Source organism: Barbus barbus, assembly GCF_936440315.1.
Source record: "Barbus barbus genome assembly, chromosome: 35".
Taxonomy (NCBI): domain Eukaryota; kingdom Metazoa; phylum Chordata; class Actinopteri; order Cypriniformes; family Cyprinidae; genus Barbus; species Barbus barbus.
The window spans coordinates 12,281,467-12,342,414 of NC_136763.1; the positions used below are offsets into that span (position 1 = coordinate 12,281,467).

The following is a 60,948-nucleotide window of genomic DNA, read 5'->3' on the forward strand; positions in this document are numbered from 1 at the left end:
GGTCTTAGGACAACTTTGATGGAAGGTTTTGATCCATTTCAAATGTTAACTACCGTGTATCATATATGATATCCATATGATATTTTATGCGTAAAACAAGAAGATGGAGTAAGGTAATAAATAAAAAATAGGCTAATAATAAAATTTTTTAAAAAAGTGATATCAATTGGAATATACATTTATTTGTCTTGATAAACATTTATTTATTTTAAGGATTATTAGGCTTTTTACTGGAAGATAATACAAAAATATAATATATATAATAATGAAAACAATTTTGGTAGGTTCATCTAAATTTGTGCCAAAATGGCACTGAAACGCTTCGGTCAGCCTGAACAGATTTCTTTTACTTACTAAAGTAAAACTGTTGCAAGGATGTTTTTTATATCTAGTTCTCACAAGAGCATAAACTGTGCTCTGTCTTTTCAGCAGAGGCAGCATATTAGTGTTAGTGAGGGATATGGCAAGTGCAGTGACGGGTGGGGGTGGCCGAGGCACCTTGCAACAGCTGGCCTGAATTAGCCGGGGGGATCGGGAGTGCAGGGGGGCTCTGAGACTGCTGGCGCCAGGAGCAGGCCAGCAGGTCAGGGTGGATGAAGATTACCAAAACACAAGCGGGCAGCCATGCCCTGTGGAGGGACGGGGAGGAGGGGGGAGCAGGGGTTCCTGGCTCACAGGCCTTCAGTCACAGGATGGGGCGGCAGGAGGACTTCCACTTCCTGTCAGATAACCCTTTCCTGTCCATATGACATCCAGAGAAAGAATGCCAGAAAAGAAAAACAGTGAATGCAGATATTCATGTGATAATGAAATATAGAACAACGCACCTTTCTTGTCAGATTTAATGTTGTTAGTGGCTTTTGCTGAGACATACTCTCGCATCGTAGTTCATATCTCTGAGCGAACACGACATGAGATCAAGATATTTAGAATTAGTGAGAGAACAGAATGAAAACAGAGAGAACAATGCTGTAAAGCTCTAAATATAGACTTTTATTAGATTTGGAAGCCAAATGGTGTATAAACACACTCAGCCACCATGTCGGGATGTAAAGAGGAGAATGTTCAAGAACAAATTCCATATGAGGTTGAGCAACACATTTACAGGCGTGTAGACCTCAGAATTTGGTCTCTAAACAGGCACTTAGAAGGAGGTACTTCAAATTACTTCTGTTTTGTGTTAGTGTAATCAATTAATCACAACCCCACAGAACAAAATTAGTTTATAAATAGGAACTGTAGTAGAAATATATTCAAAACTGAGTTTATGAAAGCCTTGTCAACTAAATGGTCATCATCAGTCTATGAACAATGATTTACTCGCCACAGTTAACCCTATGGTTAAAGGGGCACATAAGGCCATCTTGTGGCCGATTAAAATACAGCGCCAGTTAAAATGAAGAGCATCACACTGCTAATTTTGGTTGCCAGTTAGTAAAGGTATTTACGTTCAAGTAAACATAACTAACACTACAGTAATTACAATTAACATACCTAGAGAATCCTAGGAAAGAAGTGGGAGTCACCATTATTTCCCTATTAAATCAGGATTATTGCTTAGCCTAATCATAAAGACACTAAGATGTTGCATCACTGTTTGTCTGGACAGAACGCACTTCACAGGACGTGACTGAGAACAGTTCTGTATTTCATCAGTAGTCTTATGTCAAATTTGAAAAGCAATTGCTGTCCAAACACTTTCTAGCACACCAACTCCCGCTAACTACACCTGCACTACCACTGCCAGTGACTACACAATATCTATAGAGGGCGCCACACGCACTTCACTTCAGTACAACACAGGCTACAGCAGGGGTCGGCAAGTAAGTTTGGAATCGGGCCAAAAAAAAAAATTCGCCAATAGATGGTGGGCCAGAACATAGTCAAAGGATAATTTAGAAATAATTTAATTTAAACTAGAATTACATGTGACAGACTGTAACAGTGTCTTTTGTAACTGTAAGCTGTTAGTCGGTGTTAAATCCTGTGGTAGGACAGTCATTAACAACGGTGACAGGCAGAGTAGGCTATGTGAGCGGAGTGGAGCCTCCGCGCTCCGGGCATTTAATAACTCTGCTCCGCTCTCACTGAGATCAGAAACACCGCTCTGCCTTCGCTCCGCGGCTAAAGTATTTCAGTATCACAGTTCTGTTCATAGGCCTATATTAAAAAATAAAATAAATAAAATATTTTTTCAACGTGGCTTATTGGAACACTAGTGTGCAAACTTTTTTCCTACCACATTTACATTTTATCCAAAGCGACTTACAATTGCTATACATGTCAGAGGTCGCACGCCTCTGGAGCAACTAAGTGTCTTGTTCAGGGACACATTGGTGTCTCACAGTGGATTCGAACCTGGGTCTCACACCAAAGGCATGTGTCTTATCCACTGCGCCATCACCACATTAAAGGCACAAACCTTTTTTTTGTGATACGGATCGATGCATTCAAAATTGGAAAGATTACATTTGTTTGAATGCATTATTGAGAGAGCGATTACGTGTGAATAAGTGTTGTAGTAGTTGTATAAATCATGCTTTCAGCTCAAAATATTCAGTATATAGAAGGAACAAACAAATTCCTTGAGAACTAGTATAACTTCCCGCTCACCTCATTCACATTCTTTCTGATTTGAGTTATCCTTCTCTATCAAGCTATAGCTAAATATTTTAAACTTGTGAATTTTTGCTAAATATGCAGTTATATTACGGCCGGGTCGTTGGCATGAATTGTACTTGTGATGGAGCGTGGTGGAGCGCTCTTGGAGCGAGTGAAAACCACGCCACTCCGACTTTTAAAAAATCCACTCCTTGCTCCATTCAAAATCACACCGCTCCACTCGCGCTCCGCTCACATAGACTACTCTGGTTGTGAGTAGGCTAACTGTTGCTGTCATGACAGATCTATTTCAGAACCAGCCGCTATCAAAATAATCTGGCTGCGGGCGCGGGCCAGATATTATTGCCGGTCACTTTTGGGCTACAGGGTTGAAAGTTTATATACTGAGGCATTATTCTAAAGTATAGCTAAGCTGATTAACATGTTCAGAGGAACACATTTCTCACAAATTTCTTTCTCTTTTATCATGTAGAACAATTATGAATATTGAAAAAAGTATAAATTTAGACAACAGGGTCATTCCAAAATAATTCCAAAACATTTTATCATTGTTACTACAATAACTAAAAAATTAAAAATTAAATTACAAAGTAGGATGTGATTTAAGTTATATGGAATCCCTTTTTTATTTTAATGATGGTGATGGCATATAATGGCTGTGACACAGAAAATATAAGTAATCCAATAATTACACGTTAATTGTCTCCGATTAATTTCAAAGTAGAATGTTGCTATTTTCAGGTAAGCCATTTAAATTATGGGATCTCTTTAGTTACATAACCTTGCAGGTACACTCTTAAAAATCTTAAAAGGTTAAAAATTATTATATTTTATGCGTTGTTACTACAACTGGATGTCAATGTATATGCACAGCATCTCAATATGCTCTAAATTGTCAGTTCAGTATCATTAAATGCAAAATGAATACCTAATTCACTAGAAGGGTCACTGCTCAAGTGCCTGAGACTCTGCCAAGAAACTGTACTTCTCGAGATGCTTCGGGGTTCACACCAACACCCCACAATGCTAGAAGTGCAAGTGATGCACACAACTGACGCCCTTTCTCCCACTGTGGACAGATATCAAGCCCCTGAGGAGTGCTATTACATGTGTCAAAGTAGTATTGCCATATTTTCCTGCCAAGCCGTGTATTATACATAGTGCTAAAGTAAATGAACTACCTGATTTTTAGAATTAGGTAGTGCTGCAAAATGTATTCACTTACAGACATGGAGGCACAAAAAATACTATAAATGCTTATTCATATCACTAAAAAGCACTTGTTTTTATATTTACACAGATATGCCAGACATTTTAAGAGAGGACAAATTAAATGTAAAAATGTTTAAACATTTTTGATGTTTTCAACATTTTGATGTTTTGATGTGATCAAGAAACAAATACATTTCTGTAATTGTTGTTGTTGTTGTTATTATTATTATTTTTATTTCTTGTATCCAAACTTAGGAGGATGGCTATACAGTATATACAAAGTAAATAGATGTTAATATTGTGTTATATTTTAAACACAATATTGTGTTTTTGCACAATTTTGCCAATGAAATTATTACCTATAAAGCCACAGCAAAACTGTTGTGCATCTTTGAGCAACATAGCGGTGCTTAGTTTCTCAGTGAATCCGCGTTTTGAACGAATCGTGTGAACCAATGATTCAAAGGCTCATTCATAGAGAGAGCCGTTTACTTAAAGCTGCAGTCCGTAACTTTTTTTTGGTTAAAAATGATCTGAAATGGATATTTGAGCAAGTACATAACCAGCTGGTGTTCAAAACTATCACCTTACTTTAGCCCGATTCACAACTGTTACAGTGCCCTCCACTAATATTGGCACCCTTGATAAATATGAGCAAAGGCGGCTGTGAAAATAAATCTGCATTGTTTATCCTTTTGATCTTTCACTCAAAAAATTCACAAAATTCTAACCTATCACTGAAGTAAAACAATTGAAAGTGGAAAGAAAATCTCTTGATGAAATAAATGTTTTTCTCCAATGAATGTTGGCCATAATTATTGGCACCCCTAGAAATTCTTATGAGTAAAATATCTCTGAAGTAAATTCCCATTCATATTTAAAATTTTTAGCACACCAGGGTGAGCATGAAACTGTCCAGCCATGACTTCCTGTTCCACAGAATTATAAATATGAGGAACACAAAGGTCAAATTCCTTTAATCATACATCACAAGGAGTAAAACCTAAGAATATAGTTCTGATGTGCAGAACAAGATTGTTGAGCAGTTCAAGGAAAATTCTCCTCACTCATCCAAAAACAAACTCCAGAAAATTCAGTTGTCAGACACGACTTTCTGACAACGAATTTCAAATGGCACTGGCTTCTATGGTCAGATACTGAAAAAAAATTGCTTTTTGGCAGCAAACCCATCAGATGAGTTTAGTACAAACAGGGATAAAAAAGTACCCCATGTCCACGGTTAAATATACTGCTGGATCTTTAATGTTGTGGGTCTGTTTTTCTGCCAGAGGTCCTGAACATCTTGTTTAGACACATGGCATCATGGATTATATCAAATGCCAACAGATAAAAAATCAAAACCTGACTGCCTCTGTTAGAAATCTTACAATGGGCCAGGACAACAATCCAAAACAAACATCAAAATAAACACAAAAATGGGTCACCGAGCACAAAATGAATATTTTACCATAGCTGTCCCTGTCCTCTGACCTGAACCCATATAGAGAATGAGTGGGGTGAACTGAAGAGAACAAGTACTAACATGGAGCTGTGATTCTGAAGGATCTGGAGAGATTTTGAAGAAAATGGTCTCTGATCTCTTTTCAGGTGTTCTCCAAACTCTTCAGGCATTATAGGAAAAAACTCAGAGCTGTTACCCTGGGAAAAAGACGTTGCAATAATTGGTTGCCAAGAATTGTGGCCAACATGAACTAGAGAAAGCATTTATTTCACAATGAGATTTTACCCCACTTTCAATTGTTTTAGGCTTTGATAGGTTAGAATATTGTGAATTGTTTGAATGAAAGATAAAAAGGATAAACAATGCAGATTTATAACAGGTAAGATAACAGGATCCAAGATAACAGGACTTAACGACTACAGACTGTCGACTACAGGCTCTAACATCTGTGGTCATGAAGTCATTTGAAAAAATTGTTTTGGCTTATCTGAAGGACATCACAGGACCCTTACTGGACCCCCTGCAGTTTGCCTACAGAGCAAACAGGTCTGTGGATGAAGCAGTCAACATGGGACTGCATTACATACTGCAACACCTGGACAGACCAGGGACTTATGTGAGGATCCTGTTTTTGGACTTCAGCTCGGCCTTTAACACTATCATTCCAAACCTCCTCCTGCCCAAACTAACTCAGCTCTCCGTCCCCACCTCTGTCTGTCAGTGGATCAACAGCTTCCTGACAGACAGGCAGCAGCTAGTGAGGCTGGGAAAATTCTCATCCAGCACCCGTACGATCAGCACTGGAGCTCCTCAGGGCTGCGTTCTCTCCCCACTGCTCTTCTCCCTCTACACCAACGACTGCACCTCTAAAGACCCCTCTGTCAAGCTCCTGAAGTTTGCAGACGACACCACAGTCATCGGCCTCATTCAGGACGGTGACGAGTCTGCTTACAGACAGGAGGTTAAGGCCGTCTGGTGCAGTCTTAACAACCTGGAGCTCAACACGCTCAAAACTGTGGAGATGATCGTGGACTTCAGGAGAAACCCCCCTGCTCTCCCCCCACTCACCATCATGAACAGCACTGTGACTGCAGTGGAGTCATTCAGATTCCTGGGCACCACAATTTCTCAGGACCTGAAGTGGGACAATCACATTGACTCTATTGTGAAAAAGGCCCAGCAGAGGTTGTACTTCCATCGCCATCTGAGGAAGTTCAACATGCCACAGGAGCTGCTGAAACGATTCTACTCTGCCATCATTGAATCATCCTCTGCACTTCTATAACTGTCTGGTTCAGCTCAGCTACCAAATCTGACCTCAGAAGACTACGGAGGGTAGTCCGGACTCCTGAGCGAATCACTGGTACAACCCTCCCCACTCTCCAAGAACTGTACTTATCCAGAGTGAGAAAAAGGGCTGGTAAAATCACTCTGGACCCCTCACATCCAGCACACTCCCTCTTTGAACTGTTACAGTCTGGTCGACGCTACAGAGCTCTGAGCACCAGAACGACCAGACACAGAAACAGATTCTTCCCTCAGGCAATCCATCTCATGAACATTTGAACTCTTAACAATAAACATGAAACACACAACACTATCATACTTTTTATTTTTATTTAACACACATACTTATTACATTTCAAATTTGCACCTAACATACTGAATTGTCTATTCTGCACATTGCCCATTTTGTATATTTGTACATTATTTTTTTAATATCTGTGTCCTGTCGCTGTCATTCTGTCGCACTGTGGAGCTAATGTCACTAAAACAAATTCCTCGTATGTGCAAACATACCTGGCAATAAAGCTAATTCTGATTCTGATTTATTTTCACAGCCGCCTTTGCTCATATTTACCAAGGGTGCCAATATTAGTGAAGGGCACTGTAGCTTATAATTATGTTTTCTAATTTGAGTGGTACGGGTAGGTTTTCGCGGGAAATTCAAGCATGGCACTGCATCATTACATCACGTCTGTAAACATAAAGTAGTTGTCCCGGCTAGTGGGCTATCGCACGTGAGGATCCTGCAGGTGGCAGCTCGTTTATAGCCTTTTCTCACAGTAGCTAGAATAATTAAATGTATCATTTTGATGGCGGATGATTCTCAAATGATCTTCTTTTATGTTCCATAATTTATGTTAGGCCATTGTAGCTGAAACATTTATGTGTAAAAATGTTTGTGTTGAATCAACTAAAATATTTCTTTCTAAAGCTAATATTGTAACATCTGCATGATACTTTCTCATTTAACACAATAATAGCTTTAATCTTTTATGGGCACAGCAAAAAAGTTTGTGATTAATTAGATTAACTAATCGCTGCACAGTGTAATTAATTATATAAAAAAATTTAATCAACTGACAGCCCTATACATATATGCTCTATTTACTCATGTTAAGCCCCGTCTAGGGGTAAATGCGCAACATTAAAGAGTACGAGGGCACAGTAGAGTTTTGAAAAACTATCAGCTGTGCAATTGGGGTATTTTAGCTTCAGGAGCAAACAAGGCCAAAATAACAAACAAACGCCAACTAATGTTATCCCTCTAAATTCCAAAATTATTCACAAAATAAAATAAAATAAAATACAGAAATAAAATAAAATTCTCAGGCTTACTAACACATATAACTAAGTAGCAGAGTCAACATGGCAGAGCAAACAGCGAGCGAGCACAAAGCTAAAACAGGAAGTAATGATGAAGTCTCTTATAGGCAGCCAGGAGTCAGCTGACCAGGCAGGGTGTGGCACCAATTGGACTGCAGGAACCAATCAGATTTCCTCATGCACAGAAACACACACAAACACCTCCCAAACAAAAGACAACACAGACAAATAAAACAAAAGGGATGTAACACCCCCATAAACAAGAGTAAACGTGTCATGTTTATGAACAAGTTCTTGACAGAGAATCAGGAATAACATTATCTTTGCCCTTCTTATACTTGATGTCCAAGTTAAAATCTTGACAGATTAAAGCCCAACACATAAGCCTTTGGTTTATGTTACAGAACTTTTGCAAAAATACAAGAGGGTTGTGATCAGTAAAAACTTCAACAGGTTGTGAACTTAAACCAACATAAACTTCATATTGTTGCAAAGCTAACAAGAGGGCGAGGGCTTCTTTCTCAATGGTACTGTAGTTACACTGATGGCGATTGAACTTCTTAGAAAAAAAACACAAGGGGTGATCAATTCCATTTTCTTGTATCAGTACAGCACTTGCTCCAGCACCACTAGCATCAACCTCCAGTTTGAAGGGTTTGGAGAAGTCAGGGGTAGCCAAGATTGGGGCACTACATAACAAATTCTTTAAAGAATCAAAAACAACTTGACACTGAGGAGACCAAACAAATGGAACAGCTTTTAGGAGGTTATCAGTAAGAGGTTTCACTACATCAGAGAAATTTCTACAGAAACTTCTGTAGTATCCTGGCATGCCCAGGAAGTGACGGAGTTCTCTCTTTGTCTGAGATACTGGAAAATTTACGATGGCACTGACTTCTATCGGTCTTACGGTACCCTGGCCAATATTTAACAGTAACATGACAGAATTCACATTTGGCGAGGTTCAGAGTTAAATTGGCTTCTTTGAATCTAGTGAATACTTCTTCTAATGTTTTCAAAAGACTTCCCCAGGTTTCTGAATAACATACAACATCGTCAAGATAGGCTTCACAATTTTTCACATTGGACAGTACTTTGCACATCAAACATTGAAACGTTGCTGGAGCATTTAGAAGGCTAAAATCTAACACCTTATATTGTAAGAAAGCATCTGGAGTAGCGAATGCTGAAATTTCTGCGGCACGCTCTGTAAGTGGCACTTGCCAATAACCCTTGAGTAAATCTAATTTGGTTACAAACTTAGATTTTCCAATTTTGTCAACACAATCTTGTATCCGTGGGAGCGGATAGGAATCTGCTTTGGTGACTTGATTAACTTTTCGGTAGTTGGTACAGAAACGTGAGGACCCATCAGGTTTAGGGACCAACAAGCAGGGTGAGCACCAGGGACTTGCTTCACAGGGTAGTCAGTTTCCTGTTTCATTATCTCACGTTTGACAGGGTTAACACGATGATCAGCAACATCAATATCATGCTTTAACACATAAGTTACAGTAGGCATGTCAGAAAAAAGAAAATCTTTAACTGTAACAAGGCTGCATTTAATTAAATATATAGAAAAAGCAGTAATATCTTGAAATACTATTACAATTTAAAATAACGTTTTTTTATTTTTATTTTAACGATTTAAAATGTAATTTATTCCTGTGATGATGAAGTTGAATTTTCAGCAGCCATTAATCCAGTCTTCAGTGTCACATGATCCTTCAGAAATCACGCTATAATGGATTCACAGACTATGATGATATGTATCAATAGTCATAAGCATCATACATCCTAAATAAACCTAAAAAGTTTTTTAGGTTTAAATTTTTTTTAAATGTATGTGCATTTATAACACTATACTTTGTATTATTTTACCTTTGCATCAAATTAATAATAGAACGGCATCAACATTCATACATATAGCATCATGAAATATACATTTTACTGTATTCAGTAAGTTTAGCGCTTATTTATTTATTAGATTTCCTCTGACTAAATAAATAAACTAAGAAAAGTACACTCTTAAAAATAAAGGTGCTTCACAATGCCATAGAAGAACCTTTTTTGTCTTAATGATTCCATAAAGAACCTTTAACATCTGAAGAACCTTTCTGTTTCACAAAAGGTTCTTTGTGGTGAAAGAAGGTTCTTCAGATTATAAAAAGATAAGAAAGAGATGGTTCTTAAAAGAACCTTTGACTGAATGGTTCTTTGTGGAACCAAAAATGGTTCTTCTTTGGCATCGCTGTGAAGAACCTTTTAAGCACCTTTATTTTTAAGAGTGTAGTATTGCCATTGCAATGAGGCCATGTCCCTTCTGTTTAACGAAATTAACATACGGTTAAAGTAATGAAGCGCCCTCTACTGACTGAGTCTAAATGTTTTGATTGGAGCTCTACTATCTGTTTAACTGAAGATAAAATACATGAACAATTTACTAGAACAGACATGAGTATATGTGCAATATTTTCATTTACAGCTACCAAAATATGCTTGCTAAGAGTTTTGTGTTTTCAAACAAACGTGAAGGGAATGATAAAGAATAAAAAAGAGCTTCACAGTTCAGATGCGGCTCTTTAGTCTTTGAGAAAGGCATGCTGAAAGCCATCTGTGTCATGGGCAGGCTGTGTCTGCGTTTAAGCAGTTGCTCCACGAGACAGGTGCCACACTCCCCCCGGGACGGTTCAGAGGCAGAGTAAACTGACTTCAGTTGTGGGCAAACCCCCTCACATTCCACACCACCTTAAATATTAACTGTGGCCTCTGGCATGTGAATCACTGCCCTCATACGGTTCAGAGGAACCATGGGTAAAGCAATGAGGAGAACAAGGTAAATGTGTTTACACCTCATTCATCTGATGTACATGCTGTCTTCAGGTAGCCTGAGAGATGACCTCCACACAGATGGCACTCAGCAAGACATGCCAACTATATTAGCAAGATCTCCATATTAGCAAGTTATCAGAGCAACAACTGGTCAGACAAATGATTAAGGTTTAAAATTTCTTAACCCTCTAAGCGCCAAAGTCGCAAAATTGCGACAAGACATCATACTTCATGAAATGGGCTGTAGTTCCTAATCTGGTGTAATGGCTCATTTGTATTCCCTTCCACTAGATGGCAGACATGTAGTACTTCGATTCTAGACCAAAATTGTTCGAGGAAATAGCAGAGTAAGTGAGCTATCGGCTGTGTCCAAATTCAGGGGGTGCTTCTCAATTCTTATTTGTGCATCCTCGTTTCCTTTCCTTGCGTCCTTTCTTCGCATCTTAGCTCCACCCCTTCAGGATACGAGGGAAGGATGCACATAAAAGACGCGTGGATGGAGGAATTGAATCAAGTGAAATGATATATCCTCGCTCCCTTTAGCATCACTTTAGAGCGTCATCAGCTGCGCAAAATGGATCTGCCCTTATGTTGTTAAAGTGTTTTTTTAAGACTTTCAAAATAAACATTAATAAAGCAAGATGCCCTGTTGAAATATATGACATGTATGGTTTATTTAAATTGCAAAGGTAAAATATGAATTAAAAATTATTACAACAGATGAGAAGGGGGAGGAGAATTTACACGTGCGTCAGGTTTTTCGATGAAAAAGACTTCCGCATAGGATACACCTGTGTATCCTCGCTCATAGCTCCTTTGGAAGGCTCCTCACTCCTCGTTCCTCGCCTCCTCACGGTGCAATTAGAGAATTGATATGTCCTTCAAGATGGCTAAGCTCGATCGGTTTCCGGGTCATAGGATGGAGGACGGAGGAGTGAGGAAGCGAGGAGGGATATTGAGAAGCACCCAGGGTCTGCATCCTCCTTAGGATCCTTCCTACCCGGTTGAAGGAGGAGGGATCCTCCGACGTCCGCAAAACCCGGAAGTCGGTGTTTGTGAATTTGGACAGCCTACCCTTCTTTCAGTTCCCTCCCTTACCCGTTGCTCATATCCTGTCGCCTAGCAACCGTGACAGCGCCAAGCAAGAAGCGGGAAAATGGACAAACAAAGAGTTATTCTCCTCATTTTAATTCTTTTGGAAGAAATAAAGCAATTAAATAAATTAAATACTTTCTTTGCTCGTTGTCGGAGAGTTTTTTATATCAGACTACAAGACAGTTTTTAAGTATTCTACTAATTTCTCCTACAAATTCATTGAGCCGAAGCATAAACTTTAGCTTGTTTTGTCAGAGAAACTCCTCTCCCACTCCGCTCGCTTCGTCCGCCATTACGCTCTGCCGAAAAGAATTATGGGATAGGTAGGACGGGAAAGGATCCACCACACCCATCCTTCCAATTCGGGGGAAAAGGAGGACGTATTTGTGGGCCGCATTTGAAGGATCCTACGAATTTGGACAGCCTTCGTCACGGCGCTGTGATGTAACATCCTTCAAATGAGTACTCCGAAGGATGCAGACCCTGAATTTGGACACAGCCAGAGTGTCATTGATGCGGAAGCAATTCAGTTCATAGCGTCTGAGTAAATTGTGAGATTTGTGAGAGAAAATCGCCAAACGGCTAATAAAAAGTTGTACTGTGAGGATGTGTTGCAAATGTCATTCGCCGATTCTGACTCTGAAGGGGAATATTTGCCTTTTGGAAATGACGACCGGCCGTCTAATGATCGCGCTTCTCCCGGTACATCTATTTCGCGCAATGGTGCCGCTGCGCAAGGCGCGATCGTTCACAAAGCACAAACAAGTGATCATTTCAACACTTTGCCCAACGGGGATGAGGGTGGCAGGGGTGGACGTGGTCTTAGTGTCCATAGGAGAGCTGTTGCTCTCTGATGATCTGCCAGATTGCGCTGTTTGTTCTGATCGCGCGCGCTCCAAGGGCCCCCGGCAGACAGTACAGGTGCAGTCAGTTTGGGGTAGATCTGTGCGCTGTGCCATACAATGAGAGGTACCATACTCTAAGAACTATAAACTGTCACCTAGATACCTGATTGGGCAGATAGCTGGTCAACTGATCAAAAAATAGGCACATGTATTTTACTATGGCACAGTAATATAGTAATAATTTACTACTTTCTCCTGTTTTACTGTTGATTTCCTCTTTTCCTGATCATTTGGAATGAGGATAAAAAGACAAAAAAAACAACAACAACATGCAAATAAGTTCAAACATCCATTCAATATCTATTATTTCCTGAATATTACTGATGAACTGATCAAAAAGTAGGCTACTGTTCACATGCGTTTTACTACTATATAGTATAGTAATATAGTAATAATTTAGTACTTTCTCCTGTTTTATTGTTGGTTTCCTCTTTTCTGATTATTTGGAATGAGGAGAAAAAGACAAAAAAAAAAAAAAAAAAAAAAAATCAAACATCAATTCAATATCTACTATTTCCTAAATATTATGAAATTCAAGAGGGCCGCCCCTGATGACGTCATAATATGCAAATTAGATGAGTATATTTACACCCCACATAAACTTTCGGTCATGCCCAACATTTTTCTAATTTACAGTAGATCTCTATCTTTAAGCTCTTTCAAGCCACAAGCTTTTGAAATCTTGATGTCAAAATCCAGCCTTTTTTCCAAAAAACCCTGGCGCCTAAAGGGATGAGGGACAGAGCTGCTTTCACTCTATGCCCATGACAGAGCCTTTATTTTTTGCTCAGAATAGGCAGCTTAAATAGAACTTAAAACTTAGGGAACCAGGCCTGTGCTCCGCTGCCATGCTGTTTAGTAAATAAAAAAAAATCTAATCAATACATTTATTTATTTACCAGACAATTAATACACAAAAGGAGTCATTGCCGATTAACAAACTTTTGTCAGATTGCTTAAAACATTGAATAGCCTGATTTTGTTAACTAACATTTTAAAATGTTTCTGTTTCTCCTTCCCCGTTCTCCTCAGACTCGACGCTTACGCGGGTTACCAGATGTGAGAAGAAACTAAAGCAACTGACAGCATTAGCCAACAAGCCTTACAGTGTAAAGTGATGAGCTGCTCATAGAGCTTTTTGGATAGATGACCAGGTTTATTTTTTGTGGGGTAAAATCTGCGATCTTTGACTCAGTTTGTTTGCGGCTTCAGTGGCTGCAATATGCTGTGTTTTTTTGCCAACTGGCAACCAGGGCTGTCAAAGTCCTATTGGTTAAACTGGCAGTGAGTGAAGTCACACAGACCAAAAACAAAAACAGACATTCCAACACAGAACACACAAAGCAAATATGTGAATTTAGGATGTTTCCTAAATATCTGCAAACATATTATGGTATTTTTATGCTTTAGTACTTTAAGCAATTACATACAGCACCTTTAAATTTGAGGTGAATTGAAAATGTTTCTCTTTCGGTTTATACAGTCAGGAGGAACAACGACAGACACCAAGAAGCTTTTATTTAACACAAATAAACAAAAGTCTAAAATGGGGGAATAATGTGTTTCCAAGGGGAAAAGGTGTCCAAATAAACAGAGGGTGACATTTTTTTCCAATATTTTGGACTTTTCTGTTTTATTTATGTAAGCCAATTATTACACATTTTGAAAATATAGCTACCTTTATTTTGGAGGGGGGGCCTTGCAAGCAGATTATTATATTGGAGGGTCCTTGTCATGAAAAAGAAAAATCCTAAAACACTGGTGTAGTTAATATCAATGAAACACTGCCTTTTAAAACAATTTGAATATTATCGATCTACAAGGCCTCCATGATTTAAACTGTGTAAAATTAAAACATCATCAAGGAAGACAAATCAAACCAGTTCATTTTGCGACACCAGTCATGTTGATGATCATCACCGCATCAGTATGAAGTATAGCCTGGGGATGCTTAATGCATTACTGGAATAAGGCAGGGATTGCTGCGATATCCCAAAGTGCGACCGCTTGTCTGCATTGGTATAGATATTGGTGAGATAGCCAAGCGAAGGTATGCCGTGACAGGGCATAAATAGAAAACCAGCTAAAGATGATGGTATCCTCAGTTAGGGCCAAAGGCCATGACTTAACCCACTGAAAGACAGTCTATTGTCTGAAGCCACAGGGGTAGGAGCAGAGTCTCTTGTGTTTGTGTTGGGCTCTGCTCAGGGTATTGCGTGAGATTACTGAAGAGCTGAGGTATTCACTTATGTCTCCTCAATATGCTTTCCAGTCTCCCAACGGATGGATTGATGACTAGCGACAGAGACAGCGCAGTTGCTGAAAGGTTTTGCGGATGATTAGCTGACATCCAAGTGTTGAATTGAATGGAGCGGCTGCTGCTAACTGGCACCAGTGAATTCACCTTTAAAGGGCGGTGGCGGACGCCGGCGCTATTTTATTCGAAACACTGGCATGCTTTACTATTTTTCCTATTACCACTTGCAGAGCTGGGTGTTTATTTGAATTATCAGGTCTTATATGACAAATTAGGTATGTGTGGTGGTCTACCCCTTCCCTCTGGGCCCTGAGGGTGTTTTGGGGGCCTGGAGAACTTTCGACATGCCCTGACATTTGTGCTTTTTTCAGTTGCTTATAAAAATATAAATGGCTAAAGTCTAATAACACTGTAAACAGCACAAACTGGGCTACAATGTTATGTTAGCAGCATTTGTGTACATGATTGTGTTTTTGAGAAAACAACGTTTATGCGTGGTTAGTGAAAAACTAAAATTTTGAAGTCACTGAAATAAGACCATAAAACACATACAGAACAACTGATCACAAGACTTTAGAGAACCAGATCTTGTAGGCTAGAATATTTACTTCACAATTATGTGAAAATCATTCAGCTTACTCATTCACAGAAAACAATATATTGATTTAAATGTTTAAAGACATGTTTTGTTACTGAAAGCCAATATGCGAGGGAGTGGTAATAGCCTTGAATAGTAAGTGATTCTCACCTGAGAGACAAAGGGCCCTCCCCTAAAGCTGCTAATGGCCCATCAGTGTGACTGTGACTGAGGCAGGTAAGACAGAGAGTGTGAGGAGACTGAAAAAATGGGGTTTTTAAATTATTTGTATTTTATTTACAACACAGTATAATCAAAACATACATAATGAAGGTCAAAGACACATTATTGTGCACTGATCTAACCACAGAGATGTGAAGAGACTTTGACTCGTTCCTGCAACAGCTTCTGTTCAACAAGTGAAACAGATAAATCATACCTGATATTTACGTGTTATTTAAGTGTTTCTGATGAACTTCTGATGTTGGTGCAGCGCTCTCAGAGGAAAGAGTTGGAAGAGACTGAAAGTCAGCAGGATTCATCATCTGTGGTGCAGATCTCTGATTCAATAAAATACTAACAACCAAAAAAAGAGAAAAAACATTTGTGAGCATGTTTATATCAGGAGCATCTATATATATATATATTTATATAGGTTTTGTAGTCATAGACTCATTCATGCTTTGTATTATCGTAAAAAAAAGACATTTTATTTTTGAGAAACTAATTATTGTTTAGCATGCAATTATACTCTATTTTTGAACAGAGTAGGCTATTAATCATAAACATGTTCTAAACATACTTAGACTCGTAGCATTCATCATGTGTACTCTATATTACTTTTATTGTTTTATAAAGAGCATGAAAACATACTTGTGCCGTAAGAAATTTAAATACAATGAATTGCCCATCATATTCACAATGTTTTACTGGATTTCAAACATTTTAGTCAGGAATTATAGTTTGGGGAAAACCCAACTATGATTTTGTTGTCATATAGCCATCCTGAACATCATGTATTATTTTATAGTATAGAGGATATGATTCTGCAGTCATAGACTCACGCATGCTTTATACTATAAAAGGATGAACTTTGCACTATAAAAAATATATTTTATATCTGAGAACTAATTGTTATCGTTTAGCACGCTATTAAAATATATTTGTGAACAGATTATTAATAATAAACATGGTCTAAACATGCTTAGATGCGTAGCATTTATCGTGTTGTAATTTGGGAACAACCCATCTAGTAATGTGTTCAAGTTTATGTCACAATAACAGTTAACTAATGCAGAACATAAACATTACTTACTTATTCATCAAACTCTTGAGGAAATCCAGCCTTTACTCAGCGCGTCTTCTTCCAGAAAGTAACAGCAGCAGCAATGAACTCTTCACTGACGCTTTGTTTATGCTCCGCGCGCGCGGGTCACGTGGTGATTTACATGTGAACGCGAGGGGGCGGGATCTCATTAAAAATAATGAGTTAGACGGGACAGACTGAACATAGTGTTGGTTTCATACGGATTACTTCATCACAGAATATTTGTTTTCGATATGACTTACTTCATTTGAAAGTGGACACTTCAGGCTTTCTATAGAGATAACTCTCATGTTTCTGTGTTGAGTATTCGCTGAGTTTCACTTCATTTTAGTGACGCATTTCTGAAAACAGATCGCGGAGACGGAGAAGACAGAGAGCGCACCCTGTTTGTTTTCTTTATTCTTCAAAAGCACAACGTTTAGTTGTTATTATGAGTGTATACAAATAAAAGAAGACCCCTTACAGATTCGAATGGTGTATTGCTCTTATCTGAACGATCAAAAATGGCAGAGTAATTCAAGCTCATTTCTGCCTTATCAGGAAAATCAGCCCCAAAACGCGTATTCGCGTTTGTCGGGCTCAGAGGGTTAAAAGTGTGTGTGTGCCTGTAAATCTCAGCCTCCCTCCACTTCAGTCTCTAAGCCTGCTGGCATTTGGTGCACAATGATCTAAAACAACTGTGACCCAACTGCAATTGCAACTTTGAGTCCAGGAATCCCTATTTTAATCGAGATGATCTGACTTAACTCTACTGTTTCACAACAGCTGATTAATATGCAGATAAATATATGCATGCACAAAATCTGGCTCGTTTCTGGGTTATGTTGCTGAATTACCGTGGTTATTTCACAGCTATTTTAATCTTCCTAAATGTTGCGTATGTATAAAAGGATTTCAAATGTTACAGGCACCCTCCGATTTCATTATCTCTCACATTTTATCTGTCTGTCGACGGGGTTTTTTATGCACAGTCCCGCAAGTGAGGCTGTACATAACCCAGCTGCCACACTTATGAAGCGTCCCAGAATAGCCCTCAACTGGCCTTCTATATCTAACCAAAGTGCAAGAAAGTTGCCGTCATCAATGAAACACTCAATGCTTTGCCAAAAGATAGCTGCAGTTCCATCAACGACAATCATTTGTAGTTTTTCCACTAAATTGCTGTAATAGCAGCAACAAGTTTCAAAGTTGTGCTTTGTAAATTCTTCATTTTGTTGAACATTTTCTTGTTCATGCACAAATAATGAGCAGAGCAATAGTGCTCAGTGTCTTTAACAATAGGCCTTGTCTATTGCTCTTTGTCAGGAATGTCAGCCTTTGGCACGAGGCAGGGATGGAGTATTCTCGTCTATATTGGGACACTATGAGCCCCCTCCACTTTTGGTCCACACTCTTTACTCCTTTTCCACATACAAGGACACTGATCTCAAGGTCAGATCCACTGGGGCCGGTGTGTAAAAAGAGGCGCTCCGCTCCAACACACTCAATTACTGCACTGACACCATAGTGGAAAAGTAGCAGCGGCTGCCTGCATAATAAGCTGATTTTAGGCCTGTTATTTTAGCACTTTGTCTGGAAAGTTCTGCACCACATCTGCTGTTCCATATATCAAAAATGTGTTTTGGCAGTGAAGTGGCATGAATGTGTGAATTAATTATTATATGAGAAGCCAATTTTTTCAAAATATTTCACACTGATCCTATGCTTAAAAATAGCCCACATAACGCAGCCTTGCTAGCTGAATCATATTAAATAATATTTTTCACAAATAAAACCACTTTAGATGTACCAAATGCAGCATAAACCTTTACAAATAAATAATTTACAATAATATTTATGATATTTAATATGATTGATAGTTTATTGTTATATTCTATATATTTTACCAAATTTTTATACCACTTTTATGACAGATTTATAGACAGATTTGGAGTTACTGTATTTATTTTACAACTACTCTGTCAGAAAACTGTGCTCGTTTCCATGGTGGAAAGAAAATCCCTCTCAATTACGTTGCTATTATCATTAAGGGCAGTGGATCTTGGCTTATATTGACACGTATTTTTAGCATCTCATATCATGTCAAGCACAAGGGACCCTTCAGTAATTTCGTCTAGGGTTGCATTTACTGTGGCCACACACACACACACTCACACAAACAATGCCTCCCTCCGCGGGCGTTTACAACAAAGGATTCCTCAAACAAGCAATTAGAGTAAGGGAGAAGACTGAACACATGGGCATTATGTTCATCTAATACTTGTACTGTATGTTGAGGAGAGAATTGTTGACGAGTTATTGAAGAGATGTTAAAGAGCCAATGTTAAGGGTGTTGCTTGTTGCCGCTGAGTGGATCTCTGTAACCTTTATCCAAGCAGGGACCAGGGGGAATTTACAGTGACCGCAACCACTTAGATAATTGTCAAATTGAAATCAAAATATAACTCAAAATAAAAAAGAATTAACTGAGAAAACTTTACTGCATTCATTAAAAACTTAGGTGTTAAGTTGAAGCATAATTGTTATGGTTACAGCAGATCTGATCATGCCAACATTATCATTAAACATGATTTTGACATCAGTTTGATATTTTTTAAGAAAATAGAAACAATAGAAATGACAGATAGAAAATAGAAATAGAATAGAAATGACAGAAAGAAAGAAAATAGAAATTACAGTGTTCAAGAAAAAGTAACTCACTAATTGCTTTCAGAAATTACTCAAATTTTCACATAACAGGTTTCACATTAATTTTAAAGTGAGAAATTGAATTAAAATGTAAGTTAAAAACATGAAATCTGTAGCACATTTAATGCTCAATGATGAAAAATAAAAATAAAATTTGCATTTCCAATTGTTGTTAGTATATTTGTTTTTGTTTTGCTTTTTTGTTTTTTCAAAAAGCAAAAACAAATTATTATTTAAAATCAGTTCTGTAACTATACTGATTGAAGAAAATTTTAATGTAATAAAATGTTTGTAAAAAAACAAAAAAATAGACTATCACACAATCACAATCAGTGCCCTCCAAAATATAATCCTGCTATAAAAATAACTAAGCATGGGTTTGTGTTAAGATAAAAATGCGGCTTGCCCTTTTGTGTCAATTTGGGCACACAGTAAGCACCAATAGGCTCTGGAGGAGGTGACACATGATCATTTTTGTGACCATGACCTTGGAGGAGATGATAAAAGGAGTTTGCCCACTCCACCCATTCAGTCCGTGTTAAGGTCAGTTAGCAAATTATGACTGGACACATTAACTAATTTAATTTGCTTGATCATTTGTTTATAATGCTACAATAATAACAAATCATAAAATGCCATCAAAACTAAAAATCTAATTTTCGGTCAATGATGAAATGCTTTGTTTTATAGCTATAACATAACTTACCTCCTGGAATAGACATTTAAACAGTAGGCTAATTGTGATTATTCCTGCAATGTTTACAAGTTTGTGTTTTGCATTTCTTTTTTGTCAACATAATATAATATTTTTAATTTTTTAATTATTTCATTTTGAAGTGTAAACTAAAATATGTGTCTTCTTTTATGGTTATCTGTAAAGTTTTGCCTTCAGTAAGTAGCGGTGGATTTATCATCATGTCGAGATTACTGGATATGAAAGAGTTTGGAGAAGCTGCTCCGTTTCTGCGCAAATCCGACCTGGAGCTGCTGGCAGCGCAAACTGTGGCGTTTGATGGTACTTGAGATACATTTTCAACTGACTTCAACAAATGTTTTACGGCGGATACAAACATTTCTATTCTCTATGAAATACTTGCCATCTTGTTTACGCGGCGGATTTTTGGTGTTCGTAATTGCATGTTAGGCTCTTAACCTGTAATCTTGAAAAGGGCATATTGAGATAAATCTGGCATTGAATGATTGGATTTCTAACAAACAAAACAAAGAAAAACTTTGTCGGCGCCTGGATATTGATCACTGAAAGCCTCCCTTGCGCGCAGGAAAGAAGCGCGCTTGGATACCAGATGAAAAGGACGCGTACATTGAGGTGGAAATCAAGGAGATTGATGCTGACAAAGTCATCGTTGAGACCAAGGACGGGAAGGTAACACTTTTTAGTAAAATTGAATTTATCATGTCAAAACAATATGAGGACATCCGAATTGAACGATTTGTAGATATGTCAATATAAACAAACTTTTGCTTCATTATCAGGCTAATAGTGCTTCTGAATGGTTTAGATCTCAATTAATGAAATTAAATTGTAATAATGGTTTTGCAATTGCATTAATGGCGATAGGATATTTTTTATTAATAAATAAACGAACATGAAATATTGTTTTGAATTTAAACTAGTTTACATGTAGGCTAAATTAGGCTAGTTTAAAGCTTTTCATAGCTAAGAAAAACAATGCAAAATACGAGCACTGCGGAACATTTAATTATAGGCTTTAGTAGTAGTAGGCTAATACAGATGGAGTAACGTTAACTATCATGTTAGTCGGCAATGTAGCTTGTCTTTCTCCAAGTTAACTATTTGAACTTTTCATCGTCCACTCTGTATCCTGATGTTCTTCTGATCTGAGCTTCCAGCCATTTATTCACTTAACCGCGTTTAACACATTTACACACTTTTACATACTTCCTTCTGCTGAGGCTATTTGTCATTACAAGCGGCAGTAGTAACAGTTTTAAGTCGCCAGATGGCGCCACTAACTATTTTTAAGTGCGCTAGAATGAAAAGACAAGGACGGCGGAGTGCTATGGACGTAGCTCTGCTTTGTTGACATGAGCTACAGTGATCCAGTTTAGCGGTCATTTCAAAATAATTTAACAAATATTTGAGTGCGCAATTAACCAATAAGAATCAAATATTCCCTTTAATAATGGATCATATTATTAATTATTTTCCTGTCCCATGTTATCTATAATCCTGCTCTGACCCTGCTTAAATCCTGCAGTGTTTAACTGTGAAGGAGGATGGCATTCAACAGATGAACCCTCCTAAATTTGACATGATAGAGGACATGGCCATGCTCACACACCTGAATGAGGCTTCGGTGCTCTATAATCTGCGGAGGCGCTACAGCAGTTGGATGATCTATGTTGGTACCATCACATCACAACTCAAAGCAAAGAAAAGATCTGCCCTTTCTCACTAATCTTTGATGCCACAAATAACTTGACCTGAGCATTAAACACAGAGGGGCGGCACTATTCATAGAACTTTACAGTCACAGTAATGAATTTAACACTTGCCTTTGCCAAGGGACAAATACAAGTGAATTCCCTAGAGGCATGTCCTTTACAACTGCCACAGTTAAAGCACTTCATAAAGTAATCTAAGGGAAGTTATGTTTTGGGAAGTTAAGTTATGTTTCATAACTAAAATATGAAAGTCCATATTTAAAGTAAATAGTCAAATTAGCATAGGAAAAAGTCTTATTTTGAGATATAACAGCACACTCATATGGCAATTTGTAAGTGTTATGTTATAGCAGATTAGTTCAATTTTTTACAATCTCATGTGTTTTTGTACGATCAGCTTGCAGCCCACTGATGGTTAGGTTTACGGGTGGACCTTCTTGCTTTATTGTTACATTTTTGTATGAATCAAATTATACGAATTTACGTGAAAACACCACCTCATCAAATAGTTATATTTCATAATAAAAAAACACATTATGAGAAAGAAAGTTAATGTAGTGGTCTTTAACCCAAAATTCGGCTAGAAATATCATTGCCACTTCGATTTTAAAAATAAGAGTACAGATTTTGTACATATGACCAGTAAATATTTTTTGGCTTTGTAATTTAAGCATCATAATACAACCGTCTGCTTCATCTCTATATCCACCAAGGCTTGAAAAAGGTTGATGTCCTCTGGCCTGAAGAATTGTGTAATTTATCCTGACTGGATACGATACCTGAGATTACTTTTGTCAAATCTTCTCATGGCAGACATATTCTGGACTTTTCTGTGTGACCGTGAACCCATATAAATGGCTTCCCGTCTACACGGCCCCTGTAGTGGCTGCCTACAAAGGCAAACGCCGCTCCGAGGCTCCACCTCACATCTATTCCATCGCTGACAATGCCTACAATGAAATGTTGCGCAGTAAGTATTACATTAAAGGATTGTTTGTTTCTGCCCTCTACAGTAATTTACAGGAGGGATAATTTCACACTTATGACCTGAAACAAATGTGTTATTGTTTACCCCCACAGATCGTGAGAATCAGTCCATGCTAATCACGTAAGTTTTGACATACCTGTACACATTCTGTATTGCTGAGATGAGAGACATTTTCAGTGTGGAAAAATATTCAGCCACTGAGAATGTAATTTTTCAGATTACACGTCCAACTTTTGATTTTTGTTTCTTTATAGAACATTTTGTTGCACTGTTTTTTTTGTAATGTTCTTTGCTGTGGTATTTTTCTTTCTTTTTTGTTTTTCAAATGTCTTATCATTAAATCATTTCTTGATACTCATAGCGGAGAATCTGGTGCTGGCAAAACAGTAAACACGAAACGTGTAATTCAGTATTTTGCCATAGTAGCGGCTCTGGGTGAGGCACCGACTAAAAAAGGAGTAAGATGCAAGCTCTCTCGGTTTCCCTCAAATCATCTCCCTCTTCTTTTTCAATCAGCTTTTTTTTTTCTTTTTCTTTTTTATACCTCTCATGCTGGCAAGTGTTTGTAATTTCATTGTGAAGTCGCTCCTCATCTAGGTGTCCAGTGCATTTTTACAGTGAAATTACTATGTATTGTGACAAAGTTAACTTATGGACATCCAGACTGAGGTTTGACTATCCCTTCCATTTGCATTTATCTTTTGGCTAATTTTCCCAAATGTTTTTGTGGGGTGAACCTGACTCCATGTGTCTTCTATAGCTTAACCCCAGCACATCATCTCCTGCATTTTTCTTTTCTTCCTTTTTCTTGAAGTTTTTCTGTGAAACAAATTCGTGATTAACATTTAAGCTTTCCTTTTTTCTGTTTCAAGCAGGCCCAACCTTTCAGTTTCCTTGATTTCAGCTTTTTGTCTTCATTTTTAAATCCATTGTTCACAGAATAATTTTTTTCTCTGATTATAAAAGGGTGTGATTGTTAAATACTTTGATGTATTTGATGTGAGCTAACAAAATGTTGCCCCATTTTTCATTCTTATTCCACGTTTGTCTATGAATTAGCATTTTCAGTTATAATACAAGTCTTTTGACGACTGTTGACTAGCATTGTATAATACTTTTTTAAATTTGTAAAAAAAAAACTGCATTATATTGCATTCACATTAAATAATCAGGCTGTTAAATATAGAATGAAATATTAACAATAAAATATAATAACAGAAGATGAGAAATGTGCTCTTTTACAAAAAAAATCTATTTTTATTTGTTGTTGTTTTATGTTTTAAGGCCCCTGCCACTAAAACAGGGGTGAGTATATCTTAAAACGTGGGGACATACTGCATAAACTGCAACAAATAAAGCTAAAAAATTTATCAATTATAAAATTATGTTTCTCAGGGTACTTTAGAAGACCAGATTATTGAAGCTAATCCTGCAATGGAGGCTTTTGGAAATGCCAAGACATTGAGGAATGACAACTCGTCCCGTTTTGTGAGTATTTGACACTATATATTTGACACACGGCCGGGGACTCGAACCCGCAACCAGTCGGACTCGTAATCGAAAGGTTGCGGGTTCGAGTCCCCGGCCGGCAGGGATTGTAGGTGGGGGGAGTGAATGTACAGCGCACTCTCCACCCTCGATACCACGACTGAGGTGCCCTTGAGCAAGGCACCGAACCCCCAATTGCTCCCCGGGCGCCGCAGCATGGCTGCCCACTGCTCCGGGTGTGTGTTCACGGTGTGTGTGTGTGTGTGTGTGTGCATTTGTTCACTACTCACTGCTGTGTGTGTGCACTTGGATGGGTTAAACGCAGAGCACCAATTTCGAGTATGGGTCACCATACTTGACAATACGTCACAAAAGATATATAGACCAAAATTTTAGTTTTTGCGTCTAAATTCCATTTACTTACAAGTAAAGACCTGTTACCACGTTGTAAAATTAAACTATCAAGCATTGTTGATTCAACCATGGCGTATTTCCTTATATCCCTCTATAGGGTAAGTTCATCAGGATCCATTTTGGACCAACAGGGAAACTGGCTTCCGCTGATATTGATATATGTAAGTAAATGATTCAAAGAATGGCCCTCCAGTTCATGTCATTCCAAAATGTATAAACTCACAGTGCAGAGATTTTTCAAATTATTTCTCAAGATCTTCTGGAAAATTCCAGAGTGATATTTCAGCAGCCTGGAGAGCGTAGTTACCACATCTACTACCAGATAATGTCACAAAAGAAGCCTGAACTTCTTGGTAAGATAAATGCTATACAATTACAAATGACAAATACAACAATATTTTATTGCCATATTATTAATGCATTTATTCTTTACTTGTGGATTTCAGACATGCTTCTGATCTCTTCAAACCCCTATGACTACCATTTTTGCTCCCAAGGAGTGACAACGGTAGATAATATGGATGACGGGCAGGAGCTTATGGCTACTGATGTAAGCTTTAAAATCTCTCATCACCTCTAAAACCAAATTAAAAAAACCTTACAATATCATTCTCTTGCCCATCCAGCATGCCATGGATATCCTTGGCTTCACTCCAGAAGAAAAGTACGGCTGCTATAAAATAGTAGGGGCCATCATGCACTTCGGGAACATGAAATTCAAACAGAAGCAGAGGGAAGAGCAGGCAGAGGCCGATGGCACTGAAAGTGAGTGTAAATCTAGAATCTAGTTAGTCATTATTAGAGTATTACAGTTAAAGATGGTCCATAGCTTCAATGAAATAATCTTTCCAGGTGCTGATAAGGCCTCCTATCTGATGGGTGTTAGCTCAGCAGACCTCATAAAGGGTCTTCTGCACCCTAGAGTGAAGGTGGGCAACGAGTATGTGGTTAAGGGACAGAATGTCGAACAGGTGAGAAATGTTCCCAAAACCCGTCCTCGGTGGATGCATGTCTATAGCTACAAAAACAGAATTATTTTGCTATGGCAATAATAACGCATGTTGAAACCACTTACATTTACTGTTGATCTACTAAGATACAAGGAATAAAGCAGCCTGACAAATCAGCCTGGTATCTAGGCAACTGTTGCAATCCATGTGAGTGACAGCTGTGATCTTCATGTGCTCCACACATATTGTGTGGCTCCACCAGGTTAACTTTGCCTTGGGAGCTCTGGCCAAAGCCACTTATGACCGCATGTTCAAGTGGTTGGTGGGGCGTATAAATAGGACGCTCTACACCGTTCTCCCACGCCAGTTCTTTATCGGAGTGCTGGACATTGCCGGCTTTGAGATCTTTGAGGTGAGTGACTCTCGAAATTCCACACCGCACTTATCTAGATTTCCGTCGGCATTCACACTTGTGCATCTGTCATGTGGATTCTCTCAACAGCTCAACAGCTTCGAGCAGCTCTGCATCAACTTCACCAATGAGAAACTGCAACAGTTTTTCAACCACCACATGTTCATCCTGGAACAAGAGGAGTACAAAAGGGAGGGCATTGAGTGGACCTTTATCGACTTTGGTCTTGACCTCCAGGCCTGCATAGACCTTATTGAAAAGGTTTTTTTTATTGGACTTAAAACAATGAGATGAATACAGTAATAATTAAAAAAAAAATGCCTTCTGAGCTGTTTTCTCTTTGTTAGCCCTTAGGAATCATGTCCATCCTTGAAGAGGAGTGCATGTTTCCTAAAGCTACTGACAACAGCTTCAAGGCAAAGCTGTTTGACAATCACCTTGGCAAATCTGCCAATTTCCAAAAGCCAAGGCCTGACAAGAAGAGAAAATATGAGGCTCATTTTGAGCTAGTGCACTATGCAGGAGTGGTGAGTTTCTACCAATAATAGAGCTCCAATAAGACAAAATTTAAGTCACTTAGGCAGCACTTGAAATATTACAGGTATTTATGATGCATTTTAGATTATTCTTGGTGCTTTTTGTACTGAAAAACAACTCAAGCCAGTCAGTTTTCTGGTTTAAGCTGGACTTCCATTCTGGCAAGCTGGAAAGTGCCCTCTTATGATATCATTTTAATGTAGATATTGATTTTTTTTTTTATCTGAATTTCAGGTGCCATATAATATTATTGGTTGGTTAGACAAAAACAAAGACCCCCTGAATGAAACGGTGGTAGCTTGTTTCCAGAAATCAGCCAACAAGCTTCTGGGCAGTCTATATGAGAATTATGTTAGCTCTGACTCAGGTAAATATACCCCACAGTCTACCTGAAATATGCAACCATTCTCTTCTAAACCATAAAATACTCCTAAATACAACTTTTACCTTTTAGCCTCTGACACAAAAACAGGCGGCAAGGAAAAGAGGAAAAAGGGTGCTTCCTTCCAGACAGTGTCACAGCTACACAAGGTAGGAATATGACCAGACATTACTGCACTTGTTGCAAATTAGTTAGTAACAACAGATGGACAGATAGTCATGGTCATTAAAACAAGAAAATCAAAACTCTTCAGTACCGAGAGGGAGGCAGTTAAGACTTGCAGTGATGTTTAGAGAAATGACACATGAACATCACTTTAAGTCTGTGCTGGCTCCTGTTCTATCTGTTTCCACAAAGATCATCAACAACTCAGGGTAAGTCTAAGAACACATCCGACAATGTTTTGGAGAAGGACACTTTTGCATATGTTATTATTGATTGCATTTGCTTTGTGCGGTCTAAAAGGTTAAGAACTTCTGTACAATAGTACTTAGAGGAGTTTATGACAGTTTCTGTTTCTCCAACTACAGGAGAATCTCAACAAGCTGATGACAAACTTGCGGAGCACTCAGCCCCATTTTGTGCGCTGCATTATCCCCAATGAGACCAAAACACCAGGTGTTGTAACCAATGAGCGCTTCAACACATCCAAACTGACAGGATTATGATGGGAATCACTATTTTTGAGCATCAAACAATTTCACAGCTTAGTTTTACACTGAAACAACCTGAAAGAGAATCTTGCAAACTTCTCTGAAAGAGAAGTTGCAAAACCTCAGTGCAAATGTCTAACTGAAACATTTTCATATTTTTGCAGGTATCATGAATGCTTACCTGGTGCTGCACCAGTTGCGCTGTAACGGAGTCTTGGAGGGCATTCGCATTTGCAGGAAGGGATTTCCTAACAGAATTCTTTATGCCGATTTCAAACAACGGTAAGAAGAGCTACTATTGACACATCTTGTGTATTCTTGAGAACATCAAAAAATGCACAATGAACTACAATAAATTTTAAACTTTTATCCACTAAATGAGCTCATTTCAAATTTGATGCCTGCTACAGGTCTCAAAAAAGTTGGCACGGACCAACAAAGGGCTGAAAAAGCAAGACATTTTGAAAAGAGCTGGGAGAACATCTAGCAACTAATTAAGTTAACTGACATCAGGTCTGTAACATGATTAGCTATAAAAGGGATGTCTTAGAGAGACAGAGTCTCTTAGAAGTAAAGATGGGTAGAGGCTCTCCAATCTGTGAAATAGTGCGTAAAAAGATTGTGGAATACTTTAAAAACAACGTTCCTCAACATCAAATTGCAAAGGCTTTGCAAATCTCATCATCTACAGTGCATAACATCATCAAAAGAGTGGAGAAATCTCTGTGCGTAAGGGACAAGGCTGAAGACCTTTGTTGGATGCCCATGGTCTTTGGGCCCTCAGACGACACTGCATCACTCATCAGCGTGATTCTGTCATCAACATTACTAAATGGTCCCAGGAATACTTCCAGAAACCACTGTCGGTAAACACAATCCTCCGTGCCATCTGCAGATGCCATCTAAAGCTCTATCATGCAAAAAGGAAGCCACATGTGAACACGGTCCAGAAGCGCCGTTGTATCCTGTGGGCCAAGGCTCATTTGAAATGGACCGTTTCAAAGTGGAAAAGTGTTCTAAGGTCAGACGAGTCCAAATTTAACATTCTTGTTGGAAATCACGGACCTTCCAGCGTGTTATCAGCGTTCAGTTCAAAAGCCAGCATCTCTGATGGTATGGAGGTGCATAAGTGCCTACGGTATGGGAAACTTGCATGTTTTGGTAGGCATTATGAATGCTGAAAAGTATATAAAGGTTTTAGAGCAACATATGCTCCCCTCCAGACGACGTGTATTTCAGGGAAGGCCTTGAGTATTTCAGCAGGACAATGCAAAACCTATTACAACTATTACAGCTGCAGCTATTACAATATCATGGCTTACGATAGAGTCCGGGTGCTGAATTGGCTTGCCTGCAGTCCAGATCTTTCACCTATAGAGAACATTTGGCACATCATTAAATGAAAAATACATAAAAGACAACCACAAACTCTTCAGCAGCTGGAAACGTATATCAGGAAAGAATGGAACCAAATTCCAACACCAAAACTCCAGAAACTCATAATCTCGATGTCCAGACGTCTTCAAACTGTTTTGAAAAGAAGAGGAGGTGCTACACCATGGCAAACATGTCCCCGTCCCAACTATTTTGAGACCTGTAGCATGCATCAAATTTGAAATGAGCTCATTTTGTGCATAAAATTTTACAATTTCTCAGTTTAAACATTTATTATGTTATCTATGTTCTATTGTGAATAAAATATTGGCTCGTGATTTGAAATTCTTTTAGTTTTCATTTTATTCAAATTTAAAAAAAACTTCCGGAATTCGGGTTGTACAATAAAATCTTGATATTCCTTTACTTTTAGAAAGTATAATTTCCCTGTGTTAACATGTTTTGATCAATGTAATGATTTGCTGTTCACCAACAAAAATGAATTTTGAAGGCATCGTGGTTACAAGTTAAACTGTGTTATTTCTGGGGTGCTAGTGGCACTAAATGCAATTGAAAAAAAAAATGGTTTCCAAAATGTTCTCAAAATCTCTTACCACCTTTTAGTGGGGCCAAAATTTGGATCATATTGCTTAAACAAATTATTTATGTTTGATTATTTGATTCAGTTATTTCCGAAATATTCTGAAAACATCACAGAGCCACAAGTGTCTTCATTTTATGGAAATTAATGTATGAATGACTGGCTTAAAGCTGTTTATTCTCAATAAACTGGCATTTTGAGTTTTTCAACATAATACAATTGCTCACTTCATCTTTAACCTTCAGTGGCTTGTGAGAAGTCAGCTTGATAATGAGCCAGTTGTTAAATAGTACAAATTTCTGCACATCAGTTAAATCTGGAACAACCTAGTTTGCAGATGATAATGATAAAAAATAGTGAATAAAAATAAACAATAAGGATATCTATATTCCTCCTTTTCACAGGTATCGCATTCTGAATCCTCATGCAATCCCTGATGACAAGTTTGTTGACAGCAGGATGGCTGCAGAGAAACTTCTGGCTTCACTGGATATCGACCATAATCAGTATAGATTTGGACATACTAAGGCAAGTCAGACTTAAGCCAGTAAAAGCTTGTTGCTTTCAGCCTCAAGCAATGGGACATCAATAACAGGTTAACTCTGTACACAAGACAAAATGGGCTAAATCAACCCGTCTGTGTCTCTGCATTACAGGTGTTCTTTAAAGCTGGTCTGCTGGGACACCTGGAGGAGATGAGGGACGAGCGTCTGGCTAAAGTTCTCACTCTACTGCAGGCCGCTAGCCGCGGCAAGATCATGAGGACGGAGCTGAAGAAGATGATGGAGAGGAAGTAATACATGATTCTATGCAAAAAAAAAAGAAAAGAAAAGTAAACTAAGATTAAATTACAGTGGCCCCAAGCATATTTGGATATTTAAGTCACACTTAAAAATGAATACAAATAATTGCATTAGATAACATTTCCAAACAGGTTCCAATTATTTTAAAGAAAGATATTTCACAACAAATGTCTTATGTCAGATAGTTAGTGAAACATCCACCCCCAAAAATTACTTTGACACATTGAGTTATTCCTGAAAAAAGCATAATTTGTTTAAAGATGGCACTTGGTTTTATACTGTCATACTTAATGCAAAATGTAAAGAAATGTATATATTTTAAGTGTAGTTTAAGTGGCAAAATACATTTTGGGGTAACTGCATATTGATTTAGAGATTTTCTCAATATAAAATATGAAGTTACATATTCAGACTTATTAGCAAAATTTCTCAAGCAAAAAGGTCTGAAGCACATAGACATCACTTTCAAACCAAGCATCTTTCTGTTGGTCAGAGCAATGAATTCACATGACCAACTTGAATCTGATGTGAAATCTGCATATTGGAAATCTTTTGCCCTACCACGAAATTCCTGGTCATGTGGATTTCTATTGAAATTACTTGATTTTGACTATGACAATTCACCAAACAACCATAAATGTGAACACAGCTTTACCCTACTATTAGCTCTTACATGGTTTCAATCCACTTGAATGGAGAAAAAGGCTTCTATATGCTTATATTCTCCATATTATTGATGCCGTCCGACACAAATATTCACAAACTATACTGATATCCACCAGGTTTACTTCAAATAAAGTTAGCAACAAGCTATTGTCACATGATATCTCTCAACCCTCAACATATGAGAGATATTTTTGGGCCATGGATGGAGTGTGTGAGGCGTGTGTCTTCAGACATGCATTTGTCCATGTGTTCATGTGTGGCCGAGACCCTTCATATGCTCCGACACTCTCTGTGAAACGCGAGGTTCTCCATGCCCATATCCATAACCTCCACCCTTCCCCTTATTAGACAATGCAGACGGTGTCCTTAAAGCCCAGAAGCCCAGTGAGTCACATGGCAGCTGCTCACCCCACTCCCCACTAAAAATACAGGCCAGCTCCCTGCTCAAAGGCCTGTTTTGCCAAGGCGCCTGTTCCTCTAAAGGACCACATTGAAAGCATAACTGCAGACTGGCAAAGGATTAAAGCCACTGCTTCACAGAAGGCCTCAGTTTCTAAATAAATATTAGGCACTTCACCTTTTGGGTGGCCTGCAGCACAGATGCATGGCAGCTATTTGATCAGACCGAATTCTCTGCCGTCATCTGCTAACATATAACCACAGTACTGTGAAAGCAAGTGCATGACATCTGAAAGTCGCCCCAGTAATAGATGAACTAAAATGAGCCTCGTTTCATGCATTCATGGACGTAAGCCAGTGGGTCATATGGGGGTGACACAGTCTTCCCATGATCAGTGTTGTTGTTGTTGACTAAAACTATTTAAATCAATTTCACTAACTAAAATAAGGTTCAAATAACAAGAAATTAAATATTAATATTAGAACATTACAAAACTGGCTTGGCAACTCACTGAATTAAAATAAGTTTTAGTTGAAGTACTAAACTTACTAAAGCTAAAACTGAAATTAAAACAAAGCTAATTAGAAATATAAAAAATATATTAAAACAGGATTATTACAATAATATACAAAAATGACATAGAAAGCACAACAAAATACATACAAAATCTTAAAATTAAAATGAAAACTGAAAATATAAAAATAAACGCTAATTCCAAATATTAATAAATACTATAACAGTATAAAATGAAAATAAAACAACACTGATGCATTAATAGTTTGTGGGCTCATGTGGTTAACACAATGTTTTTAATAGTCTAAGTATGGATGAATGATATGACTGCAAAAATATTAATGTTGCAATAACTCTAAAACTAAAATGGACATTGTATTTTTTTAAAAACAAGAGGATTGCGCAAAGCCACTCAATATAGCGGCTGTAAGAATGGAAGCCAATCACGTGATGTAACTGGACCAGGCTGAAAAATACCGTATTTTAGTACAGTTTAGAAATAAAGAAACAAAAATGTAAAACTTAATACTAATAATTTTAGGTATTTTCTCATTCAACTATATAGGAGCTATAATTATATCACCAAGATGGCCACCAAGTGGACTGGCATGCCTTAAAGAGACAATACCTATACCTAATTATACCTGCCTCCTGTCATTAGGGAAGCTCTTATGATCATCCAGTGGAATATCCGGGCCTTCAACATCGTGAAGAACTGGCCGTGGATGAAACTTTTCTTCAAAATCAAGCCCCTGCTGAGGAGCGCCGCCACAGAAACAGAGCTGACCGCCCTAAAAGACGAGTTCCTGAAGCTAAAGGAGGCACTAGAGAAATCAGAATCCAAACGTAAGGAACTGGAAGAGAAACAGGTCAGCCTGATCCAAGAGAAGAATGACCTTTCCCTGCAGCTTCAGGCAGTGAGTATCAATGGCAATCGTGCTGTTTGCTCACAATCACCACACATTTTCACATTTTACTGTGTTACAGCAGGACATTTTGTACAGTTTCATACCGTTTGCCAAAAAGACTCAAGTGCAGGAGAAATTTATTAAAAAAAATAGCTGAATGCATAAAAGTATAAAACTATTCTTCTCCAAGACACCAATTTTGACATGATCCATGATCTAAATAATCTATTTAGGTTTAAAGGAAAGAAAATGATGAAAAGGATTGAGTTTTAATGCAAATTACCCAACAAATTATGAAATAGTCCAAAAAGAATAAAATTAATTGTACATATTCAAATGTTAAATTGCTTAAATTTACTTTCTAATCGCTCAACAGGAGCAGGATAACCTGGTAGATGCAGAGGACCGTTGTGACCTGCTCATCAAGACCAAGATTCAACTTGAAGCCAAAATGAAGGAAATGACAGAACGCCTGGAAGACGAAGAGGAGATGAATGCTACAGTTCTTGCAAAAAAACGCAAGCTGGAGGATGAGTGCGCTGAGCTGAAAAAGGACATTGATGATCTGGAGATAACCTTGGCCAAGGTAGAGAAGGAAAAGCATGCCACTGAAAACAAGGTGAGCCCATTCTGTTGACGAAAATGAAAGTCAAGCTTTGTTGTTGAGCCACTGTGAAGTCTGTTAAACTAATTAAAGTCTCTTTTCATAGGTAAAAAATCTGATAGAAGAGATGGCAGCTTTGGATGGAACTATTCTGAAGCTCACTAAAGAGAAGAAGGCCCTACAGGAGAGTCAGCAGCAGACGTTGGATGACTTGCAGACAGAGGAAGACAAAGTCAACACTCTGACTAAGGCCAAAGCCAAGTTGGAGCAGCAAGTAGATGATGTAAGTTGGATAAATGTTCACAGTTCCAAACAGAAGAATAAATCAGAAATCAGTAATACACTATAATTCCATGTTTTAGTTGGAAGGGTCTTTGGAACAGGAGAAGAAATTGCGAATGGACCTGGAACGGGCCAAACGCAAGCTGGAGGGCGATCTCAAGCTGGCAATGGAGTCTGTCATGGACCTTGAAAATGACAAGCAGCAATTAGAGGAAAAGCTAAAGAAGTAAGAAAATATCACATAACAGGATGCTGTAAAATATTTCTGTTCTTATATTGTCTTTTTTTTTAATAGGAAAGATTTTGAAATGAACCAGATCAGTTCGAAAATTGAAGATGAGCAAGTGCTCATCATTCAGCTTCAAAAGAAGATCAAGGAATTGCAGGCGAGTCAAACTGAACTGTTGGATTTCTGAGTTTGTCTCTATCAGAACATTTTTATTCATTCTTTTATTGTGTTTAAGGCTCGTATTGAGGAGCTCGAAGAGGAACTGGAAGCAGATCATTCCACCCGAGCGAAGATGGAGAAACAGCGATGTGATGCGTCCAAAGAGCTTGAAGAGCTCAGCGAGCGTCTCGAGGAAGCCGGAGGTGCTACGTCAGCTCAAATTGAGATGAATAAGAAACGGGAGGCAGACTTTCTAAAACTGCGTCGTGACCTTGAGGAGGCCATATTGCACCACGAGGCTATGACTGCCGCACTGCGCAAAAAGCATGCAGACAGTGTGGCTGAACTGAGTGAGAAAATTGACAGCCTTCAGCGGGTCAAACAGAAGTTGGAGAAGGAGAGAAGTGAGGCCAAGATGGAGGCAGATGACCTAACCTCCAATTTAGAGCAGCTGGCAAAGAGCAAGGTGGAAAATATGATCCATGTTGCATCACATTCTGATCTAATTTAACTAGTATTAATTTAGCTTTGACTTTAACATTGAAAAATCATGGGATGATCAGTTGAGCTCAGGTTTAAATCTTTTTAGTTATTTGCATGCTCTTAGTTTGTATATACTATTTTTTTATCAAATTATTTTATACAATAAGGTTATTGGGTATGATAAATTTACAACAAAATATTTTTTACTGCTTTTATAAATATGGCTTAATGTAATTTTTTTAAATATACTCAAACATTTATAGATTTACATTACATATACATTTAGTCATTTAGCAGACTCTTTTATCCATAGTAATTTACGAATGACTTACAGTACAAATGAGGACAATAGAAGCAATCAAAACCAACAAAAGAGCAATAATATGTAAGTGCTATGAGAAGTCTCTGTTAGTCTAATGCAGTACACATAGCAGTTTTTTATATAATAAAATGAAAACAAGTAGATAGAATAGAAAAAGAATAGAGAACATTAGTAATAGAGGGTCATTTTTATAATAACTAAAAAGAAACCAAGTAGATAGAATAGAAAAAGAATAGAGACTGCTAGTGATAGAGGGTCTAGTTTTAATAAATAAATAAAAATAGAATAGAGAGTGTGAGTGTTAGAGGGTCAAGTTTTTTTAAATGAAACAATTCAAGTTGTATAAATTAACATCATTGAATATATTATAAACAAACAGAAATGAACAAAACACAATAATATGTAGTATATATATGAATTAACATTAACCTAAATGAATAAATGCTGTGAACTAATGTTGCAAGTTTATCCTTATTGTAAAATTAAAACATGAATAAGGCTTAAGAATCAAAAGATTCAAATCCCTTAAATTTGACAATAAAATTTGCCAAGAGTAGTAAAAACTTTTTAATACAATGACAGATTGCTATAAAATAACAGCAGATGGTGCAGAAAACGTGAAAGCCTTATTATCCAGTTCAGACTGAACTTTAGGCACATAAGCACATAAATGTATTCAATACACAAGACATCTGCGCATCACGAAATTACCAGACAGCCTTAGTAATATTCACTGAAATGACTAAATAGTATAGTAGTACACACATAAATAGTATACCTGTTTTTGATTTCCTACACAAACACACATACATACAAATTTATTAATTTTATAAAAATATTACAGGCTGCCACTGAGAAAACATGGCGCCTCTATGAGGACCAGATGAACGAATCAAAAGCCAAAGTGGAGGATCTCCAAAGGCAACTCAATGACACCAACACACAGCGAGCCCGGGCTCAGGCTGAAAGCGGTATACAAACAAACTACCTACTAAACAAATTCATACTTACCAAGAACCCCTGAGACATTTATGCGTTGGTTTGAGACATCTAATATCCTTACTAACTGTAAAATTTTTTACATAATACAGCTGAGCTGGGCAGAAAGCTGGAGGAGCATGAAGCTCTGGTGTCTCAACTGCAGCGCAATAAAAACTCCCTTAGCCAAAACATTGAGGAGCTCAAGAAACAGCTAGATGAAGAAACCAAAGTAAGAGAAACTATTTGTCTCACTGCTCAACTTGTTCCTGCTTTATGTGGAACCAATTTCTACTTTTGATTTGTCTTTGGCATCTGCTCCTTTCAGTCAAAGAATGCCTTGGCTCATGCCCTGCAATCATCCAGGCATGACTGTGATCTGCTGAGGGAACAGTACGATGAAGAGCAAGAGGGCAAATCTGAGCTGCAGCGTGCACTGTCCAAGGCCAATGCCGAAGTCGCCCAATGGAGGACCAAGTATGAGACAGACGCCATACAGAAGACAGAGGAACTTGAGGAAACAAAGTGAGTGTGTGGACTAGATAGGAAATAATGACTGGCTTCATTCGAGCTAAAACTGAATCATTAAATTCCACAAATTGACAGGAAGAAGTTGGCCGTCCGCCTCCAAGAGGCTGAGGAACAAGTCGAGGCATCAAACGCAAAGTGCTCCTCCCTAGAAAAGACCAAACATCGACTGCAGTCTGAGATTGAGGATCTCGTAGTAGATCTGGAGCGCTCTAATGCAGCCGCCGTTGCCCTGGATAAGAAGCAGAGGCAATTTGACAAGATTCTGGCTGAATGGAAGCAGAAGTATGAGGAGTGTCAGTCTGAGCTGGAGTCTTCACAGAAAGAGTCTCGTAATCTGAGCACAGAGCTGTTTAAACTCAAGAACTCTTATGAGGAGGCTCTGGACCATCTGGACAGCATCAAACGGGAGAATAAAAATCTACAGGGTATGTCTTGAGCTTTATGGATTACGAATTGAGAAACAAACTGCAATATCATATTAACGTATATCATCAGTCACAAAATGTGACGTATCAATACTTTTCATGTTTCTAACAGAGGAGATTTCTGACCTGAATGACCAAATAGGCCAGGGAAGCAAGACCATTCATGAGCTTGAGAAGATCAAGAAGGGCTTAGACCTGGAGAAGACTGAAATTAAAGCAGCCCTGGAGGAAGCTGAAGTATGAATCTTCTTTGTGTCTGCAAACTTTTGTAGTTGAAAACCAGAAATAAAAAACCTGAGTCACATTAACGTTATGATAGAAAATATACTTGTGCATTGACTTAAACATTATGTCATTAGTGTCAAAAGGAGAAGTATTTTAATGATTATTATTGTGATATTGAAAAAAAAAAACAGAGTGGTAAATTTCCTATTGGGTATTTTTTTAGGTAAGGTTAAATAGTCACTATTATTTGTATAGCGCTTTAAACAATACAAATTGTGTCACAAATAGTGCATGTATTGAAGAAAAATGGTTTGATTTAATTAAAACCTAAAATACTTTATTTTAGAGTCAAGTCAAGTCACCTTTATTCATATAGCGCTTTTAACAATGTAAATTGTGTCAAAGCAACTGCACAATATCAAAAAAGGAAAATAGTGCGTCAATAATGTAAAATGAAAAGATTAAAAAAAAAAGATTTTCAGTTAAAGGCATTTCATTATTTTAGAGAATGACTTAATGATACATGAGATTCCTGGAAACAATAAATGTATACCTTTCTGTTTTGTCATTTAGTTTTTTAACTGGAAATAATCCATTAAAAAAATAAATGAAATTAATTTAGCTGAAAAGGTTTATAAAACTAGCCCACAGTATATAGAATAATATCACACCAAAACGGATTTAAAGATACTTGGACTCTCTCATTACATTCTCCTATATATTTTTGTGTCAGGGAACTCTGGAGCATGAGGAGAGCAAGACTCTACGTACACAGCTGAAGCTCAACCAGATCAAAGCAGACATTGACAGGAAGCTGGCTGAGAAAGATGAGGAAATCGACAATCTCCGGTGAGTTCTACTCAATGAGTGATGAAGACTGATGATTGAAATATTATTTTCCATAACTCCATTGCATTATACAACCATTATTAATTATACTACAAGGCTTCTTAACTGCTTTACCCACCTTTAACTTCTCTAGCCGTAACCATCAGCATGCCATAGAGTCCATGCAAGCCACCCTGGATGCAGAAGCAAAATCCCGTAATGAAGCCATCAGGTTGAAGAAGAAGATGGAGGGCGACCTGAATGAAATGGAGGTTCAGCTGAACCATGCAAATCGCTTGGCCACCGAGTCCCAAAAAATGGTCCGCAACCTGCAGACACAAATTAAGGTAAATGTGGCTTTTATTATAACAAACATATTTTAATTATTGCATCATAATTGTGGGAAATAAAACACAGGTTTGGAGTATTTCCATATTATAGGTATGCAAAATGACCTAAGCAAATGGTCACTAACTCATCTCTAACTAACATAAAACCTCCTGTCATATAAATTAAAAGGACCTTCAGATAGAGCTGGATGAGACTATTCACCAGAATGAAGAACTGAAGGAACAGGTTGCCATTACTGAACGCAGAAACAACCTCCTGACTGCTGAGGTTGAAGAACTCAGAAGCCAGCTGGAGCAGAACGATCGCGCCCGCAAACTGGCTGAGTATGAGCTCCTGGAAACCACGGAGAGGGTCAACCTACTGCATACCCAGGTAATGGCCAGATTTTCCATCAGTCTTTGCAGAAGGCAGTTCTTCCGATCATTGACCATAAATAATACATAATCATTTTCCATAATTTTTTCTTCTTCCCCAGAACACGTCACTGCTTAATCAAAAGAAAAAGTTGGAGAGCGATATCTCCACGTTGTCTAGTGAGGTGGATGATGCTGTGCAGGAGTGCAGAAATGCAGAAGAAAAAGCCAAAAAGGCCATCACTGATGTGAGTGTCTTGGATAGAGTGGATGTTTTTTGCTAAATATTGTGTTTAGGAAATTTAATATGAAGCCTTCAACATGCAGGCTGCCATGATGGCAGAAGAGCTCAAGAAAGAGCAGGAGACCAGCGCTCACCTGGAACGTATGAAGAAGAACATGGAGCAGACCATCAAAGATCTGCAGATGCGTCTGGATGAGGCCGAGCAGATCGCTCTAAAAGGAGGCAAGAAACAAATCCAGAAACTGGAAAGCAGGGTAAGTTAAAATATTGCTGCATGAAAAACATGACTGACTCTTGGCGGTGTCTTGTGTTGTAATATAAAGTAAACTTCTACCTTTGCTTTCCTTAAGGTCAGAGACCTGGAGAGTGAGCTAGAATCTGAGCAGAAAAAATGCAATGAATTCCAGAAGGGAGTCCGCAAATACGAGCGAAGGATCAAGGAGCTCACCTACCAGGTACAGACTCCATCAGAGAGATGCACAAATTCACTTTAGATTCTTGCTTCAATGGCTTCAAGAGCTGCACTATTCTGGAAGAATAAAGCCTGTGCCACCACCTGCTGTTTCTACAGACTGAGGAGGACAGGAAGAACATGGCTCGTCTACAGGAGCTTATAGACAAGCTGCAGGCCAAAGTTAAGACCTACAAGAGACAAGCAGAGGAAGCGGTGAGTTTACAATTAAACCTTAACATGCTACACCTCAGGTACTGCATACTTAAAACATCACTGATGGTTCCTGCTCATTGTAATGTAGGAGGAACAAGCTAATACCAACTTGACCAAGTACAAGAAGATCCAGCATGAGCTGGACGACGCTGAGGAACGAGCCGAGATCGCAGAGTCTCAAGTGAATAAACTACGTACTCGGACCAGAGACCCGGGCAGCAAGGCTAGTCCTAAGGCATGTAGCTCTTGAATATTTCATTTTCACTTTCATTAACTCTATAATGACTAATTAAACAGCTTTGTTTTTACCCATTTTAGCTTGCAGAGTGAAGAGGAAGGCCCTCTCTTATAGGATCACAGCCCACAGCTGCAACAGTTTTGTGTGAGATTTAATTAAAAATGTGCCTAAAGCTATAAGCTAAATAAAAAAATGTCTCTTTTATGTTTATGTAGACTATATAAATCTGTATTTCATGTTGTCTTTATTTGTACCAATGTTAAGGCCTACTGCAACTTTGACATCTTTGATTTTAAACTTTCAAAGATAAAACACAGCCCCTCCTGAAACCCTCTTCAGGATATACACAGGCTTTTGCACAAAGGAGCAGTGATTAAAATGAGTTTACAATGAATACCTTTTTTTTTTTTTTTTTTTAAGTGCTCTAATCTTTCCTGTTATTATGGTCGATATGGCAGTCTGACACCTAGCGCGTGGATGCACACTAATACAGATATTCAGTTACTAGTACCATAATGGAAATGAGCTACTAACAAATGCAACGCATTCATTTAGGACGGTTAGCGAGAAACAGCGAGTAACGTTAAAGCTGATCTCAGTCTGACCCGCTCTTTGTAACATAAATGGCCTTTATTACGATACTGATATGACCGCAGTCTTCATCTCAACCGCCTAAGTGTACATGATTTTAAACACTTTAATAAATCCACAAATTTAGAACAAATTAGGCTACTAAGCGCATCTCTAAAATTTATCACACAAGAATTTATGGAAATCTAACCTGGAAATGAAACCTGTTTTTGAATTCCAGGTACATAAAAAATAATAAAAGAAGCAATGTATGATTTATACTGAAACTGCAATAGATTTCCACAAGATGAAGCAATTGATTTTGAAAAGCACAAAAAAAAAAAAGTAAATCATCCAACTTGTACCGTCAGAGGCAAGATATTGAATTCAGTTTTATTTAAAGCATCATTTTTACTGGGCTTGACATGGTTATGACTTAAATAAATCCATCCAGACAGAGCTACTTAAGAAAATGCAGGTATTTAAAACCAAACCCAACCCATGCGACACATGAACCAAGGCCTGTGGATGATGAAGAGACATTCAGATTCGTTGTGTTGATGTAGCAATCATTCAAATCAGAAAAAGCGCACATTCACACTACTGCTAATATTACAACTATACACATTCCTGGGGTCAAAGGAAGCGACCAAAAAACTGCAGCATTCATTATACCTCTATATATCAATTTTATGAAATAGTTTAGCCAACGCAAAGCAATGTGACAGTTTAAGCATCCAATATAAAGAACAAACATGAAAGAACTTGCAAATATCCACAGGTAAACGCGAAGCAACTCTCGTGAAACACATTTAGTAATTTATACAGAGGAACTTCTGCATACACAGTGAACTCAGGTGCAACAGAATAAAAGCCGCAGCATGCTCAACCTATAGGGGTGGGTTAGAAAACAACACCAATGAAACGAGGTAGTTGATTGGAAGTTTCTAGTTTAGCGCTTCTAGTCTAGCTCAGCTACCACATCCAGCTCAAAGCGACCGCAGCAGAGCAGCACCTTCACAGGTTCCCGGCTGTCAATCGCCGGAGCTTCGTGTTTGAGTGCAACACAGATTGTCAACATCTGAGGCCTGTAAAGTTAGAAGATGGTGATTTAGTGGTTTGCTACAGAACAAATGACATATGGCAGCATGGAGGTCAAGGCTAGCTGGATATTTATGACCATGGTGTGAGTGAACCTGCATAGTTTAACACCTTCAGTGCCCACAAGATATGAAGTGTTTCATTGTGAGAAATAAAACAAAAGGGACAATACTTTTTGTTTTTTTAACTAATACAAAAAAAATTAAAATACATGAATTCAAGATCTCTTATTTCATGTGTGCTTGATAAAACCTAACAAAAGGAGAGAAGCAATGGAGAATATGAAAAGAAAACAGGTTTATGATGTCATAAGAGAGCAAAATTACAAGAGAAATATGAGAAAATAAGACTCGTCCAAATTCATTTTCAGTTCTCTGTCATCTACACTGTACAAAGATTTTGACATCAATCAGTGAAGCATGAGGGTCGCTCACCACCTGACAGCTTGGCAAAGAATCATCGAAGAAGCCTCCTTTCATCAATCCAACACTTTCTGTTTTGCCTTTCTAAGCATAAATTACAGAGAAAATCTCTAAAGGCCGACTGTGCAGTTCATAGATCACCAGATAATCGATTGCCCTCAATCGCGGATGCATCTTTCCAATCCATTTAACTTAAATATTTTCATCTTTGTATATTTCTCTATAAAAGGCCCCAAATGATTTCCCCAAAAGAATGCCACCGAAACACAACAAGACAGGTTCAGGTCAGAGGCTCAGCTCTGGATTGAGCTGTCTGGGTACTGTGTTCCCTCTCAATGAGTGATGGGACGGGCAATCCTTAGCGGGATGTCCTTCGCCGCAACCGTGACCTGGAGATGAAAAAGTGGAACATGGGCACCAAGTAGAGAATGGACAGCTCACTGAGCCAAAGCATGCAGTCAGATGAGCCGGGAGGCTGTTCTATACGCTCTCTGGACCGCATCGGAGCGGAACGTGCAAGTCCCTCCCCAAGCCCACCCGCAAGAGTCAATCCTCGAGAGGGTCCCGGTCTAGCTCCATGTAGGGCTCATCTATGTAGCTGATAATGGAACAGGGAGAAGTCCTGTCCTCACCAAGCAGTACTGAAACAGTCTCCTTCCAGAAACTGAAGGGAATACAGGAGCTCTGAAAGACAAGTGAACATAGATAAATATTATCCAAAAGCAGTGTTTCTCCAACTGGGGTTGGTGAAGGAATTGCAAAGGGATTGTAGCTTGATGAAAAGGTAATAATCACATTATACAGGATAATTTACAATTAGATTTAAAACAGTAATACATTTCTATTTTCATTTTTTAGAGTTACAATAATAATGATAATAAAGTTAATAAAATGAAGGAAACAATATTTCAGTATGGTCTCTAAATGTAAATATCTTATATTAGCAATATAATATTAAGCAATATTTGAAGTTCAACACTTCAAAACTTTCAACAGATCTCCATAACTTTTTAATTCATTAAAATAAAAAACCTAAATTAAATATTTTCATGATATAAAACGATACGAATCTCTTCAGAAAATTTGGTCTAAACTGCTCAATACATATGGAATAGTTTTACGATCTCTTTATGAACTTTTTGGAAGGTCAAAGTGATAATTGCGTAGACTGTCAATGGAGGAAAAGAAATCTCTCCGTGTTCATCAAAACTAACTTCATTTGTGTTCCAAAGATGAACGAAAGTCTTACGGGTTTGGAACTTAATTTTTATTGTTGGGTGAAATATCCCTTTAAGACGCATTGCTTCAATTTAAGACCTTTTAAGGCCTTCGTCTGTGGAATAAATGTGTGCGTGTATGTATATGTATGTGTGTGTGTGTGTGTGTGTATGTATGTATGTATGTATGTATGTATGTATGTATATATGTATATATGTATATATGTATATATGTATGTATGTATGTATGTATGTATATATATATATATATATATATATATATATATATATATATATATATATATATATATATATATATATATATATATATATATATACACACACACACACACATACGGCTAAAAACACATCTCTTCCATCTTTATTTGACCCTCTAACTCTAGCACTCTAAATTTATGTCTTCGTATTTATTAGTATTCTTTGTATCTATCTGACCCTCTAACACTAGCTTTCTTTTTTATTTTATCTACTCGTTTTCTTTATATATATAAAAAAAAAAAATTGTTGCTCTTTTGTTGGTTTTGATTGCTTCTATTGTCCTCATTTGTAAGTCTGCTAAATAACTAAATATAAATAAACACATATGGGTAGTTGACAAATAAAAATTGAACCGTGTCCTATGGTGTGACAGCAAAAATGCAGAAAAATAACTATATAAGGGATGTGTGCTACGACTAATTTGACTGTCGCTTAAACGTAAGTTTTGTATGCGACTAGTCAACTAGTCTAAAAGCTAGAAACTAGTTGTGGCAAAAGAAGAAAACTGCGTGTGTCTATATAACAGCCTACACTTGAAATAATTCATCTTTGAATCACACTGTCAAATCCCTCAATGAATTCTGCTAAAAATAGGTCACGATTACGCCGTATACTTGCCTCGCGTTATATCATTTAATTTTAGGCGGCTGTTAAACAGAAAAAAAGGAAGAGCATATACTCAACAAACCAGTGCATAGCTTATTTATTTGGATCAGCTGGAGCAATGCAGAAATGGAAAATCAATCAATAGACTGACAGAATTCTTCATCTTCATATAATGTTAGCCAACACATTAAAACAAGTCAAAAACAATAGGAAAGTTTATCAAGGAATAGCATTAAAATGGCTTTTAAAAATGTAGGCCTACTTCATGTTGGCTATATGGTCTAAAAACAAAACAATCCTCGTTTTACTTAAGACTATGCGCATTTGTTCAGTGAATTTAACATGTTAACGTGGTCTGGCGAAAGACGGGACTAGAGGCGATTCTGCACTTGACAATAAAAGTGCTCGGCAGGAACTGAAGCCACAGGCACGCAGAGAGATAACTACAAGCAAGCAGACCATTTCGAAAAGAGCCTGGAAATCCCGCACCGTGGGTCTTTGTTTAGAGGAATGGATGACACAGATCGAATCGCGGGCCGCAGCGGCAGGTTGTAGTGTATGACATGATTGACATTTGCTGGCTTTGGCTAGCCTCCAAGTTAACGCATAAGTGCCTGTATTGAATATGATTACGCATCGCTCCAGTAAAGTAATTGTAAGCCAATCTGAAATTACACAGTTTACACACAACTTTTCCGTTTCCTTCTAACGTTAATTCAAAAGAATCCCACACCTTGCTGGTCTTTTGCGTGGTCATTTTTGAGCTTGACATGAAGAAAATGTATGCGAGGTCTGAGGTAAAAATGTAGTTTCCGCCCAGATACGCTTTTAAAAATATGTATTCAAATATTTTTATAACGCATGTATTCTTTTATTTTAACTTGTTATTTAAAATATTTTAAATGTAACGTTAAAATTATGGTAATTTGAATGATAAAAAAAATCATGTTTTTTTTTCTCTCGTGTAATCGAGATTGAAATTGTTTTCAGTGTCGACTGTACCGTTTAGTCGACTAGTCCCGCACATCTCTAATTAATATTATATATATATATACACACACACAAATAAATACATAAAGGTTATAAAAAAAAATTAAAAAAAAAGACCATATGACCAGAGAATCATGAACACGTGTTGTTAAATAATTGAAATATTTACTTAACTCAGGGTTTTTTTTTTTTGGAAACATCTTAAAAGGCAGGATTCTATACAGTTAAGTGTAAAAAAAAAAACTCACATTCTCCAGGCAGGTGCTGTCCTTGTCCTTGTTGAGGTAGTGGTGCTGCCAAAAGCGCAGCAAGTTGTGGAAGTTGTTGAGCAGGAAGCCGGGATATTTCTCTGTGTATTCCTTCTCCCGCAGGGCGTTCAGGTAAAACGGGAGCTTGCCTCTCCTCCGGGCCAACATCAGAATCACCAGGCTGGTGTTAAGACAACTCACATTCTCCTGGGAAAGCAACCAGAAAAACACAGGAATAATTATCATGGAGGATTTAAATAAGACAAACAGGGAGAGGAGATCTGCACTATGGTCTTGCCTGTGTGAGGGTTTGCACGTTGATGATGTTAACCAGCCTGAAAAGAAAGGACAGTCTGTTCTCCACTCGAGCCATGTAGGACAGCAGACAGCACTCAGAGAGCACTTCAACCACTGCAGAAGAACAAACACAGACTAAAATAGACACTGCAATTTTAAAAAGAGATCAGACTAAATATTTTTCAGAAATCTAAGTCTAATGCTCTGAACCGACTTCTTATATGATTAAGTAATTTACAAGATCTGTGAAAGTGATCATATTGTTTATGAAACACCAAGTTACCTGGGAAAATATTTTCATCTTCCCATCAGATTTTTCTTAGAGACATCAACATTTTTACTCTAACAATTAACAATAAACACACATATAAAGTGATTGTGATGAATTTAAAGCAGTTTAAATTTGACTATTAAATTCCCTAAAGACTTGTCATTAGCCTAAATCAGACTATTGAGTACGAGAATGTGAAGACAACTGTTTGATCTCTGATCTTTAAAGGGATAGTCCACACAAAAATGAAAATTCTGTCATCATTTACTCAACCTCAAGTAGTTCCAAACCTGCATGAATGTCTGCGTTCTGCAGAACACAAAGGAAGATATTCTGAAGAATGTGGGAGCAGTTCTGGGGCATCATTGACTTCCATAGTATTATTTTTTTTCCTACTATGGAAGTCAATGGTGCCCCAAAACAGCCTGGTTACAAACTTTCTTCAAAATATCTTCCTTTGTGTTCGGCAGAACAACAAAATTCATACAGGTTTGGAACTACTTGAGGGTGAGTAAATGATGACAGAATTTTCATTTTTGGGTGAACTATCCCTTTAAGTTGTAAAACCTGTATTTGACCTAGCAAGTTCAAGATTCACTGAAACTTAGGAGAATTGAACTGAAGTCTATTTAAACCAGTATGGAGATACATACTGCGGTTTATTACTATGTTTTGTTATTTTAGTTTTATTTTAACAAATAAATAAAAAATCTTCCTTGGTGTGAACTGTGTCAAACTAGTGTAGAAGCAGGGGTGTGGACTCGAGTCACATGACTCGAGACATGACTCGGACTTGAGTCCCAAATTTGATGACTTGCGACTCGACTTAGACTTTGACAGCAATGACTCGAGACTTAACTTGGACTTGAGCCCTGTGACTCGGAAAGACTTTATGATCAGATCAGCGTCGTTATCACTCTAGACAGGTGCAGCATGCTTGTGCTTGACTGGTAATAAGCCAGAGACTGCGTTCCGGAGCGCTTGATATACAGTATATGCTAGTATAAATTAATGGAGTAATAGCATAACTTACAACAAAAGAACCGAGATAAGAAATTACATGATTCGTCTAGTAGCTATCTCTGCTCGTGAAAAGCACTGCCCTGCCCGTTTGATCGCCACCCAGCAGACACACGGAGCAGGCACGAGAAACAAGAGGTGCGGCCACGATCACTGGTGCTTGCCTCATCATCACCGTGACCGCTGCTGTTAAAAGTATACCTTTTGGGTAGAAACCAGATTTTCACAGCATTTTACTTTACATTATTGATATGCCTGCCTTTTTAATATTTATTTACAAATACATACAGACTACCAATCAAATGGGCTCAGGTACATTGGGTAATATTGTTTAAAGAGGTCTCTAAGGTTGAGTTTATTTGAAAATACAATTACCGCTAATATTGTGTTTTTGGAAAATTTAATTTATTCCTGACAGCGAAGCTTAAGTATAACATGATCCTTCAGAAATCATTATAATATGTTAATTTGTGCTGATTAATATTTTTAAAAAGGAAAAAATTATATTTATTCACGATTCTTTGATGAATAGAAAATTCAAAATAAGAGCATTTATTTGAAAGTAAAATTTGTGCTGTATTTTTAAATTTGAGATCAATTCAGTGTTGTTGGTGAATAAAACTATTCATTAAAAAAAACTTTAGCTGCATTGCTAACAATACAGGAGTACAATAGCTGAATTTACCTTTCACATCTTCTGTCTGGCTCTCAAAGCGGTCTAGTGAGAGGACGATACATCGCACAAGCATGTTGGAGTCCACCAGAGAGCTGTTGATTTGAGTGAGGAACACCTGGAACTGAAGGAGACACGTTGCATAACCAGTCAAGCACAGGTTGTTTATCAACAGATTTTATTTCTCTATTACGACAGACTCTACAATAAATCAGAAATCATGTATGCGACCCTCTTTTTGCTGCTGCCAGTACCTTTTCTTCTGTGTTGACATATTTGTTGAATCTCTTGAAGGCATCAATGTTGAACTTCATAAGCTCCCCGAGCAAATCAAAGTAGCTTTGCAGGACATCTCTGGACTTGCAGCCGCTGTCGATGATGCAGAAGAGGATGTGCTACAAATCAAAGACAGAATTAGACAATGCAGACACTCTACAGGGACGGAGAATTCCACTACTCAAGTTAAACATATCGACCAATAAGACACGCAAGCATCTATTAACGTTTTTACCTCCAGCAAGCCTCTCTTCAGCAGAAACATCTGGTCTGCATATGAGGTGGCCCCTCTGAGGAAGCTCTCAACAGCTCTGGCCTGCCAGAACCTACAGAGGGAACATGCGTCACCATGACTTGTGTGGCATTTCAAAACACATTTAACCAAATCATTAAGAACCCAGTGTCTCACCTGAAGGAAGAGTCTGGCGGTTCTCTTTTCATAACAGTGAGGAGCCGCGTAAGAAGCCCTTTTTTACCATCACACACTAAACTCCTAAAAGACACCACAGACCAGACAGATTGCAATATCGTAAAGAAATGATGCATATTAGCATGTAAATTATCATTTCATTCTGAATACTACCTGTCGGTGTTTACTAGAGCCTCCACCTCAGGGATGTTTGCCTTTAGGGAGATCGCACTTAACTCGTTCAGCTCCTGAGCATTCAAAAGTAGGTACTTATTCCTGAGGACAAAAAAATTAATTACTAAATGTGTTGTTCTGCCAATCTACAGGTACGTGGCATGCCACTGAAAGCTGACAATCTAACTTACTCATGGTGGTCGCTAAAGCTCTGCAGAAGCCTCAAGAACTGGATTTTAAATGAGATTTCCTGTGCAATAAACAATAGCATAATATGATCAATCAGAATTTTGGGAAATATAGAATACAGTGAATGAGTGAATACATTATCCCACAGCTCACCGGGCTGCAATCACAGTTTTCATTCTGTCCATGAACCACATGATTCGAGGTGGTGTATTTCCTCCAGATGAGCTTGTCGAAAAGGTTATTGAGTCCAGGAATCAAACGAAACTCTGCCAACATTTTATGCACCTAACATATTACGATAAATAAGGATGGGAATTACAACATTAATCAGCACTAAGCAGATCATTTACTGACAAGAACGGCTCTTACCTGGTTCCGCTGTCGGCCCATGAGAAGGACACACAGCACGTAAAGCACTTCCACCTTATACATGATCTCATGGACGATCTTCATAGACTGCGGCAAACGGTGCCTCAGAGGGATGGTGGCCAATGTACTCTCATCAGACGATTCTGTGAGGAAGAAATAATAAAGAAATTAATTTATTTAGCAAGGACACATTAAATGAATCAAAAGTGACTATAAAATGTTGCCAAAAATTGGTTTCAAATAAATGTTGTTGTTTGGAACATTCTATTCATTAAAGAATCCTATAGAAATATATTAACATTTCCAGAAAAAAAAATATTAAGCAGCACAAATGGTTTCATCACTAATAATAACAAAAATGTTTCTTATTCAATAAGCTCTTGGAATGATTTCTCAAGGATCATGTGAAACTGAAGATTGGTGTAATGGCTGCTGAAAATGTAGCTTTCCCAAAGAGAGAAATAAATTACATTTCAAAATATATTCAAATAGAAAACATTTATTTTAATACTTCACAATACTGCAATTTTTACAGCATATTTGATCAAATAAATGCAGCCTTTGTAAAAGACTTTTCAAAAATATTTGATCATCTTGTAGTGTATATAAGTGGTAAAACTACAAAAAATATTTGGTGGAATTTTAAAACAGAAAGAAATGAACAAATTATACACTGCATAATCCTAACCAATCACTAAACTTCTCATCCAATTTTTTATTTCCTGCTAGTGCACACTTGACTTTGTGACATTTATTTCCAGAGTGATGTAGCGGTCGTACCTGTGCTACTGTGCTCAGCTTCATCAGTTGCTATCTGCATGAGTGCATCCAGCACTAGAGTGTTGTCGAGCCAAGTGTACCATTCCTCCAGTTCCTGCAGAAAGTTTGACGTTCCAGTTGCCTCGGAGACCTTCCGTGTGGCCAACTTACAGAGACGCTCAATGAAGCCGGGGATGTTCAGAAGTGTGACTGGAAAAAATGTCATTATGTTTTCGTTATTCGTGCCCTATTAACCCTAACCCCATGAATAAATCCCCGCCAAAAATACTCTATATAAATATATACACACACACACTGGAAAGTAGCAGTATACTGAATGCAAAAATCAGTAATTTCCCTTTAGCAATGACCTTATTCTCCACAAATCCTCCATTACCACTTTACCTTTCTTTGTGGCATTAGCTCAAAATAAAGTCACAGTTTGTAGTCCACCTACCCTGGTTGACCTCGGCACGTGAGGGGTTGGTATTGCGTTTCTGCTGTGCATTTTTAGCCAGGAGTGTGTGTTTGTCATCGTTCCCCACATCTGGCTCAGAGATGGTGACGGAGAGGATACGACAAAAGTTGGCGAGCTGCTGCTGGTCAAAGCTTTGAACCAGTCCTGACAAGTTTTGGATCCACTCCAGCTGAATCATTTCCTGTTATGAACCATCATTAAACACCGTCAGATATTAGTGGTTACATATCCAACAAGATTATGACCATTAAATAATTAGGTGGGGTTTTTTTGTAGATAAGACGAATATTCGTAATTTTCACAATGGATTTTAACCCTGTCCATAGTGTCAACATGATAAATCCAGGGTCATTAAAATGTATTAACAGCTTTATAACGCAATCTAATTAAGGAAATTAAGGTTGTAGTTGCAGCTATAGAATATTAGCACTGACCTTTTTGACTCCAAGAATATCCTCAATTAACGTAGCTGTTTGCAAAAAGGTCTTCTTGTTTGTCATCAGCGTGAAGAGAAATAACACAAAATCATCCCTCGATGCCAAGCTTTTTGTGACTCCTTCCGTCTGCAGGAAAACAAGTGCACTTATTGAACTCACGAACTGATCATGTGGATATTAATCATGCTTGTGATCAATTTATAAATGAGAAGAAAGGCTGAATACATACACATATGCAGCAATTGTACAGCACACTAAGGCAGTCCTTCACCAAGTCATCGTTCACTACAAGCAGTTTAAAAATGACATTAAGAAAGATTAATTTATACATCTGTTGAAGACAGCTATAAATACATTTCAATGGTTACTAAAATAAGTGCAGATAAAATAATTACCGATCTTTATAGTTCATATAAATATATTTTTTTGTTTCAAAATAAATAATTATATAATTGTTCATGAATCTCCATAAAATCTTCTTGTCAACTTACTCTTGGGTTTTTGTAGCGTAGTCAGAGTGGGTCTCATCAGAAGCTCCACCAGCAGCTAAGATGACAAACAGTCAATGAACTCATCTATGGCTGCAAATAACATCTATGTTGATAAGTAAATTAATCTGCCAATTACTTATTCATTGGATAATCAAAAGTTCATTTTATTTACAGCATGTCATTGAAAAAATATTTTCCCCCATTTCCTCCTCCACGTTCAAAACCAGACGGACTCTTTGAACTCTTTCTAGGCTGATTAGGGTGAAACATCTGCAGCACACTCTCAAATAAACACTACCCTCATATCGATAGATAACACACAAGTTTATTTATACACATACACACACATATATATAACAAAATATAAAAAAACATGCAATAAACTTTGTGAAAAACACTGTTCCAATTCTTTAGAGCTTTCTGTAGAATTCTGCACCTACAGATTCTGTGAGTCTGCCAATGTTCTCCTTTAACAATGACTACGTTTACATGCGCACAAATAATGCGATTATTTCCAATAATCAGAGTAAGGTAATAAACAGAGTAAGTAATAGACTTTTGTATGACTGTATTCCATGCTTTGGCACCATAGAAATGTGACGGCAATTCGCTTTCTTACGCTGCTGTCATGTTCTACTCGCTGTTTCTGGATGAGGGTAAGGAACAGAGACTGGTGGCAGTGAGTTGTGTTTTCCCCAGAAATGCGATGCTTTCTCCCTCTCCATCGTTTCTAATCTCCGTATTATTACAGGTGTGTGTCACGTCATTCATGTATGTCATGAGCACATGCACACTTTGGTCAGAGCGGCAACACTGCAATTAAGGTGTTTACATGCCTGTACATTTCGATTAAAATCGGCGTACGCCACCTATGTTAATACGATTATGCTTCCTGCGATTATGAGTTTAAGCGCATTATTTAGATCGAAGTATTGCGTTAACATGAGGTAAAGTTTAATCGCAATATTGTTAAAATCTCATTATAATTGCATTAAGAGGGTTCATGTAAACGCACTCAATGTGTAAACAAAAGCTGAATAATTGTTGTTGTTTTTTACATTTAGGAATTATATCACTCACATCTACACCTCCAAACAGGTCAAAGGTGTATGTGTTGGGAAAGGTGGACTCCTGTGCCGTCTTTCTGTCCTCCGTCACAAAAGTCATGGCCTCCATAGAGAGCAGGGATGACAGTTCCTGTATCAGAACACCACAACTAAGTAAATAATGAAATACAGTTATCAAGAGGCTATAAACCTGTTTGTAAGATATAAGTAAGTATACCAGACTGAAATAAGAGAATAGAGAAAGAGACCTCACCTTCAGGACAGTGTGTGTACGGGTGAAGTCACTGTTTAGGTGGCTGCTCTCGAACAGCTCTTGGAGTAAGACTGGAATCCCGTGCCATTTTGCCCTCTTATCTCTCTCCTTAAGAAGAGCTTCTGGGACCTGGAAACAAAGAATAAATGCTAACTAGATTTGCTTTTCCTTATTAAAGAAATTCCAGTTATTGCAAGTCAGTGCTAGACTTTAGGCTATTGTTCTTAAATGCTATAAAAATTCTGCATCACAGCTGCTTTGTCACCGTCATGGCACTCAACATATATCTCTATTTTTATATACACATTCATACATAATCAAATGTGAAATTGAAGACAATAGAGACATATAAACAAACACGCACATATACAATATACACACACACACACATATACTTATATATACACATATGTGACCCTGGACCACAAAACCAGTCTTAAGTTGCATGGGTATATTTGTAGCAATAGCCAAAAATACATTGTAAGGGTCACAATTATTGATTTTTCTTTTATGCCAAAAATCATTAGGACATTAAGTAAAGATCATGTTCCATGAAGATATTTTGTAAATTCCCTACTGTAAATATATCAAAACTTCATTTTTGATTAGTAATATGCATTGCTAAGAACTGCATTTGGACAAATTTTAAGACGTTTTTCTCAGTATTTTGAGGTTTTTGCACCCTCAGATTACAGATTTTCAAATAGTTGTATCTCAGCCAAATATTGTCCTATCCTAACAAAACATACATCAACGGAAGGCTTATTTATTCAGTTTTGAAATATTTACACTTATGACTGGTTTTGTGGTCCAGGGTCAGTCACACACACACACACACATATATATATATATATATATATATATATATATATATATATATATATATATATGCACACATTCATTAAATTGTAATATATACAATTCATTTATGATTACAAGTACAACTAGACAGTTAATTATCAGTACTGATATATCTAAAATTTTACATAAAACTAAAACTAGTTATTAATAACATCAATCAGTTGAATATGCTGCCCTGCAAACCAAGTTAAAAAAAATGCATTTGCATGTTTGACAACTAATGGCAATAATGAAATGCTACTACAACAAATTTACATGAGCATTACTTTGGAGGACAAACACAACACTGACAACCAAATGCAAAAGACATGTAAATACAAGATATAATCTTTACATTTAATTTGGTGAAAGCTCTACATCCTGACACATAGGTTACATATTAGTTTATTTAATTAACAATCTAATGTTCATTTTATCAGTATTTATTCTAACTCTATCACTCTCTATTCTAATTCAATTTTATCTATGCGTCGTCTTATTATTAAAAACAAAAACAAACAAACACACATTTGACCCTCTATCAATTGCATATTAATTCTCTAACTGCTAGCTTTTCTTGAAAAACTAACACTAGGTTTCTTTTTCTATATTCTATCAGAGCACTTGCATGTTGTTGCTCTTTTGTTGGTTTTGATTGCTTCTATTGTCCTCATTTGTAAGTCGCTTTGGATAAAAGACTAAATGTTAATGTAAATGTATTCCAGGTTGCCTATTCTCAGCTTCCTCCCATGGTTCTTGTCATTAGGTCGGAGAAATAATGTTACACATAACGCTTATAAAGTGTGGTTTAAGATCAAAAGTATTGATACAAGTCAAAAAACTGTAAGATGCATGTATGAACTTTAACATTATATCACAAGCCACCTTTAAAGTATGTCCTCTACCTTTTCATTTATTCTAAATACATAAAAAGGGAGTCAGGAACTAGTAATAAGCTAATTTAAAATAAATGTACAACAACACAGGTTATTTGGAAACATTTACCAACCTATCACCTGTCTAGAAACATTAGACAGCAAAGATTATTCTTAAAGGTCCTCACTTTAGAAAGTGTCAAATTCTGTGTATGAAGAGAAAGTGAAACCTGTGAGGTTTAAATTGAGTGAAGTTCCCAGGCTCAGATCCTGTCCAACTCAACGGGGCATCTTATATAATTCAAGCACTCGAGGCCTAGGCCAGCAAAATATCACTTGCTGTTTAGGCTGGTGACGGACCAAAACTGGATAATAAAACCTATAAAAACACGATCTCTGGCCTCTAAGTTTCATGTCTCAAACGTACACTACATGAAAAGACAATCTTGCATACTTACTACGTCGACAGCATTTGTTTTGTTTAGTTTTGTGGTTATATGATATCCAAAAGCGCTCATAATGGTCAAAAACGCTGTCTAGGTGGGCAGCTCACTAGGCTGTTTACACTTGAAACAGCTGATCGATTATAAACATATGATTACAGATAGATCCGTTTGTGATTACTCATTCATAATAATACGACTCCGTGTGTCGGAGCCTTTAATTGGATTGTATTTGAACTGTTTTTAAAGCCTCGTTTAACCAAAATTATTATCTTGCAGTCAAAGCCAAGAACAATCTTATTAGTTAACGGCCAGTTGTCATTCTCCGTTTACGTGGTTTATTTTTAAACTATATTTAGCGTTTGACTTCACATGTATGAAAAGATTAGAGATAAGCGTCAGACCCGTCCGATTTATTTGGTTTCTTAACTTAAATCAGGTTGATCGACGGTTCAGACAATAACCGCGGATCCCTGTCAGCAGCACAAACTCTCCCGTTTACCTGCGTCCCTCTGCTGAAGCCCCGGCCCGTGATCTGACTCTGCCGTATTCTGCTGAGAATATTTCTGTTTCGAGTCCGTTTCTTTCCTCCCATCCAAGGGGACTCGGGCCCCAGTAACGTCGCCATTACTTCGTCTTCCTGAACTGCTCCAAACAGGAAGTTAGAATCGTTCTGCTCTCGACGCTCACTGGTGTGTGTTGAGCGCCCTCGTGTGGACGATCTTTAAACTGGCCAGTAGAGGGCGCTATGCCGCTGCGAGCTCAAACGCATTTACTGAACGAGACATTGCTAAATCTGCATTTCATTTGAATCAAAATACAATATTAAAATTAAACGTAAATGTACAAATATATAAAAAATCAGTTTATTTTTTATTTTTATAAAACCAGATTTTTTAATACATACATTGCAGACAGCTGAAAAGACATTCATACACTAGGAAACGTTTCAATCAAAATCAACATGCATTGACCTGCCCTCTAAATAATCATTTAGCATTTCAACATTACAGCACATTTTCAAACTAAATGTTGAGATTTATCGTTAAATGTCGTCTTTTTAAAAAAGAAAGATGCCAATGGACTACCATTTGTGACAAGTTTTTATTATAAACTGAATTTAATGCCATAAATTAGGCTACTATAAATTGTAAAGGAAAGTATGGACTATTTCATAATAGAGACAGCTACCTTATTTTCTACACATTTAAAGGGACTAATTATAATATTTTTTTTAAATTGCCCAGTCTCATATAAATCATGGTCCCAAAACCTTTATGTCAGTTATCACCTAGGCCTATATGTAAAAGGCAGATTAAAAAGTTGAGCCCCATTTTGACTAAATAAATGACACATTATTAAAACAGTAGATTTCAAAATATTGTTACATTAAATGAAAAGTAAAATAAAATGCATTTAAAACATTTTTTTCTAGCACAATTTATTCCCCACAATTTTATTTACATAATTATGTTATGTTGCAAAATTATGTTACATTTTGTTACTTTGCTTGTATTGTCAATTTGTATTCTGTTGGGTCCTACTGACCAACTGAGCAATTAATTCTGTAGTTTCCCAAGGTAATGCATCCTATACACTATGACAGACACAAAACATAACTATAATATGAAAACACTTCAATGAAGCATGCAATAACAATCGTTAAATAATGAACAAAACATCATTAATCAGTAATTGACTAACTGGGGCACAGGTCAGGAAGCAGACAGACTGGCTAAACCGACCGTCTGCTAGCCGTCTCACGTCACAGAAGTCAGTTAATTCTCAGCACATAGAGACTCTTTCACCTAGATATCACACTATAGAGACTGTGTCTGTTCCCTGAACTAGAAAATGCAGAAAACCAAAGTAAGAGTAACAATTGAATTGATGTTCAACAAATAAAAAACAGATGAAGTGAAGTACTGCCAAGTATGGTGACCCATACTCAGAATTCGTGCTCTGCATTTAACCCATCCAACGTGCACACACACAGCAGTGAACACACACACACACCTGGACCAGTGGGCAGCCATTTATGCTGCGGCGCCCGGGGAGCAGTTGGGGGTTCGGTGCCTTGCTCAAGGGCACCTCAGTCGTGGTATTGAGGGTGGAGAGAGCGCTGTACATTCACTCCCCCACCTACAATCCCTGCCGGCCCGAGACTCGAACCCGTAACCTTTGGATTACGAGTCCAACTCGCTAACCATTAGACCACGACTGATGAACTGATAAAGCTTGGCTTATTGAATATTAGATCCCTTTCTACAAAAGCACTTTTTGTAAATGATATGATCACTGACCATAAACTAGATGTGCTTTGTTTGACAGAAACCTGGTTAAAACCAGATGACTACACTATCTTAAACGAGTCTACCCCCCAAGATTACAGTTACAAACATGAACCGCATCCAAAAGGTAAAGGGGGAGGTGTTGCCACAATTTATAGCAATATTTTCAGTATTTCTCAGAGGTCGGGTTTCAAGTATAATTTGTTCGAAGTAATGGTGCTTCATATAACGTTATCCCAAGAAACAAGTGTTAATGATAAATCCACTGCGATGTTTGTACTGGCTACTGTATACAGGCCACCAGAGCACCATACAGACTTTATTAAAGAATTTGCTGATTTTCTATCTGAGGTAGTGCTGGCTGCAGATAAAGTCCTAATTGCTGGTGATTTTAATATCCATGTTGATAATGAAAGAGATTCGTTGGGATCAGCATTTATAGACATTATAAACTCCATTGGTGTTAATCAACACATTTCAGGACCTACTCATTGTCGAAATCATACTCTAGATTTAATACTGTCACATGGAATTGATGTCAGTGGCGTTGAAATATTGCAGCAGAGTGATGATATCTCAGATCATTATCTAGTTTTGTGTATATTCCATACAGCTAAAGCTGTAAAGCCAACTCCTTGTTACAAATATGGTAGAAGAACCATCACTTCTACCACAAAAGACTACTTTATAAATAATCTTCCTGACTTCTCAATTCCTCAGCATATCCAACAGCTCAGAACAACTTGATGATGTAACAGAAACTATCGACTCTCACTTTTCTAGCACTGTAGATACGGTTGCTCGTTTACGCTTAAGGAAGATTAAGGAAAAGAGTACAACACCGTGGTATAATGAGCACACTCGGGCCCTAAAGAGAGCAGCCCGGAAAATGGAGCGCAGCTGGAGAAAAACAAAATTAGAGGTATTTCATATTTCTAGGCGAGAAAGTACCCTATCCTACAGAAAAGCATTAAAAACTGCTAGATCTGCTTACTTTACGTCTCTTTTAGAAGAAAACAAACACAACCCCAAGTATTTATTTAATACAGTGGCTAAATTAACAAAAAATATAACATCAGCAGGTGCAGGCATTACCCAGCAGCACAGTAGTAATGACTTTATGAACTACTTTACTTCCAAGATCGAAACTATTAGAGATAAAATTGTAACCATGCAGCTGTCAGCCCACAGTATCGCATCAGATAGTGCACTATAGATCCCCTGAGGAACAATTCCACTCATTCTCTTCTATTGGAAATTAAGAATTGTATAAACTTGTTAAATCATCCAAACCAACAACCTGTATTTTAGACCCTGTTCCATCTAAGCTCCTAAAAGTGGTGCTTCCAGAAGTAATAGATCCTCTTCTGAATATTATTAACTCCTCATTGTCATTAGGATATGTCCCAAAAACCTTCAAACTGGCTGTTATTAAGCCTGTCATTAAAAAAACACAACTTGACCCCAAATAATTAATTAATTAAGACCGATCTCGAATCTCCCTTTTCTGTCAAAGATATTAGAAAAGGTAGTATCATCACAACTATGTTCCTTCTTAGAGAAAAATTATATATGTGAGGATTTCCAGTCAGGTTTTAGACCATATCATAGTACTGAGACTGCTCTCATTAGAGTTACAAACGTCCTGCTTTTATCATCTCATCGTGGCTGTATCTCTCTATTAGTGCTACTGGATCTTAGTGCCGCGTTTGACACTATCGACCACAACATTCTGTTAAATAGACTAGAAAATTATGTTGGCATTAGAGGAAGTGCACTGGCATAGTTCAAATCGTACTTATCTGGCCGCCATCAATTTGTGGCGGTAAATGAAGAGGTATCATACCAATCACAAGTGCAGTATGGAGTACCTCAAGGCTCAGTACTTGGCCCCTTACTTTTCACGCTTTTCATGTTACCCTTGGGAGATATCATTAGGAAACATGGTGTTAGCTTTCACTGTTATGCTGATGATACCCAGCTCTATATTTCTTCGCGACCTGATGAAACTTACCAATTTGCAAAACTAACGGAATGTATAGTTAATATCAAAAACTGGATGACTAGCAATTTCTTACTGCTAAATTCTGAAAAAAAACAGAGGTGTTAATTATTGGACCAAAAACTTTTGCATGTAATAACTTAGATCATTGTCTAATACTTGATGGCTGCTCTGTAAATTCTTCGTCATCAGTTAGGAACCTAGGCGTACTTTTTGATAACAATCTTTCCTTTGAAAAAACATGTTTCTAGCATTTGTAAAACTGCATTTTTCCATCTTAAAAATATATCTAAATTACAACCTATGCTCTCAATGTCAAATGCAGAAACATTAATTCATGCATTCATGACCTCGAGGCTAGATTATTGTAATGCTTTTTTGGGTGGTTGCTCTGCACGTTAAAGACCCATCTCTTTAACCTGGTTTACGCATAATCGTATTTCCATAATTCAAATCCGTTAAAGGATTGTCAGGCTTCATTAATTAGGTCAACCGGAACCGGGAACACTTCCCAAAACATCCAATGTACTTGTTACATTGTTAGAGGAATGGCATCTACGCTAATATTAGTCCGTTGAAATTGTGGTCAAAATGCCCACCAAATACCCAAAACATCTTTAATTTAACTTCATCTGAGTCTTACAAGACTGTCCTGTGTTGGATGTCACTCAGTCCAATCTGACTCCTCTGTGACATAATAATATGCTTTCATTGTCTCTCTTAGTCCTTCACTGACCAGACTCTCCTGGTCGGTTCCCTTTACCTGCCTTTGAATCATTGACCTGATGATAAAAAATAAGTTATTTTATAGAACAACTAAAAAAAGCATCCTACTAAATTCTAGTAGAAGACTGGAAAGTGTGATCCAAAAATAAAAACTGAACATACCTGGACAAATCTCTCCAGTTAAGATTGGACCTCTGGATTGATATTGGTGAGGGTCTATGCATTACAGTTCTGTTGGAGTCGTGAAGTAAGCAAGGTTCAGTCAGCTGACAGTACGTACCATTAGAAGACCCTGTAAATGGAAGAAATTGAGCGTTTCTTCTGTCCCTTTTAACATTCAGATGTTGTTTTTATCCTCATTAAAATGCAATGGACTATCTTTTGAAGGTGGAATAGGACTAATGTTGAGTTTACAACACCATTTGGGCTTACGTGAGTAATAGTTAACCAACTGTGTGAGAGTGGAGAAGTAGTGGCTCTGGTGGATGTAGAACCAGCCGTTGTGGAGCTGATGGATTCTGTAGTGCTTTACATTGTGCACATTGTCGCTATCTTGTCGCATGGAAAGTGAGTAGGAACCTACAACCAAGGCAATGCATTTGTTATGGTTAAAGCAACTGTATGTGGTTTTGTATATTTTAGAGCCCCCTACAGTTAAGTAAGTGGAATTCACAGTGGTAAATACATTGGATGGCTGTATACTGCATTTGTTGCTGAGCTTTTTCATACCGGCTCAACAAACTCCCAAAATAGACGTTCGTGCCTTATAGAGTCAGTGTAGTGACATATTTAATTTTTGACGGGAATGAAAATGAGGCTGAGGAATGTAAGTACAGTGCGTTCGGATTGTAGCCTACTGTGGTTTAATAAGGACTACTGATTGTTCATCTGGTGAAAGGTTTTTTGTTTGTTTTTTGAGAGAAAAAAAAACTTTCAGTAGACAAACACTGCAAAACATTTTTAAAAAGTTATGAGTAGATCATTACATACATAGTGTGTGCCATAGTCTGTAAATCAATTCCACACAGCCTTGTTTTCATAGCCTAAGGTTAATTAGAAGTCAATGTACCATCAGAATGATTTTGAAACTGATATTTCAAGGTAAAAAAACAAAAACAAAAAAACATTAACTTGTAACTTACAGTCACTTTAA

The 60,948-nt window shown here is 37.6% G+C and overlaps 2 protein-coding genes across 5 annotated transcripts; one reads left to right on the forward strand and one right to left on the reverse strand.

Annotated features, from left to right (window-relative positions):
- The first annotated feature begins 20,117 nt into the window (after positions 1–20,117).
- LOC306855170 (myosin-7-like) lies at positions 20,118–40,414 on the forward strand. Of its 2 annotated transcripts, XM_079393648.1 has the most exons (42): positions 20,118–20,602; positions 20,868–20,971; positions 21,828–21,971; positions 22,828–22,984; positions 23,095–23,122; positions 23,364–23,460; positions 24,287–24,307; positions 24,398–24,490; positions 25,002–25,065; positions 25,159–25,257; positions 25,351–25,454; positions 25,531–25,669; positions 25,757–25,875; positions 26,117–26,266; positions 26,357–26,527; positions 26,614–26,793; positions 27,038–27,170; positions 27,258–27,334; positions 27,716–27,803; positions 28,003–28,120; positions 30,218–30,341; positions 30,470–30,606; positions 32,857–33,112; positions 33,480–33,722; positions 33,814–33,990; positions 34,070–34,215; positions 34,285–34,375; positions 34,454–34,843; positions 36,027–36,153; positions 36,274–36,392; positions 36,489–36,685; positions 36,767–37,116; positions 37,229–37,353; positions 38,075–38,190; positions 38,324–38,516; positions 38,689–38,892; positions 38,996–39,121; positions 39,201–39,371; positions 39,468–39,572; positions 39,689–39,784; positions 39,873–40,019; positions 40,103–40,414. In XM_079393648.1, exons 1-42 carry the CDS (start codon positions 20,452–20,454, stop codon positions 40,112–40,114), a joined length of 5,889 nt encoding a protein of 1,962 aa, XP_079249774.1. In that variant the 5' UTR covers positions 20,118–20,451; the 3' UTR covers positions 40,115–40,414. The 2 variants fall into 2 exon arrangements, with proteins under 2 accessions (XP_079249774.1, XP_079249773.1); XM_079393647.1 differs by lacking the exons at positions 20,118–20,602; positions 20,868–20,971; positions 21,828–21,971; ... (2 more) ...; positions 23,364–23,460; positions 24,287–24,307 and having other exon boundaries at positions 24,310–24,490; positions 25,178–25,257.
- A 25-nt stretch (positions 40,415–40,439) lies between these two features.
- On the reverse strand, positions 40,440–55,428 carry LOC306855176 (short transient receptor potential channel 4-associated protein-like). 3 transcript variants are annotated; one of them, XR_013782906.1, is made up of 20 exons: positions 55,279–55,422; positions 52,619–52,747; positions 52,379–52,495; positions 51,299–51,353; positions 51,037–51,092; positions 50,805–50,933; positions 50,350–50,551; positions 49,914–50,102; positions 49,134–49,276; positions 48,918–49,049; positions 48,767–48,825; positions 48,576–48,677; positions 48,402–48,485; positions 48,228–48,318; positions 47,971–48,111; positions 47,729–47,840; positions 45,754–45,866; positions 45,456–45,662; positions 42,128–42,799; positions 40,956–41,680 (listed from the first exon to the last, which is right to left on the reverse strand). XR_013782906.1 is itself a non-coding variant. In XM_079393655.1 (19 exons), the coding sequence occupies exons 1-19, from the start codon at positions 55,402–55,404 to the stop codon at positions 42,662–42,664; spliced, it is 2,325 nt and encodes a 774-aa protein (XP_079249781.1). In that variant the 5' UTR covers positions 55,405–55,428; the 3' UTR covers positions 40,440–42,661. The 3 variants fall into 3 exon arrangements, 2 of the variants coding, with proteins under 2 accessions (XP_079249781.1, XP_079249782.1); XM_079393655.1 differs by having other exon boundaries at positions 40,440–42,799; positions 55,279–55,428; XM_079393656.1 differs by having other exon boundaries at positions 40,956–42,799; positions 52,379–52,514; positions 55,279–55,428.
- Positions 55,429–60,948: the final 5,520 nt, after the last annotated feature.

Bases quoted from the DNA above. Each gene is read 5' to 3' on its own strand.
- LOC306855170 (XM_079393648.1), top strand. From the start codon at position 20,452: ATGGTTATCTGTAAAGTTTTGCCTTCAGTAAGTAGCGGTGGATTTATC. The intron at 25,258-25,350 runs GTAAGATAAATG...TGTGGATTTCAG, and splicing joins AAAGAAGCCTGAACTTCTTG to ACATGCTTCTGATCTCTTCA. The intron at 25,670-25,756 runs GTGAGTGTAAAT...TAATCTTTCCAG, and splicing joins AGAGGCCGATGGCACTGAAA to GTGCTGATAAGGCCTCCTAT.
- LOC306855176 (XM_079393655.1), bottom strand. From the start codon at position 55,404: ATGGCGACGTTACTGGGGCCCGAGTCCCCTTGGATGGGAGGAAAGAAA. The intron at 52,748-55,278 runs GTAAACGGGAGA...CTTTGTTTCCAG, and splicing joins GCTTCAGCAGAGGGACGCAG to GTCCCAGAAGCTCTTCTTAA. The intron at 48,112-48,227 runs GTAAAAACGTTA...TTTGATTTGTAG, and splicing joins TGAAGAGAGGCTTGCTGGAG to CACATCCTCTTCTGCATCAT.